General features: G+C 42.8%; 1 protein-coding gene across 1 annotated transcript; it reads left to right on the plus strand.

The window, feature by feature from the left end:
- The first annotated feature begins 16,662 nt into the window (after window positions 1-16,662).
- On the plus strand, window positions 16,663-45,675 carry SH3BGRL2 (SH3 domain binding glutamate rich protein like 2). Its single transcript, XM_056856675.1, has 4 exons — window positions 16,663-16,720; window positions 36,335-36,520; window positions 43,943-44,023; window positions 45,502-45,675. The coding sequence occupies exons 1-4, from the start codon at window positions 16,676-16,678 to the stop codon at window positions 45,514-45,516; spliced, it is 327 nt and encodes a 108-aa protein (XP_056712653.1). The 5' UTR covers window positions 16,663-16,675; the 3' UTR covers window positions 45,517-45,675.
- Window positions 45,676-62,437: the final 16,762 nt, after the last annotated feature.

Raw genomic sequence — 62,437 nt, forward strand, 5'->3', positions numbered from 1 at the left:
ATTCTGCTGCGTTCTGAGGGGCTGCAGTTAAACTGTCATTTTAAGTTGTTGAGACAGACTGGCTATGAAAGAGGACATATTCCTCAAACTATAAGTGACATGACAGCTTTTATTATGTATCCCATGTTTACCCTCCCTATAATAAGTAAACATTTGTTCAGTTAAAAGAAAGCTACAAGTTCAGAGTCCTTTATTTTGTGTGTGTACAATAATCCACAAGATCACGATCTATCTAGACTTCAAACTTAACAACAATCCTGAACAGACCTACACTGTCCTCATTGACTTCAAAGGAATTCTTATTGCTGGTAAAATAGTTACCTGTCACATCCCTTAACTTCCTACCTCAGGAGGAGAAGGGGTGGAGTATGGGCACAGTATTAAGGAGGGCAGCAGCCCAGTGGCAGGGCTGAGAAAAGGGCCAGGTGAGGCAGCAACAGCAAGGGTGGCTCTGTCAGAAGGGAAGCCCACCAGTATTCGCACCTTGTGGAACAGAAGCCTTCTTGGCAGGGTTGCCAGTCTCCAGGTACTTCAAACAGATACGGTACTGAGACCTTCATTCAAGTTATGCATCAGATACAAAATAAATATATGTATCCAACCAAAGCAAAGAATAACAAGAATTAAAGTTCAATTCCCAGTTCATAGGAGAGTAGAATGTTCCAAGTTCATAAGCAAAAATTCAAACCGAAATAAGTCAAACCAGACTATTAATGAAAGTTCCTCCTATGAAGCCAAACTTCCCCAACGGTAGTCGTCTCTCCGGAACAGCCGTCTCTCCGGGGGAGATGCAAAGAAGGTCCAAATCATAAATCAAAAGACGACACTTCTAGATAAGTGGTCGTTTCGCCTGAATGGCTTCTTCAGTTGTGCTTAATGCCTCCTTCATCAGAAGGGCTTACTTGAGAGGAGGAAAAGGAGCAGGGAAATAGGAGAGGCCAAGGGAAGTAGGATTAAAGGTCCCAGCTGAACAGGGTAAGGGGGTAGCTCACTGAGGGCTGGGAGAGGCTGTGGATAGGCAGTCTTGGGCCCTGTACAGGCAGGAAGGTGCCATGCCTCCTGTAGTGTCAGAAGATGGCATTCCTGGCTCCAAAGGCAGTCACGAAGAACTTTTCATACCTGCCCCAGTAGATGGGCTGCCCCTTGGCTCAGCCCTGGAGGAAGAGTGCAATGACCAGGGCAGGAGCAGGGAGAAGGACCCAGATAGGGAAAGCAGCCCTGGCAGTGTAAAGGTGGAGGTGAAAAGGTGTGGTGATTGACTTTTGCAGTTGGTAATGAAAAGGAATCCAGCCATTAAAGTATCTGCTTCTCAATTCTTGTGTACTATCTCCTAGCTGATAATGTGCGAAAAGATGGCCCTTCACAGGAGGACGCAGCCCCTGGTCTTGGGGGCTTCACATTACCCATTCAGCATCAGCACATGTGTAGTTATTTCACTTTTATTTTTCAACAAATACATCCACTTTAGCACTCCCACTATCAATATGCATTTTTATGCTTCCCTATTGAGAGACCCTTGTGATTCACTCATTCCCATGATTATATATTCTCAAAATAGCTTATTATTGGCATGAGCATCAGATGTGTTACCCCAAATAACTGCAATTAGCCTCTGTTTCACAAGGACTGAATATGTGCTATGACGACTGTGCATTTTTCTTATTTAACAAAAGACTTTTAAACTTAGCTATTCACACTTGAACATTGTTCAAGTTGTGACAAAGCTAACCTCAGATCTGGCTCAAGTCATACCTGGTTGTTCAGAACTATAACAAGCTTGACCTGAAAGCTTTTATATGTTAAGAAGTCTCTGTTCACCCCTTCTGGCCTATTGTTGTTAAGATTATTGTTAAGTCTGGTGGTGGCACAGTAATTGAACTCAGCATGACATCTGTTGGCTTCTTGTCAGGACCTAATGGGGAACTTTGCACAGGATAAGATTTATATGGGTCTAGGTCAAAGCTGTTAAATATTTAAGGCAAAACTCACAAATATTCTTTAAGAAAACAAATTATTGGCTTAAGAAAAAACAAGGAAGCCACTCATGCATATGGGGATGCAATAAAAATAGCAACGTACAATAACTTAGCATTACAATGTGTTTGTTTAGATGTTAAAATGGCAAAATTGGAGTCAGTACTTTTAAATTATATTAGATTCTTACCAAAACACGTTAGAATTTACAAAACAATATTCTCTATAGCTCTTCTATGTTTATGGCAAATCATGTGTGTCTATACGTCTTGGTAGTTTATACATGTACAACTGAAGTCTATTTAAATTCAATTGTGAATGCTTCTACATCTGTAATTTGTGTATGTTAATGTGTGTTTTAAATTTGTATAATTTGTGTACTCACAGCATAGTTGTTGCATTATTGCCCACCTTGAATCCAAGGAGATGGAACAGATAGAAATGGTTTGAATAAATTAATGAAGTCAAAGATTAGTCAGACACATATCTATTGCCTTATATGTTATCAGATATGTTGGGTATATCTGTACAACAGCAGAACTAAACGGATAAGGAACATGCCGTGTGTCAAGAAAGGATGATGGGTTTGGATGAGCTGAAAGAAGCTGATAGGCCAGATATGTCTGAATATTTGTACTTCTGTTGACAAAAGAAAACAACACCATTAATTTTAATTATTTTTGCAATTTGTAGCCTGCCCTCCCTGGCCAAAGCCAGGCTCAGGGCGGGTGACATCATTTAAAATACACCAACAGTATTAAAGGTAAAGGTCCCCTGTGCAAGCACCAGGTCATTCCTGACCCATGGGGCAACGTCACACCCTGACGTTTTCTAGGCAGACTATGTTTATGGGGTGGTATTAAAACAATAAAATTAACAATAAGTTTTAAATTTAAAACAGCAAAATCCTAAATTAAAATAAACGCAAGGAATCCCAATATGGTGCTGTGTTAAACTCTGAGACTTGGGAACCATCAGCCGATGCCAGCAAGCAGTGGGCGGAGTCTGGAAAGCTGACAGGCTTCTTTTTGGAGGGAGAAGAGATCTTGAGTCTTTTAGCTCTGAGCTCCTGAACTGTGTGGTGGTGTGGAGAGACTCTAAGAACCTGAGTGTTCATTTACTACCTAGTGTGTTCAAACCAAACTTGAGTGGTGACAAGGGGAAGATTGTGGTAGAGAGAGAAAACCCTTTCTTCAGTCACTAAGTGGGAGGCGGCTCCTGAAATAGGGAGACTCCAGACTCAGTGTTTTAGGGAGAAAGATTTGTTTCCACATGAGGTGGGCGAGTTTAAGGAGTGGGAAAAGGTTGTGGATGAACCTCCACTGTCTAGTACTCTGTGGGCTAGGCTAGTCTGAGTCCTCACTGAGTATATAGAGTATACGATTGTATTGAACAACACCTGCGTTTATTACTAAGTATCCTGAAGAAACTGAACTTAGAACTAAGAACTGTGCCTGTAACAATCTAAGATTTTGAAGTGCTCGTAACCATCTGAGCTTTGTGCCTCTCTTGAAGAAGAAACAGTCTATCTAACAACCTTTCCGTGTAAATAATAAAATTCATTTTTATTCATACTTTTAAAAATCAGCTTCAGCCTATAAGCCTCTCTATTTCTCATGGGGGGGAAGGAAAGGGAAACTCTCCTCCCATAAGCAAGGGTGACAGACTGTGAGGTATAAAGAGTATTAAAACCTCCTCTCAGCTACTGGTAATAGGGAGAAATTTGTGAGGGTTCAAAGGGGGAACAAGAAGAACCACCCCACCTCACATGTAATTGGTGGCTGCACCGTGATACGAAAATACCCATGTTTTCTGAAGCCCAGCCTGAATAATTTTAACATCTGAATAACCTTTTACCTCACAAAAACATCTTTCACCTCAGGAGATTAAAATGCCTGGTCCAAGCAAAACAGGAGACCAGCAGGGAGATACACAGCCTAAGGGGGCTTCTGCTGAGGAAGGAAACTCAAATCAGGAATTAAAAGCTGATGAGAATGAAAATAGAAATGGCTAAGAAAGCCAGGATTGAAGCTGATAAAGAAAAAGAGAAAGCTAAGATTGAAGTAGAAGTTCAATTAGCCAAGCTTCAAGCAGAAAAAGAAATGGTGGGAAGGGAACTTCAGGAGAAAGAAAAAGAGTGGGAAGCTGACAGGAAACATGAGAAACAGGTACACGGTTTAAAGATGAGGGAGCTACAATTAAGAGCTGAGTTGCCATCTCCTCACAGAGATTAAAGTGTTCCTGTCATACAACAGAAAAGATTCCCTAAATATCAAAAAGGGAATGATATTGAAGCGTTCTTTTTGAATTTTGAAAGAACTTGTAGACACGTTGAGATCCCTGAGGGGGACAGAATGAAATATATGCACCCTCAGATTAGTTGTGGGCTTAATGAAGTTTATGCTGAGCTGAGAGATGAAGAGATCTCTGATTAAAAATATTGTCGAAGGCTTTCACGGTCAGAGTTCATTGGTTCTTGTAGGTTATCCGGGCTGTGTAACCGTGGTCTTGGTATTTTGTTTCCTGACGTTTCGCCAGCAGCTGTGGCAGGCATCTTCAGAGGAGTAACACTGAAGGACAGTGTCTCTCAGTGTCAAATGTGTAGGAAGAGTAATATGTAGTCAGAAAGGGGTTGGGTTTGAGCTGAATCATGGTCCTGCAAAAAGTATCAAAGATAATGTGCTAACCATTGTCCTGTAAGTATCAAGATAATGTGCTAATGAGGGTGTGGTATGTTAATATGGAAAACAAGGTTTCACTTACCTGTAACCTTTGTTCGTCGAGTTGTCTTCTGTGCAGGCACACATTGGGACTGCGCACGCGCAGGCCAGCCATCGGAAGATTTCTATAGCTTCTAGGTACACGATAGGGGGCGCCGACTGCTCCGCGCATGCGCGCGCTTTCCCGCCAAAGCGACGCAACGTCGGAGGTCGGCGCCCCCTATCCCTCAGTTCTTGAAATTTGCCAGCCGCATGAACTTCTAAAAGAAAAAACAGAATAACATTAAAAAGCTCATAGCGGGGCAGGAGGGTGGGATGTGTGCCTGCACAGAAGACAACTCGACGAACAAAGGTTACAGGTAAGTGAAACCTTGTTTTCGTCTTCGGTCTTCTGTGCAGTCCCACATTGGGAGACTGATTAGCTACTCACTGTTATGGAGGAGGGTATGAGCCACTAGTCAAACAAGGAATGTAAGACCGCTCTCCCCACATCTGCATCTTTTCTAGATTCAGTATCCACCGCATAATGACGGATGAACGTGTCTGGTGACGACCACGTCGCAGCTTTACAGATGTCAGACAAGGGAACACCTCCTCGAAGCGCCGTTGAAGTTGAATGCGCTCTGGTAGAATGGGCCCGAAGGGAACCAGGACAACGGACTCCGGCCTGACGATAACAACATCTAATTGTCTGGACAATCCATCTGGAAATAGACTGAGAAGAAACTTGTAGACCCATCTTGGGTCCCGCAAAACAGATAAATAAAGCTTTACATTTCCTAATTTCTTTGGTACGTTGTAAATAATAAAGCAGAGCTCTCTTTAAATCCAAAGAGTGGAGGGCTCTCTCAGCCTCAGAGAGAGGGTTAGGAAAAAACACAGGTAAGGAAACAGATTGGGACAAGTGAAACTTGGATACCACCTTAGGCTTAAAGTTAAAACTAGGTCTAAGGACCACTCTATTTGGGTAAAACTGTAGAAACGGAGGCACTGAACTCAGCGCTGTCAGTTCCCCCACCCTTCTAGCTGAAGTGATCGCAACTAGAAAACAAACCTTCTGTGATAAATGAGCCATAGACGCCGAATGCAAAGGCTCAAACGGGGGTAACATTAATTGGGATAAAACAAGAGACAAGGACCATTGAGATACAGGCTTAACTACAGGGGGGAATAAATTACATAACCCCTTCATAAACATCTTGGATGTATGATGCGAAAACAAAGAGACACCATCAATCCAGACATGAAAGGCCGCCAAGGCCGCCAAGTGAACCTTAACAGAGGACACGCTGAGGCCATTATCCTTTAGTGATAGCAAATATTCCAAAACAGTAGGCAAAGGACATGAGTGAGGCGGAAAACCTTTATCTAGGGACCATTTGGAGAAACGTTCCCATTTAGTAGAGTAGGAAGCCCTAGTGGAGGGTTTCCTACAATTCAGGACCACTGCAAGTACTCTATCAGACAGACTTAGATCGGGGGGAATAGGAGCCAAGCTGTCAGGCACAGTCTGTGTGGTTCTGGGTGGGGAATCATCCCGGTTAGTAAGAGGTCCTGGGCAGGCGGTAGCTGGATTATCCTGCCCTTCGCCATCCGATACAGTAGGGAGAACCAAATCTGCCTCGGCCAGAACGGGGCAATAAGAATGCAGTGGGTCTGAGACTTTTGTATTTTGTCCAAGACCTTCACCATCAAAGGTAGTGGCGGGAAAGCGTAGTGAAGGCCCCTGTCCCAGGGGAGTAGAAAAGCATCTCCCAGAGAATTGGGATCGAGACCCGCTCTGGAACAGAAAAGAGGGGCTTTGGCATTGTTTGACGTTGCGAATAAGTCTAGCACAGGAAAACCCCACTGTTGAAAAATTGGGCGCAGGTACGTCCAATTGAGGGACCACTCGTATCGTGGTACGAATACCCTGCTCAATGTGTCGGCCAGAGAGTTGCAGACGCCTGCTATATGAATAGCCCGAAGAGACACCTTGTTGACTATAGCCCATTTCCATATTCTGGCTGCTTCCCGGCAGAGAGACACGGAGACCGTGCCTCCCTGCCTGTTCAAGTAGTGCATCGCAGTTGTGTTGTCTGTCTGTATAAGCACACTTTCGTTGCGAAGCAGATCTGCAAATGAAATAAGAGCATAGCGAATTGCCCTCAGTTCCAATAAATTAATATGGAAAGACGTTTCAGTAGGGGACCAGACACCTTGTGCGGAAGAGCCGTCACAATGGGCCCCCCAACCCAAGTTAGAGGCATCAGATGTTACTACCTTAGAATGTGAAGGAATTCCAAAGGGCATGCCCTGACTTAAATTATGGCGTGAATCCCACCAATTGAGGGATCTTAACAGAGACCTGGGTATGGACAATTTCATAGCCTGAGAATCAGCTCGGGGGTTGAATGCACGAACGAACCAATTTTGAAGGGGTCTCATGTTCAACCTGGCAAAGGGTACCACCGCTGTTGTAGAGGCCATCTTGCCCAGGAGTGTCTGGATGAAATGGGCAGAACGAAAACGGTTCGATTGGGCTGCAGCTACTAAGTACTTAAGTTGCATCAGCCGATCGTTCGGCAAAAAGGCCTTACCTTGTAGGGAATGTAATCTCATTCCGACAAACTGGACCGAACAAGAGGGGGTTAAGACTGATTTTTGCACATTTAACATCAACCCCAAACTCTCCAAAAGGCTGAGAGTTAGGTCCCTGTTCCTTACTAGTTCTTCCTCAGTAGGGGCAGTAAGGAGCCAGTCGTCCAGATAAGGAAACACGGTACAGCCTTGGGTACGGAGGTAGGATACCACCACAGCCATGCATTTGGTGAATACCCTAGGGGCTGTGGATAATCCAAAAGGGAGGACTCGGTATTGGTAAACATTACCTCCAGCCACAAAGCGAAGGAACTTTCTATGCTCAGGATAAATCGATAAATGAAAATAAGCATCCTTGAGATCAATAACAATGAAACACCAACCAGGTTTTAATAAGGTTAACACATTAAGAAGGGTAAGCATGCGGAACTTTTGTTTAAACAGGAACTTATTCAACTGACGGAGGTCTAAAATAGGTCTAAGACCACCATCCTTTTTGGGGATTGCAAAAAGTCTAGAATAGAAACCAGGTCCAACAGTGTCCATGGGGAACTGGTCAACCGCTCCCTTATGGACCAGGTCGGTGAGTGAAGAAACCAAACTGGGGTGCACCGACGTGGATGTTCTAGGGGGAGGACCTAACGTGGGAAGGAACCTAAACTCTAAACGATAACCGTACTGAACAATGGAGAGGACCCATGTATCAGTGGTAATACTTTCCCAGGCAGGTAGGTAAGGGACCAACCTATCCCCGAATCTAACTACATTAGCCTGGTCATCCTCCCTCAGTCAGAAAGCCGGCTTAGGGCCCTGTTTCTGTGGTGATTGTGAGCGTTGTTGATAGGCCCTATTCTTGCCAGATCTGCGCCTATTGGCGTGTTGATATCCCTGGTAGGTGCGACCTTGTTGCTGGTGCTGCTGTTGGCCGTAAGACCCCGAGGGAGTTTGCCTCTGAAAACGGTTGCAGCGAAAGCTCTCCTTATAAGGGAAGCGTTGTCTGTAATAAGGCACCGAGGGAGGAGCAGTTACACCCATGTACCTTGCCGTTTGTTTTTGTTTCTTGAGATTTTCTAAGGTCTCATCAGTGGCAGTGGAGAAGAGAGTTAAACCATCAAATGGTAAGTCCTCAATTTTATTCCTTGTTTAAGGAGCTAAATTCGTGGAGCGCAGCCAGGAGAAACGCCGAAGGGAAATAGATGCTGCCATACTCCTTGCCGAGCAATCGGCAGTATGTCTACCAGCATTCATCTGGTGTTTGGCGAGTTTGGCGAGTAGTTTCAGAAGCTACTATCTTCGCTAAGGATTTCTCTTCCTCAGGTAAGTGATCAATAAAGGTACACATTCTATTCCACAGAAAGAGTTGGTACGCAGCCATCACCGCTTGGTAGTTACTAATACGAAAAATCAAGGCATCGGCAGTGTAAGCCTTCCTGCTGAGAGCATCAATCTTGCGACTATCTTTGTCGACCGGCGATGATTGCCCTCCCTGACGGTGTTTGGACTGTACCTCCGCTGTAATCAACGAGGAAGGTGCAGGGTGAGAAAATAAAAACTCACAGTTCTCAGGTTGAACTCTGTATAGGTTCTCAACCTTGCGGGCTGTACACAGAATGGAGGATGGCTTTTCCCAAACCTTTTTTGCCATGTCCATGAAGTCCGAGAGTATCGGGAAAGCAACCGTGGCAGGAGATTCTGAATATAATGCCGAGAGGATCTTCTCCTTCGGTTTGGGGTTGGAGGGGCGAATGGTGATCTCCAGCGCATTAGCCATTCTAAGCATCTGGTCAGAGAATGAACGGCTATCATCTGTGGGTGAGGATGTAGAAGCATCGCCCACCATATCATCTAGTGGGGAATGACTAGAATAAGTATCAGAGCCTAACTCCGAATAATACGACCTAGACCCTTGTTCTGAGTCGGTGTCACTGTCCTGATTCGAAAAATGTGGCTCTCTCCGAGGAGCAGAGGGCTGAGTTGGGGCCTGGGTCGGTGCTGGAGGCCATGGACCCGCTGGAATCTGAGGAGGGAACCACTGCGGGTACATTCCATAAGTTGGCCACTGTTGTTGTGATACCGCAGGAGGCCACTGGAGGTGTTGAGACGGCCATTGTGGAGGCCACCAGGGTTGTGGAGGTTGAGGCTGCTGAGTCGGAACCGAAGGACCCGGAGCCGAAGCAGATGCCACTTGCGTCGGAACCAAGGTATCTGTCCCTTCGATCTGTAGGGCGTCCCCAATAGAGAGGTCAGGGAGGTCTAGTTCCGACTCGGAATCGAGCCCTACAATGGGTGAGGGCGTCCAAGGAGGAGGGGGTGTAGAGAGTCCCTCCATCAATACCTATTCAGCCGCGGTCGAAACCGAGGGCTTCGGAGCCGAGGGTTGGGAAACCTTGGGACCGCGTCCCTTGACGCTCTGACCTTCCAAGTGTTTGGTCTCAGCCTTTGCTTTCTTATGTGTCGGTTCCGATGACGTCTTTTTTCGCGCCGGTTCCGAAGCCGATCTCCTCTGCTTAGTTTCAGGGGACCGAGATGACTTTCTCTTCGAACTCGAGGTCGGAACCGAGCGGACGGAACCGACAGACTCGGCCCTGGGGGCGTGCTCTCGCGCGGCCGATTGAGACGAAGCCGGCAAATCAGAGCAGGTGAGGGCTTTCTTATACAACGCAGCCTGCAGACGCGCAGCCCTATTAGAGCGAGCTGTTGGCGTGAATTGTATACAAATCTTGCAGGAGCCCACCTTGTGCCCTTCCCCCAGACATAGGACACAAAGGGCATGGTCATCAGTTTTTGACATCTTAGAGTTGCATTGCGAGCATCTCTTAAACACGGCGGTTTGCGCCATCACCGCAGCCGCGGTAAAACAGTTATTTGGGGATGAAAAACTCACGATACAATTGGCAGTTATGAAGAGCGAAGCTTTGAAGAACCTTCCTTACAGGCGGCAAAGAAAGAACTGAGGGATAGGGGGCGCCGACCTCCGACGTTGCGTCGCTTTGGCGGGAAAGCGCGCGCATGCGCGGAGCAGTCGGCGCCCCCTATCGTGTACCTAGAAGCTATAGAAATCTTCCGATGGCTGGCCTGCACGTGCGCAGTCCCAATGTGGGACTGCACAGAAGACCGAAGACGAACCATTGTATCCTGAAGTGATCTGTTAATGTGTGAAATCCAAAGCTAATCTGCATGGCTATTGTGGACTGTAGTCTTTGTAGGTCAGGAGGTTTTCAGGACAGGAAGCCAAGCCTTATTCATTCTTAAACTCTCTTCTGTTAAAGTTGTGCTGATGTTTATGAATTTCAATGGCTTCTCTGTGCAATCTGACAAAATAGTTGGTAGAATTTTCCAGTCTTTCAGTGCCTTGGAATAAGACCCTGTATCCTGTTTGTGTCAGTCCATGTTCAGCCACTGCTGATTTCTCGGGTTGGCCAAGTCTGCAGTATCTTTCATGTTCTTTTATCCTTGTTTGTATGCTGCGTTTTGTGGTCCTGATGTAAACTTGTCCACAACTGCAAGGTATACGATATGCTCCTGCAGAGGTGAGGGGGTCTCTTTTGTCTTTTGCTGATCGTAGCATCTGCAGATCTCTAATTATTTTCTCTTCAGAGAGAGAGAGTGAGGGTGAGATATGGCCTCACAGCGGAACAAAGCAGAAAGGCATTCCGCGAAATGAAAAGAAATCCAGGAGAGACTTATTGGGCTGCAGACTAGACAGAGCCCTAAATAGATGGCTAGAGCGGAGTAAAAACATTTGAAGAACTGAGGAATTTGGTAGGACTGGAACAATTTTATAAACAGGTTCCCTCACAGTTTAGATGGCTCATCAGAGACAAAAAGCTTAAAACAGGTGAGGAAGCAGCAACACTGTTAGATGAGACTGAGAGAGACCTGGGAGGATCACTATTTCAACCTCCAGTAAAAAGAAATACGTTTTGGGGCACCGCAGAGAAATCTGAGTCAGGGAAAACCAACCCAGCGAGGCAGTACACTCCAGACCCAGAAAGACACCAGACAAAACGATTCACACCAGACCCAGAGAGAAGAAGGGAGGTGGTGTGTTATAACTGTCAAGAAGAGGGTTATTTGAGGAACCAGTGCCCAAAACTACAGAAAGGAAAATCCCACACGCAAGCCAAAACAGTCCATCTTGTACAAAAGGCAGAAACTGAACAGAGCCCTCCACAGAAACCTCAAATTACACATACACAAGAGTATAGATTGAACAAATAAATAACAACAACAAGCTAGTTAAAGCAGCAAAGGGATAACAAAGGAAGCTGCCTGATGTTAAATCAGACCCTTGGTCCATCAAAGTCATAATTGTCTACTCAGACTGGCAGTATTTCTCCAGTAGTCTCCCATAATCTAATCTTGCATTAGATTAGATATTTATTCTGCTTGGCTGTTGGAAGCATCTCACACCAATCCTAGGTGAACTTATTTCTTTTTTTATTGGCTCTTGTTTTACACCAGCCTCTACTGGTAACATTCCCCACCCCTTCTGCTGTTTAAACAAGGCTAGTGGATGAACACTTCTGTACATTTGAAAAAGTGAGCTCTGACGTTTGAAAACTGCTGGCATAGCTGGTTGTTTAATGTGCTAGTTGACTTCTGTGTAATTTTACTGGAACGGACTAATGCTGCGACCCCTCTGGAATTTTCTATGCCTAATTTACATAGTGGAAAATCCAGTCACAGGGTTTTATGAGTTTGCCTTGCAGAGAAATAGGAGCGAGATCCAGGGGCGTAGACTTTCCAATTTCCTGAGGGGGAGCTGGGCCAGAGGCATTGCTATGACATCATAGGGAGGGCCCAGTGACATCACAGGGAGTGGCTTCCTTTGCCACTATCTATGGAGGCAGGGCTAGGGGGGATTTAGGGAGGGGCTCCCCATAAATTTAGGGGGGCTTCCCAGAAATTTAGGGAATATTCAACAAATGATCTTCAGACAGTTGAAATACAACTTTAAGTTTTAATTAACAATGCAAACTGTTTATTTACATACAAATCAAATATTCAATCCTAATTGTACAATCAAATATTCTCCTAATCCCCTATTACCCCTTCTGCTGCTCCCACAAGTATCCTCTCCTGCCATATTCAACCTATCCTTCCCAATTCCCCTTCCTCTCCCCCCCCCCCCAATAGTTGGCCTGTGTTGGTATAATTAGTGGTAAACCTACACAGATTGCATCATCTAGGTACAACCCACTCATTAAGATGTAGCAATTCAAAATACTTAAATGATACATAAGAATATGAGAAAGGCCATGCTGGATCAGACCAAGGTTCATCAAGTCTAGCAGTCTGTTCACATAGTAGCCAACCGGGTGCCTCTAAGAAGCCCACAAACAAGACAACTGTAGTAGCAATGTCCTGCGTGTATTCCAAAGCACCTAATATAATAGGCATGCTCATCTGATCCTGGAGAGAATAGGTATGCATCATGACTAGTATCCTTTTTTACTAGTAGCCATGAATACCCCTCTCCTCCATGAACATGTCCACTCCCCTCTGAAAGCCTTCCAAGTTGGCAGCCATCACCACATCCTGGGGCAGGGAGTTCCACAGTTTAACTATGTGTTGCTTTGAATCTCTCACCCTCCAGTTTCAGCAGATGACCCCGCGTTCTAGTATTATGAGAGAGGGAGAAAAGCTTCTCCCTGTCCACTCTCCCCATAACATGCATAATTTTATAGATGTCTATCATGTCTCCCCTTAACCACCTTCTTTCCAAGCTAAACAGCCCTAGCCGTTTTAACCGCTCCTCATAGGGCAGTTGCTGTAATCCCCTGATCATTTTGGTTGTTCTTTTCTGCACCATCTCAAGCTCTGCAATATCCCAGTGATCAGAACTGTACACAGTATTCCAAGTGTGGTCTCACCAAAGATTTGTTCAAGGGCAGTATAATAGCAGCAATTTTATTCTCTATTCCTTGTCTAATTATGGCCAGCATGGAATTTGCCTTTTTCACAGCAGTCTCACACTGGGCTGACATCATCATTGCGCGATCCACTACAATCCCAAGATCCCTTTCTTGGTCTGTCGCTGCCAGCTCAGATCCCATCAGTGCATATGTGGTTGGGATTTTTTGCTCCAATAAGCATCACTTTACACTTGCTCACACTGAATTTGCCATTTTAATGCCTATTCTTCCAGTTTGTAGAGATCCTTTTCACCCCCAACTCTCTGTTCACTCCCAACTCCAGGTCATTGATGAACAGGTTGAAAAGCACCAGTCCCAACACCGATCCCCGAGGGACCCTACTGCTCACATCCCTCCATTGTGAGAACTGACCATTGATTCCTACTCACTGCTTCCTATTTTACAACCAGATCTCAATCTATAAGAGGACTTGTCCTCTTATCCCATGACAAAGCATCATTGTGAATCACAAATCCCAGCTAGGCCTCAGAATTTCTTCTGGCACTGAAGTTCTGTCCTCTCTTCCCTAGTGGAGACTCTAGCCCCAGTAGTCAGAATCCAGTCTTCCATGTGAGGTGGTCCTCCACAGCTTGGATAAAAAAGCTTGGACTAATGTGCCAATCGTGTACATCATTATGATTGTCAATGTTATTGTTTTGCACAAGGTATATTGTTATTTCTCTGCTTAGCAGATGATTCTATTATATCATTCACAGTGGGTAGCCGTGGTAGTCTGTCTGCAGTAGTAGAAAAGAGCAAGAGTCCAGTAGCACCTTAAAGACTAACTAAAATATTTTCTGGCAGGGTATGAGCTTTCGTGAGCCACAGCTCACTTCTTCATATACCTGTATCTGAAGAAGTGAGCTGTGGCTCACGAAAGCTCATACCCTGCCAGAAAATATTTTAGTTAGTCTTTAGGTGCTACTCGACTCTTGCTCTTTTCTACTATTATATTATTAACACAGTAATATATTGAGTGTGGTAGTTTTGGCTTTGCTGCTGTGAATTTGTTACTGACCTTGTTGTACAGCACGGTTGTTGTTTTGGTTTTTAACCTCCAGGTAGCAGCTGGAGATCTCCTGCTATTACGACTGACCTCCAGCCGATAGAGATCAGTTCCCCTGAAGAAAATGGCCACTTTGGCAATTGGACTCTATGCCAAAGAAGTCTTTCCCCTCCTCAAACCCCACCCTCCTCAGGCTCCGCCCCAAAAATCTCCCACTGGTGGCAAAGCGGGACCTGGCAACCCTGTCTACTGGTGTTAAGACTATGCACTGTCTACTTCAGGGTGAGCCACGGTTCTTTTGGATGATGAATTTACCCCAGTCAAAAGGGATGTTTTAAAGCAATTAATGAGCCACTTTCTACCTGGCTGTAAAATTGCCTCAGCCACTGTCCATAGTAGATTCTGCAGACAAGGGGGATTTGTGGGGTGTGATAAGAGATTCTGATTGAAAGGAGGGAGTATCTGACCAAACTAAGAAGAGAAGGGTGAGCAGGCAAGAGGTTGTCAAAAAAAAAAAAAAAAAGAGAGACAGAGAGAGAGAGAGAGACCTCGATTAGTGACATAATATAGGTGGATATGAATAGAATGAGCAAAGTAATGTAGTAATGGAGTTTCAGACTACCACAGAGAGGCTTGGGAGAGGGTACAGAGGCTCTGCAATAAAGGCAGACCTGTGTGTGTGTGTGTGTGTGTTAACTGCTGTCAAGAGACTTCTAAAACAGTAGCTAAAAGGTCTCCATCACAGAAGAAAAAGGGACTGGCCCCCTTGGCTTCCCCTGTAATTCCAACATTGGTTCCAGCATCACCTAACATGGCATATACTGCCTCCCCCTCTTCTTTAAAAAAAGAAATTAAAGTTGAATACACTGTATTTTCGAAGGCCATTTAAATCCACTTTTGTATCTTACTGGCTTTATTCTTATACAATTGAAAATCAAATAAACTCTAAAGGAACAGTCTTAAAACTAAACCAATTTATTTAATTTTTATTTATTATGATTGCAGTCAATCTCCTGGTCTCAGTACATTGTGCCAAATATATAAAAAACAAATTCCCCATTGATTTTAATTGAATGCAACTTACAATCAAAGGTTAAAGTGCTACTTCTTATTGAGCTAATTTGTGCCTCTTGAAGAATAGCCAGCATTTTGTGTTATGTAGGAAGTGTGTCACATAGATGGGGCTGGGTGGGTTAGTTTTGTTCCATAGATTGCCAATGTGTTTTAAACTTACACAACAGAAATGCACACTAAGGACTCCACAGCAAACATGGAAGATCTGATAACTGTTTATGCAGTCTGTCGTTTAGTCCGTAGGTTCTTAAACAAGAGTACATACTTAGGACTATTTAACACCATGTTAAATAATCCTATATATTCTTGTTTAAGAACATGAACTAACTGATGCACTACAAGATCCAGTACCATGTTTGCCTGTTCATTAAATTCAAAGGGGGGCTAACTCATACCTTTTTTTTTACTCCAGTGACGCATAGTAGGTCTATGGAGAAAGGGTTAACCCATATCCACAATGTAACCTGATTTGCTTACGGCCCCCCACCCTGAGTTAAACAAATCAAAACAATCTAGTGACAGATCTTCTGGCATCTTGGCTAGTTCATAGGGTTGCCAACCTCCAGGTACTAGATCAGTTCACCAGGAAAAAATGGCCGCTTTGGCAATTGGACTCTGTGACATTGAAGACCCTCCCCTCCCCAAACCCCGCCCTCCTCAGGCTCCGCCCCAAAAAACTCCCGCCAGTAGCGAAGCGGTACCTTGCAACCCTACTAGTCCAGTCCTACTAAATGCCTTCATGGTTCAGATCACAGCCCAGCTACTCAGCATTCTTTAAAAAGTCCTAGGTGCGACCACCGTCTAAAAACCTTCCAGTGAACAACTGTCTGCCTTCCACTTACTATTGACATGGATGAACTGTTTGGAGAATAAAGCGCTTGAAGAATACCTAAACCTGCATTCTCTTAAATCAATGAGAAATTGTTTGGAAAAGATACAGTTTTCAGTATTTGTTACTGTCTCCAAAGCAGCAAAATACCTCCACAACTAAAGTCTGAGGTTTCCGATTCCGCCCCCCCCCTCCTGTATAGACGGAGTCTGCCTGCCTCCCTTTAAAATGGTGCTTATTTCGGGTTTTGCAATTTCATACAACGATAAGCGGCCGCAGCACTACACTTCCCAGGAATCCTCGCGCGCCCTTCCCTTCCTGGCTTTTATCTTCTGAATCCCGCCGCTTGCTGGTGCCCAGATCCTGCTTATCGGTGTGCCGTTTGGCCGTAGTTCAGTGGCTGAGGCTAAAGGGCGGGCTGTGTGGAAGCTGAAGCCAGGGCGCGTCGCTCCTCTTGCTTTAAAGCCGCGGGAGGAAACCCTTGCCTCTTGGTCTAAGCCGCAGGAGCGCAAGGTCCAGGGACGCTGCGAGGGACTCCTGCAGAGCGAATGTAGGCAGGGAGAGGAGAGGAAGGATGGTCATTCGGGTGTTCATCGCCTCTTCCTCGGGCTCCGTGGCGGTGAGTGGGCAGAGGGGGGAGGGAGAACGGGAAAACACAGCAACGGGGAACGGACCTAGGAACGGATGCAGGAGCGTGAGTTGAGGTCTCCGCTGCGGCACACAGAAGTCATCGTTGGCTGGACACGCACTTCAAGTATTTATTTGACAAGGAAGAACTGAGAATTAAAAAAAAGACCGCGCGCGGGGGGGGGGGGATTCTGACCCATCACAGATGCATGGGAGGTTTTGCCCTGGATTTGCCGCTCTCTAGATCCACATTTTCCCCTTCCGAATTCTCAAAACTCTGCATGGGGGCTTATTGTTGAGTGTTGAGGATTTGGATGGGGGTGCATCCAAAGAGGGGCAAATCCAAGGCAAAACCTCCCATGCATAAATGGCAATAGGTAAATAAAGCGAAGAATGGAGCCGGCGTGCGTCTGCTAAAAGGACGATGTTTGTGGCAAATGTTTTCCGATCTCTCCCCCCCCCCCCCTTGTGGCATGTCAGTCAGCATTCTGTTGACTTTTTACTCAAAACCGGCAGTGCTGGAATGCGGGTTACTAATCAGGTCGTTGCTACTAATATTATACTGAGCGAGCTGCACCTTTGGCACTCCTGCTTTTGCCCGGAAAAGAAAGGGGAAGGAAATACCTTGTTTATGATTTAAAGCTTTTAAAACGTCAGGTCCACAAGGATGATGGTAGCATTATGGATTTTTCTGAAGCCATCGCAATGGCTAAAAGTACAACAGAAATCAACATGTAGTCATTCGCGACGCTCAGTTTGTTCTTAAAATCAGTCAGACGTTGCTTGGGAAATTATTGAAGGTGCTCGTCTGCAAGAATATATTTAGTCAGACTGCAATCTTATACCTCCATATTTGGGTGTAAACCTATTTAGCTGAAACGTACTTCTGAAGAAACGCGTTCAGAATCGGGAAACGTCAAGTCAAAATATATTACATGCTTCACTTTAAGCAACAAACATCATAATAATAAGACCATTGCAGAAATGTCCTACTGATTGCATGTATGCTTCTGGTCTAAATTCTAGATATTGGGACTTTATTTGTTCTATGTGGCCTTAGTCCAGAATACTTCGAATATCTTCTCTTTAACTCCCTTATTTTCAGGACTGGGTACTCAAATCTTTAATGGTCCTGCTATCTATTAATGTGTTGGCTGCTGTATAGAAGTCTTTTATCTGAAATGGCTGTAAGGTTTGGAATAAGCTCCTCTTTTGAACTTCACAAGAGCTGGGATCCTTCCTCCTTTAGGGTTTTGCTTTATAAAGTCAACCTGTATTGAAAGATGTGAGCCAGAAAAACTTTTAAAAAACTGTAATTTTGGTTTTATTGATATTCAGTTGTAATTTAATATGCTTTTGTTATCGTTTCCAGGATTGAGAACCATTGCATTGATAAACAGCTTATGACTGAGTTTAAACAAACTAATAATTATAAAAATGTTTTTAGCATTTTCTTGGTAATATTAAATTTGCCTGCAACCTGAGATTTCTACAAATGGCAATTAATTTTTCTGTGAAATGTGCTCTTAATGAGAGGATTTGGAGGGCTATACTATAATGCCTATTATTTATAGAGTGACCTTTGTACTTAGTATTTTAAAAAATCCTGTGAAATTGAATCCAAAGAATTTTGAATGAAGTTACACAAACAGAACAGATTTTCATTGCTTCCCCTGTCATCTTCACCCATTCCCCAGGCATCACCCTAGAAAGCACAGTACTCAGTCATTGAGCACTTACAATAGAAGCTTTGCTTCCCATTATAACTTAGAGTCAGTTCTTGGCAGTCAGCTTACACTGTAGTAATGCAGTGCCAAAATGTTTCATCTTTGTCACATATTTACAAATAAGGATTAAAAAAAAGGAGCCTCTGTGTATGTGATATATCAAGTAAGTAACAGTGACGGATGGATAGTTACAGCTCTGATCCTGCACGTATTTGCTTGGATTTTTCACTGAAATCTGGGTTAGCCGTTCTCTTTGTTACCAAGTACGTTTCCCTGTTTATGTTGAGAATGCATGCACACACAAGGTTCCATATTCATATCATGTTAGGAAAGCAGATTTGTGTCTTTGCTGAGCTGCATTAGAACACAGGTCAGTTGACTGGTCAGATATTGACAACTGACTTGCTCAGTTGACTTCCAATTACTTGACTATGTCAAGTATTATCAAACATTCCATGAGGCCAAGAATGATGCTGTACAGGTGACAGCTCACCTTTTTTATTTCATGATGGTGGCATTAGCAAGGGTAGGAGGGAGGGTGTGACGGACCAAGGGGTAAATCTGCAGGAATAGTTCACAGAAACCAAAAGTGGGCGGAGCCAGAGAGCTGACACTCTGAGCTCTGAGGGAGATAAAGGTTTTCGAAGCTTGGTAACCAGCCTGAGAGGAGGCTGTGAAAAGAGTCTAAGATTTGTAACCAGCCTGAGAGGAGGCTGAGCTAGATTCTGAGCTGGGTAGCAAGACTGAGAAGAAGCGTGACTGTACTCTGCGAACCTAAGGGTTCTGTATAGCCTGAGCTAGTGGAACACACAACCTGTGGAGTGACAGGAGTGAGAACTGGGTGAAAGAAAGCCCTTTCTCAGGTCACAAAGAGTAATTAGTCTCTGGGGCACAGCTATGCCAGTTGCAGGGTGGTGTGGAGGATTACTGCCACTGGTGTGGGGTAGTCAGTGAGAACGGGAAGAGGGATTTTGGATATTTCCCCATACTTCTGGAAGTTCTCTGAGGAGTGAGAGAATTCAAAGTCTCTTCATTCCTGTGAGGCAGGCTGGGACCAGAGACTGTGAAACTGAATCTGTGAGAGTTCTGAGGAACAGAACTAAGCGTGTAAACTAGGAACTGAAGGAACTTAATTTAAGAAAACATCTACGCCAAAGACAACTTGAATAACATCTAAACTAAGCTCTCTGAAAGAATCTTGTATATATGTGTGTGTGTGGTTTTGAGTTTTCCCTCCAATGCTGCCTTTTCCTTAAAAACCCATCTTGTGAGTTCTGTTCAGTAAACTTCCCTGTTCTGTTTGTTAAAGTTAAGAAGCCTCATGTGTCAAATTTCTCTCTGAGGTAAATACTGGTGTGGGACTAGAGGAGGAGAAAAACAGTCTCCTCACAATACTCTCAGGCTAACGCTTTCCCTCAGCATTCACAGATAGGCTGAGAGAGTGAGTTATTAAAGAGGGTGAAAGGGGATGCATCATATTATTGAGTCTAAGATTTGTAACCAGCCTGAGAGAAGGCTGAGATAGATTCTGAGCTGGGTGACAGGACTGAGAAGCGTGTCTGTACTCTTGTGAACCTAAGGGGTTCTGTATAGCCTAAGCTGGTAAAACACACAACCTGTGGCGTGACAGGAGTGAGAACTGGGTGAAAGAGGGGCCTGGAAATTCTTTGGAGAGAAAGGGATTCAAAGTCCCTTCATTCCTGTTAGCTAGGCTGGGAACAGAGTCTATGGAACTGAGTCTGTGGGGGTTCTGAGGGACAGAACTAAGCTTGAAAACTAAGAACTGAAGGAACTTAACTTGAGAAACATCTAAGCTAAAGACAATCTGAGTAACATCTGAGCTAAGCTATCTCTCTGAAGTAATCTTGTGTACATATATGTGATTTTGAGTTTTCCCTCCAATTCTGCCTTTTCCTTAAAAATCCGAGTTCTGTTCAATAAACTTCCTTGTTCTGTTTGTTAAAGTTAAGAAGCCTCTTGTGTCAAATTTATCTCTGAGGTAAATATTGATGGGGGACTGGAGGAGGAGAAAAACAATTTTCTCACAAATACACTCAGGCTAACACTTGTCCCCTAGTCTCATAGCAGTTGGAACAAACTTAGCAACAAAGGAAATTTTCCTGTTGACCACCTCCTTATAACTCCAGGCATTTACAAACTGACTCTTCATTTTAAATAGTTGCTATTACTTTTTTAAAATTTTAATTTCATTAAAAATAGTAACAGAAGGGTAACCCTAGTGTTTCAGGCTAAAGACAAAAGAGAAGAACTGTTCAGTTAATTGTTCCCATTTATATATGCTGTATATAACATTATGAAAAGTTATTACAAAATTCATTATAATCGTCTTAAAATTTGATTGTTTCACAATTGTAGTAATTGATTCAATTAGCCTAAGTACTGAAGTTTTTATGTTCAAATTCAGTTAATATTAGACTAATATTTTACTATATTTGAAAATACTGGGCCAGTTAATTGACTTTTGTCAGCACACACAAAACAATCAACCCATTTGCCAATGGGAATTCTGCATGTTTTTTTGTTACTAATAAATTGCTAAACCAGGTCAACTGTATCTAGGGCTAGAGTGTTCTGCCTTCTAGATATTATTGGTGCCATCTGTGGAAAAATCCCTTTTATATGCAGAATTATTTATGGAGAATGGAGGTTCTGTAGCGGTCCAGTATGCCTACTCAAACTTATGCAAAAGTGAACTGAGAACAGGTGACCCTAAGCTCCCAATCAGGATGATTTTTGGGGAGATGCTTCAGGCCAGATTGAATCAGAATAAGGTTCTAAGGGGAAATGAGTGATCTCCCCCCCATCTCACACAGATATTTTCACTGAGTTAATTAAGAGCAATCTGGGCATATGACCTTGATGACTAGGCCTTGTTCATGGTACAAGCTGCACCTGGTGTTATGAGAGAATTGGATGATGTAGAGTTAGCAAATATTCAAAATGATTCTTCTGTCTTGACACCCACTTGATGACGGCTTTCACCATTTCCGTAGAGGCTGCAGACTGTGGAAGTTAATGTTATGTGGATGCTTAGCACTATGTTACACAACCATGCTAGATAATAAGGAAATGGCAGTGTATCCACTTCTGGTATACATCATTTGTATCAACTTAGTAATCAAATTGTGAAAGAAGTGGTTATGGCAATGAGCACAGATGGCTTTAAAAAAGGATTAGGGGGATTCATGGAGGCTGTATCCATCAGTGGCTACTAGCCGGGTTGACTAAAGGAAACTTCCATATTCAGAGGCAGAGAACCTTTGATTGCCAGTGTTAAAGTCAATATTAGATGAAGGCCTGTTCTTCAACTTCTTGTCTAGCCTACTTCCAGTATACTGGAGTAGACAGACCACTAGTCTAATCGAACTGGTCTCTTTTTATGTTCTTAGAGATGGTGAATGACTGTGGAATAGGCTTCATACTGATGTAAGCCTTGTAGTATTTATTATTTAAAAAATTGTTACATATTTTCACCTACTCTGGTCTGGAGGCAGAGGTTGTGGTTGGTTGACTGGCAGCAGAAAGAGAAGGGGTAACTCTAAGAGGGAGAAGCAGAGAGAGAAGCTAAAGCTTTTTATTCCTGAGGGTGTGGAGAATTTCTAAAGAAGTTCCTAAGGAGAAAACCTGTGGAGGCTGAGAAAGGCAGTTTGTGGAAGAGTAGCCATCTTCTGGTGTGGGTCTTCAGTCCTGAGTGTTAGTGGGACTTCTGCTGTGACTGTGAGGAAAAGTGGTGACCAATCCATCTGCAGGCTGTGCCTCAGAGACTAGAGACTTCCTTCTCTTTTCACCCTGAGTTATTGGGACTGCTCAGTGTAATTTATATTCACACTGTTTTGTTTTTAACTCCCAGTTATAAACCTGTTGTTTCCCCCACCTTTCAATAAAATTTGTTTAAGTGTTGTTCAGGCCTTGAATGGGGCAGCCACAATTCTGTGACCACTAACCTGGATCTTTCAGAGCTAAAAGGTTTACAATGGATTGCACCCAAAGCGCCAGCTTTGGTTTTTGCACAAAAACTTCCCTCGACTACTTAGTATGACTTCCTCTTCTAAGGTCTAGTTAGGCTTTCTATTATTTTGTTTAATCTTTCGTATAGTTGTTTGAACAAGCTGCACTTACATAAGTGACATTTAAACACCATCTTATTTATGTATTATACAGAAACAATGTATATAGCTAATATATATAACCTATTGTATGTGGGTAAAGTGCCGTCAAGTCGCACCCGACTCATGGCGACCCCTTATGGGGTTTTCAAGGCAAGAGACTAACAGAGGTGGTTTGCCAGTGCCTTCCTCTGTATAGCAACCCTGGACTTCCTTGGTGGTCTCCCATCCAAATACTAACCAGGGCTGACCCTGCTTAGCTTCTGAGATCTGACGAGATCAGGCTAGCCTGGGCCATCCAGGTCAGGGCATATAACCTATTGTGCGTGTGAAGTGCCGTCAAGTCGCAGCCGACTTATGGCAACCCCTTTTTGGGGTTTTCATGGCAAGAGACTAACAGAGGTGGTTTGCTAGTGCCTTCCTCTGCACAGCAACCCTGGTATTCCTTGGTGGTCTCCCATCTAAATACTAACCAGCTGATCCTGCTTAGCTTCTGAGATCTGACGAGATCAGGCTAGCCTGGGCCATCCAGGTCAGGGCATATAACCTATTACCTATCTTAAATTCCAGTTTGGTTTGGCTTGTATGTTTTAGTCTGTCATAGTCACAACTTATTAAAGCAAGACTAAATGGTGACCATGTTCAGATGTCACTACAGACCTCTGCATGTGACTGGCACAAGCGCAGCTTCTTTATTATGACAACATGCTCCATCCTTTTCCTCCCTTTCCTTTTACCCTCATGCATAGAGTGCAGTGGAAAGTTTCCTGGTTTGGAAAGCCTTGTCAAAATTCAGATTACTGCCTTATTTGAATACAGATGCCTGGGCCAACTGAAGTTTGTTTCTTCCCCACCAAGTTGGATTTGACACTCCCATTGGAATGAAGGAACAGTCCTAGATAATTGTGCATCTCCTTCCTGTGTGCCCTGCAGCCACAGCAAGGGGTAAATTTCTGGCTAACTCTGCAGCCAATCATGGCACACGACCAGGAATATGTAAACCCCACTAGGGGACACAGGTTGCGTATCAAGATACGTTGCATGATATCTCATCACTTTGCTCTTTCCAAATTACAAATTACATGAGCCAGGGAGACCAAAAATAAATGAAGGGAAGAGGAATGGAATAATGCTCATTTTCTAAGAACCTTTCAGGTTTGCTGAAAAACCTGACAGGAATCTTGTCTCCAATGCTGTAAGAAGAGCCTGTATTCCACACAGGTAAGCCACAAAGTATGAAACCTGCACTTCTTCGATCATCTCTTCCTCCTTCCTGCCTGACTCACCCAAGGAAAGTGATGGGTGTGTGGAGTGCTCAAATGTGAATAGCTATAGAGAGCTTTCCCCCCACACCCATCTGTAATATGACCCAAGCGTGCACTCTATTAACAACCCTCCCTTACTAGCAGGTTGTAGCAGGATCCACTGCACAGATAACACAATAAGAACAAACTGTACAAGAAGGAGACAGAATGTAGATAATTTCTGCTCTGTCCGTTAACAACAGGGTAGGGCCATTTTTATTATTGTATTTTGCTCTACCTGCTGCTACTTCTGACCAAACACATGAATCATTTTTACGTGTAAGATCAGAGCCAAAGTGCATGCAGCAGAACAAACTGACTGACCATAGGGATGCAGTGCAATATTGAGTATGAGTGAGTATTGTTGCCTCAGAGATGTAGACATTCAGGGAATTACAATCAAAAACAAGAGAATTAGACTAAGGTATTTAGATCAAACAGTATCTATGTAATAGCATGGTTCCTCAGTTTTATTCACTCACTACTCCTTGATAAGCCCCTAGCCACTGTACCAAGCTGCTACAACTAGTACCCTTTATGAAATAAAACAACAACACATCCATCCTTTCTTTGTTTCCCTACAGGCAACCAGTTAACAAAAAGGTAGAAATCAACTATTTGTCGGGTTGTCACAGGCTCCAGTGCCTTTCTGCAGTATATGATAGATGGTAATGTAACCAGGACAGATTTGCCTAATGTGGCGATGTAGTGATGGGAAAGCAGCACCTGATGTTCTTCTGTCTGTCATGCTCCTTTCAGAGGGGCAGAGTCTCCTCAAGGACATAAGATGGCAGCCCTCATTCCTCTCTACAACTGTTGATTTCTGCAATCCCAGTCCTATAACATTGTTTACTGGATGTCTCATCCTGTTGATTGTATTGACTTACTCTGTGTAATCTCAGTGAGAAAGGCAGACTATAAATAATGTAAATAAATAAATAAAAATAAATATTGGCCCATGTGCTCACTATCCTACAGTACTCCAGAAGAAATGCATACATGTTGCCAGAAATGTAAGCCAAAAGGATAAGAGCCATAGGGGTTCAAAACTAACCCATGAATTGTAGTTGTTGTAGTATGTGTGTGTATGTGGAGAAAAGTAAGATACAAGTAGAAAAAGTGGTTGCAACTATTCCCTTCTTGTACTTTCTGCAGGTGTAGATTTGTCTGTGTCATTGAAGAGGCTGGGAAACACTGACCTCTGTAAACCTTTAGTTGTGATTTCAGATACAGAGTTTTCCAAAGGTCAGCATGTTAAACAATGTATGGGCAAATAACAAAATCTTCTGTCACCTAATAAGGTTGTTACCTTTTGTGACTTAAGCTTTCATATGCCAGAGCCTACTATGTTAGATAAAACCCCGGCTTTCCTGAGGGGAGGGCGGGCCATAAAAATGATGAAATAAATACTGGTAAATAAAGTGAGCACAAAAACATATGCCACAATACACCCTTAGTCTTTAAGGTGCAACAAGACTCCTTGTTATATTGTCTGTAGTGGGCTAGCATGGCTACCCCTCTGGAATGAATGGAGGGAAAGTGAATTGCAAAATTTCAGGATATGGTGGCCTAAAGTTTGCGGCTGTAGTCATAAAGTGGAAAACAGGATGTGCTGCAAGCTAAACTGAATGGTTTGAGATGGTGTTGACTTTAGAACAAGTTAACCCTCTATGAATGTGAAATATAGCACTTACTCAAATGTATTTCTAGCCCTGAAGGAGGCATACCACGTCCCTCTTAAATCAGAGAGCAGGAGATTAATGTATTTCACTAGGAGAAGACTCCATGGATGCCAAAAAGTGTATTATGACACAGAGGATGTAGGACAAGCAGTCCCCCAAGCAAAGTACCATTTTAAGTTTAGTCTTTCTGCATTTGGAGCATCCTTCTTTTTGAATCTAAAGTTTGTATTTCCCAAGAGGGCTTACACTGTATTTATGTATATACAGTCATTAAGTGAATAAACTGAAATTCCATTTCAGCTTGCAAAATACACAATGAAGTGACATCATCGGCATTGCTTCCAAACAGTTCCTCCATTAAAATGGCCTTTATGTGTCTCTTAATACAGACACCTACATTTTCCTTAGAGGTTTCCTCTAAGAGGTGTCAAACATGCGGCCCGCGGGCCAGATCCGGCCTCTGGAGGGCTTTTATCTGGCCCGCAGAGCCAAGGCACCTAGTCCCCCTTCCCCCCTCCCCCAGCCTTTTCTGGGCTTCCTGAGGCCCATGCGTGGCCGGGGAGGGAGTGGGGAAGGCTTTTGCCTGGTTGCGCCAGGCTGCGAGGCCGCTGGCGCAGGTGGAGTGGAAGGAAAGGACCTTTCCCGGCCGCACCAGGCCGTGAGGCTGCTGGCGCAGCCGGGAGTAAGGGGTAGGCCTTTTCTCAGCTGTGCCAGGCTGCAAGGCCGCTGGTGCAGCCAGGGTGGAGGGGGAGGCCCTTTCCCGGTTGCACCAGGCCACAAGGCTGCTGGCGCAGCCGGGGGTAAGAGGTAGGCCTTTTCCCAGCTGCACCAGGCCTTGAAGCCGCTGGCGCAGCCAGGGAGGAGGCCGTGCCAGGCCGCGAGGCTGTTGGTGCGGCCGGAATGGAGAGGGAGGCCCTTTCCTGGCCACGCCAGGCCGCGAGGCTGCTGGTGCGGCCAGGGGCGGAGGGGGCGGCCCTTTTGTCTTCATCTTGTGTCTTAATAATTGTCTGTACCAGTGTCTTGAACAAAAACGTCCAAGTTATTTGTCTTAGATGAAGTGACAGCATTGGCACTTCTTCCAAACAGTTCCTCCATTAAAATGGCCTTTAGGTGTCTCTTAATATGGACACCTACATTTTAAATGTTAAACTTGCGACCTGTGAGCCAGATCCGGCGTCCGGAGGGCTTTTATCAAGCCCGAGGAACCAAGGCACCTAGTCCTCCTTTCCCCCCTCCCCCGGCCTTTTCTGGGCTTCCCAAGGCTCGGCCGGGGAGGGAGTGGGGAAGGCTTTTGCCCGTTTGCGCCAGGCCACGAGGCTCCTGGCGCAGCCGGGGTGGAGGGGGAGGCCCTTTCCTGGCTGAACCAGCCTGTGAGGCCGCTGGCGCGGCCAGGGGTGGAGGGGGAGGCCCTTTCTCAGCCGCGTCAGGCCGGGGGCTGCTGGCGGGGGTGGGGGGAGGCCCTTTCCTCGCCGTGCCAGGACATGGGGCTGCTGGCGCGGCGGGGGGTGAAGGGAGAGGGAGGGAAGCAACTAATGATCACCCATATATGAGGTGAAATATTATAACCCTAACCTCTCCCCCGGCCGTGAGGCCATTGGTGCAGCCAGAGTGGAGGGGAAGGCCCTTTCCCAGCCGTGCCAGCCTGCGGGGCCGCTGGCATGGCTGGGGGTGGAGGAGAGGCAACTAATGATCACCCATATATGAAGTGAAATATTATATATGAGGTTAAATATGATAACCCTAACCCCTCCCCCAGCCTTTTCTGGGCTTCTTGAGGCCCGTGCGTGACCGGGGAGGGAGTGGGGAAAGGTTTTGCCCAGCCACGCTAGGCCGCTGGCACAGCCAGGGTGGAGGGGGAGGCCCTTTCCCAGCCGTGCTAGGCCGTGGGGCCGCTGGCACGGCCGAGGGGTTGGGGGGAGGCCCTTTCCTGGCCGTGCCAGGACGCGGTGCCGCTGGCGTGGCGGGGGGTGGAGGGAGAGGGAGGGAGGCAACTAATGGTCACCCATATATGAGGTGAAATATTATATATGATGTGAAATATTATAACCCTAATCTCTCCCCCGGCCGCGAGGCCGTTGATGTGGCCAAGGGGGAGGGGGAGGCCCTTTCTCGGCCATGCGAGGCCGTGAAGCCGCTGGCGTGACTGGGGAGGAGGGGGAGGTCTTTTCCCGGCCGCACCAGCCTGCGGTGCTGCTGGCGCCATGGGGGGTGGAGGGGGAGGCCCTTTCCTGGCCGCGCCAGCTCGCTGGGCCGCTGGCGCCGCCGGAGGTGGGGGGGAGGCAACTAATGACCACCCATATATGAGGTGAAATATTATAACATAGCAGTATTTGGAAACATTCTGATAAGCAATGTAATAATCCAAAGGAAACATGAGCAACTGAAATAGAAAATTCACTCTCCACTGCGACGAAGGACATCTGCAATCACATTATCTTTCCCTTTAATGTGTGAGATGTGAAACTGAAAGTCTTGTAGACTCAGGCTTCTTCCAGGAAAATTGATTAACAGTTCTAGGGCATACAGTTTTAGTCAACATGCTATTTTGTCTTAACTATCACATATACTTATACTATCAACTTTCTTTTTATTTCTATTTCAGATTTTCAGTTCATAGATTTAAAATCATTACAACTATTGCTTTTATGTTGTTCTTATTTTTAATCAAAGTAACACTTCCATTTCTTTTGGAATTCATCTATCGTTTTCCCTTTCATCATATTAGTTATTTTAGCCATTACTGCATATTCACCCACTTTTTGTTGCCATTTCTCCATCTCTGGAATGCCTTCTTGCTTCCACTCCATTGTGAGAGCCACTCTTGCCGTGGTCGTAATATAGCTAAATAGTTCTCTGTTATTTTTCTCCAAATTTTCCGGTTCTATTCCCAACAACATGGTTTCAGGGTTTAGAGAAAATTGAACCCTTAAGAACTTCTGCATTTCTTGATTAACCTGGATCCAGAATTTCTATACTTTCTTGCAAGACCACCACGAATGAAAATACGTCCCTTCTTTTTCTTTACATTTCCAACAGCTGTTATCGTATGCTTCATTCATTTTTTAATATCCATTGGCATTATATACCATCTGAAGAATTGTTTGTACCAATTCTCAAATTGACACTAGATGTAAATTTAATTGATTTAATCCATAATCTTTCCCATTGTTGCATTGAGATCTCTTTCTTGCAATTCTGCATCAATTTAACCATACATGTTTTAACTTGTTCTTGCCCTGTCTCATATTCAAGCAACAGTTTATATAGCTTCCCCGACTGGGGGTGGGGGGAAGGCCTTTTCCTGGTGGCGCCGGGCCGTGAGGCTGCTGATGTAGCCGGGGGTGAAGGAGAAGGCTTTTGCCTGGGTGCGGGGCCACTAGCGCTGCTGGGGTTGGAGGGGGAGGCTGTTTCCCAGTCTTTCTTTCTTTCTCTGTCTCCCTCCCTTTCTTTCTGTCTGTCTCTCCCTCCTTTTCTTTCTCTCTCTCTCATTTTCTTTCTCTCCCTCCCTCTGCCCGGGGACAGAGGTTCTACGTGTTTTCGCCTACACCACAATACGAAGGCTTTCCAGGAGGTATTATAAATCCTCCTGGTGGATGGTTTCCTTGCCTCAGTCATGGTGTTAACTATGTCTGGGCTATAGCCGTGGTCTAAGAGGTGGTTCTGCTCAATTTCCACACGGTTAAGCGAAGCCATTGAGGGTCAGGATGAAACATGGGACCCTGGTGAAGGAGGTCTGGAATGGCTGGTAACTTTCAGCTCTTTCAGGCTGGGAAACCATGGTCTCCTCGGCCATAGGGGGCAATGAGGATGACAGTTGCCCTCTCCTTCCTGATTTTTCTGAGAACCCTGGGAAGGATGGGGATGGGGGGAAGGCAAATAGGGTCTCCCTCGGCCATGGGGACATCAGAGAGTCCATGGACTCCGCTTCCGGGTGAAAGTACCGAGTGAAGAAGCGGGGAAGAAGGTGATTGATTGCTGAGGCGAATAGGTCCACCGTGGGGGAACCGAATCGCTCCACAATCTGACTGAAGACCGATCTGTCGAGAGACCACTCTCCCTTGTCTAGGACTTGCTGGCTTAGCCAGTCCGCTTGTAAGTTGAGAACTCCCCTGATGTGTTCTGCTGACAGTGATGTGAGATGTAACTCCGCCCAGGAAAGAATCATCTGGGCCTCCAGAAGGAGCCCTCACGGTGAGTAAACAAGGCTCTGTTTTAGCAGAATTAGTGTGCTGAAGTTCTAGATCATTACTTGATAGCATGGAGGAAATAATACACATCTTAAAAGCTTCTGTTTTGACTTGCCTAGTAACCTGTCAGGCTCTTAACATACTTTTTGCATCTAAACTGCTTCATGTTGCCATTGGGCTTCAGCCCAATCCTGTTAGCTATCTGCTGATTGTGCTTTGGGTCTTAGCCTCTGAATGGTTTTTGCTCTGGCTTGCAGAAATACTAGTACTACTTTTCTACTAGTGGATGAGCCAGTTGTCCCAGCTGAGAGGGGAACATGAATTGTGCTTTTGAAAGAGTAGATAATACCTTTGTTCAGTGGAATTTATCAACTCTGTAGCAACTGATTAACTAAGGCAAGTTGCTCCAATCAAATCTTGTTTTTGTTTGTTTGTTTGTTTTTAATGAGAGGAAAACTTTGCCTCCTGCCTAGTTTTCATATCTGGTCTGGAAAGATTCTTCTCTTTCTCTCTCTTTTTGTCAATAAAAACACTGGAATGAAAAACACAGACAATATTTTAGTTCATTTTGTGGATTAGGTGCATGAATCTACCCAAACAGTGGCATTTGGCTGGTTAGTTCAAATTGGAGTATGATATTCCCCTTTTGACTTTTCGTCTTATCCCGTAGCTGGTCAAAGCTCTACTTTTTGTCTGTTTATTTCCTGCCATTAGCATTTAGTCCCAATCCTATACCTATGTAAGATTGCTTCACAGTTTGTATTTCTCTCTTCTTGCATCTTTAAACTCTCTTTCCTTAAGACCTCTGCCTCCTTCATTTTTTTATGTAAGTAGAGTTACCAACTTCTAGGTGGGGCCTGGAGATCTCCTGGAATTATAATGGATTTCCAGATAAGAGACCTCAGTTGTATTGTTTGTGTACTCATACCGGAGAGACAGGATTCTGTTCCTTGCTACATCGGCATGCAGTGAAAGATGCATGTGTACATCACCATATTTGACATGATGTGTGAAACAACCCCATCATTCCACTACTTGGGCTCTGTCACAGACCTCTGCCCACCCCCCTTCCTTCTCAAAATCTCTGCCTCCTTTTCATGCAAACAACTTTTTTATCCTGCTCTTCATCAAGGATCTCAGAGTAGCATACATGATTCTCTCTCATTTTATACTACCAACAACCTTGGGAGGTAGTTTAGGTCCAGTGTGAGTGTGACTTCTTTACACATGTGGTGGTATTGTGATAAGAGTCTTTTTGTGATTTGATAACTAGATCGCTGTTGGTAGCTTTTGAAATGAATGTGAGCAAAACAGTTGAATTTGCTTTGCTTTAATTATACCACAGTTATTCCAAAGCAGCATTAGACTATTTGTTTTACATTTATTGATGGTAGTGAGGTTGGAGTTTGCAAAAGTATGGGAAATGACAATTAAATTGTTGATATATATATTTCTCCATGTGGTCAAATCTGTGGATACTGGAGCCATGAACAAACAAGACAGATCTCTACAAACCTGAAGAGAGCCCAGGTTTGCAGAAAAATCTGAAATTTAACAATCAAACAAACAAAACACCTTTTGGGGGGGTTAAACACCCAAATGATAAAAGGAGTTCCTCCTTCTTCAGTCCCACACCAGTTTTTACCTCAGAGAGAAATTTGACACAAGAGGCTTCTTAACTTTAACAAACAGTACAGGGAAGTTTACTGAACAGAACTCACAAGATGGGTTTTTAAGGAAAAGGCAGCATTGGAGGGAAAACTCAAAATCACACACACACACATATATATAAGATTCTTTCAGAGAGCTTAGTTTAGATGTTATTCAAGTTGTCTTTGGCTTAGATGTTTTCTTAAATTAAGTTCCTTCAATTCCTAGTTTACACGCTTAGTTCTGTTCCTCAGATATCTCACAGATTCAGTTTCACAGTCTCTGGTCCCAGCCTGGCTCACAGGAATGAAGAGACTTTGAATTCTCTCACTCCTCAGAGAACTCCCAGAAGTATGGGGAAATATCCAAAATCCCTCTTCCAGTTCTCGCTGACTACCCCACACCAGTGGCAGTAATCCTTCACACCACCCTGCAACTGGCATAGCTGTGCCCCAGAGACTAATTCCCCTTTGTGACCTGAGAAAGGGCTTTCTTTCACCCAGTTCTCACTCCTGTCACTCCACAGGTTGTATGTTCCACTAGCTTAAGCTATACAGAACCCTTAGGTTCGCAGAGTATAGTCACGCTTCTTCTCAGTCTTGCTACCCAGCTCAGAATCTAGCTCAGCCTCCTCTCAGGCTGGTTACAAATCTTAGGCTCTTTTCACAGCCTCCTCTCAGGCTGGTTACCAAGCTTCGAAAACCTTTATCTCCCGCAGAGCTCAGAGTGTCAGCTCTCTGGCTCCGCCCACTTTTGGCTTCTGTGAACTATTCCTGCAGATTTACCCCGGTCCTTCACAGAAGCCTTCACAAGATGTTCGGAAATGGTTCACAGAGCCCTGCCCACAGGCTTCATTGGCTAGTTTTAAGCTGCAAGAATATTGCACTGCTTTGGTAGGAAACAGACAGATTGCTCTACTAGCTCGAGAGAGTGCAGAATTCGAAAGAGCAATGCCTTCAGTGGCATCTCTGTATTAGACACAGATTGCTCTTGCTGATCTCTGTGGGCTGCATATGGCGCCTTTTGTGTAGGAAGTCCTCTTGGTTTGCTTACAAAAATTATCCTCCAAATGCTGAAGTAAAGTGTTTTTATAATTGGAGAACATATTGCTTGATACTCTTCCTCCTCCCCACATCCCAAATGCTGAAAAGAGTAATGCATTCCAAACTAATTGAACATCTGCTTGAGAAGTGAGCATCTCCCTTGTGATGCTTAGAATGAAGCAGTTGCTATGGCCACTGACTCACAGATTGCTTTTCTCAGATTGTCAACATGGCCTTACTAACGGAGACTATTCTGTGTATGTCTTGCGTCTGATAAGTGGCATTAGGGTTGCCAACCTCCTGGTGGGGCCTGTAGACCTCCTGGAATTACAACTGATCTCCAGACTACAGAGATAGTTACCCTGCAGAAAGTGGCTGCTTTGGACGCTGAACTCTAAGGCATTATACTCCACTGAGGTCCTTCCCATCCCCAAGCCCTGCCCTTCCCAGGCTTCACCCTCAAAATCTCCAGGAATTTCCCAGCTCAGAGTTGGCAACCCTAATTGTCATGTAGAAAATGTTGCTTTTATTGGTAGCTGATGCTGTCCTCTGTGTTAACTCTGTTCCCCAAGTTTAAATTAAAAGTGAGATTTTGTTAGACATGTAATCAATGGAGGCCTCAAATGTATTCTGAAAATTAGATCAGATACTTTTTATAGCTATATATAACACTGTTAAAGGTGAATTAGGTGTATGCTTTAAAAGGTCATATACCCCACCCTTCCATGCTGAAAATGAGTTTGGGAGGAAACGGGTCCTGAAGGAAAGTTTCATATAATGTTTTATTTTAAGGCATGCTATTAGTGTATCTGTTGTAGTGGGGTACCCACATTAGTCTACTGCAGCAAAAAAAAAAAATTAAAGAAAGCCTTTTGCGCCTGAAAGACTAACAGGTTTATCAAAGTGTGTCTATTTCGTCGTATGTGCTCTATAGTTTCAAAGGGTAGCTGTGTTGGTCTGCAGTAGAGCAGCACCTTAGAGATCAACAAGATTTTCTGGGTATGTGTTCTTTGTATAGTGTATGTGTTTTATTTATAGTCTGGGGATGCTGTTGGACTCAGGCCTATTGCTGGATAAGCAGGTGGCAACTGTGGCCATGAACGTGTTTTACCAGCTTTGATTGGCTAGCCAACTGTGGCTTTTCCTTGGCAGAAAAGATGTGGCCGCTCTGGCGCATGCCTTGGTTACATCTAGATTATATTACAGCAGTATGTTTTACATGGGGCTGCTCTTGAGAAGTGTTCAAAAACTTCAGTTGGTGCAGAGTGCTGCAGCCAGGATGTTGAATGGAGTTTGCCATAGGGACCATATCACTCCAGTCTTGGCTAGGGTTGCCAGGTCGCCCCTGGCCATTGGTGGGGGTAGGGTTGCCAGATTTAGGTTAGGAAACTCCTGGAGATTTGGTGGTGGAGCCTGGGGAGGACAGGCAGCTTGGTGGGGTACAATACCATAGAGTCCACCCTCTAAAGCATCCATTTTCTCCAGGGGATCTAATCTGTATAGTCTGGAGATGAGCTGTAATTCCGGGAGATCCCCAGGCCCCACCTGGAGGCTGGCACCCCTAGTCTTGATCCATCTACACTGGCTCCCAATCTGTTTCTGGGCACAAGACAAGGTGATGGTGTTGAACGTTAAAGCTGTACATAGCTTGGGGACCAACATGCCTGAAGGACTGCCTACTCCATTACAAACATGATCATCTTCTGAAGCCCTGCTTTTGGTGCCTCTGTCTTCTGACATTAGTCAGGTGGCAACCTGGGAGAGGGCCTTCACAGCTGTGGCACGGAAACTCTGGAACTCTCTCACCAGAGAGACTTGCTTGTCTTCTTCTGTTGCCGAGTTCTGCCAGCAAGTGAAGACTTTTTTGTTTTGTTTTGTTTCTTCTGGTGCTCCCTCAGTGAGCTCCCCTTCCTGCCCTGTTTTTAATTGTTGTTTTCATGTATGGGTGTTTCATTGTTTATATGTGTTTTTAAAATTGGTTTTAATTGTTTGAATGATGTAGTTTTTATTAGTTTTAATAATTTTTCAGATATGTGTTTATTTGTGGCTTTTAATCTATTAGCTGCCTGGGTGGCCCTGATGAGGGCAGAAAGGCAGAGTATAAATTTTGAAAATAAATTAATATATCCATAGATTAATGGTTCACCCTACTGGAAGTATCTTAATCTTCTGCTGGGGCATGCTATACTTCCAGATATGTCTGCATGCTGCCCTGCTCTCTGCAGTCATGTTGCTGTTGCAAGGATACTGGACCCTTGATCTTGGGGCTGGCCAAGCTTTGGGTAGTGGGAGTTGGAGACACAAGGCTTGCAATTAGTGGACCACTTGATCCAGCAAAGCACACCTCCTAGGCTTTAGCTTAAGTAGGCTTGAGGGTAATTCGGCCCAGCTGCACTGCAGGCAGGTGCTGGAGGCTGTGCCGTGCTCTGACCAGGATCCTGTGGGGAAGAATTACTCTTAAGTGTTGTTCTAGAACTGTGATGGGATTGCACGCAGCCGGTCTTGCACTTTGCTTCCTTCACGCTACCTCATCCCAGGCCTTCTGCCACTGCTGTTCCTGGAGAGTTGGAATAGGTCCTGGGAGATTATGGACCTGCATTCACATCCTGCCTGGCAGTAGGGGCCAGGCCCCTACTGGGGGGGTAGGGGATTCCCTGCCCCCCATCATTGATCAGCTGGCTGGAGGGGACTTACCTGCGATGGGAGAGGCCTACACCAGTGACGCAGCAGTGTCACCAGCAATGCAGCAATGTCATTTCAGGCACACTGGAAGTGACATAATCACATTGCAGGTGATTCAGTATGCTCTGGTATTTGGGCAAAAACTCTGTGGTAAAAAAGGAGTAATCCATAGTTTTTGCCCAAATACCAGAGCATGCCCACATCGATAATGTCACTTCTGGTGCACACAGGAATTGACGTTGCCACCACTGCTATGTTGCCAGCCTAGGTCTCCTCTCGCTGCTGGTAAGTCCCCCTGCCAGTGGCCAGGAGGGACTTAGCAATCCTACCCAGTGGAGGCCTGGTGGCAAGGCATCTGTTGCAGGGTCATTCAGGGTGGTCTCTGGCATTGCTGGATCATTGTCAGCAGGTGCCTCTGTGGTGCCAGGCCTACCCTGGTCCCTCTGGTACTGCTCAGCCACTGGCTTGACTCCTCAGTCTGCATTCCTGAAGACTCTGAGACCTCATCACTGGGTTGGTCAGATGAGGTTATAGCACATACAGCTTCAGTTCTAATGTTCCAGGTTTCAAGCCAGTCCATACACTGTTTGTTAAGGCAACACACTGTCAAGAATTCCCAGTGTTGTTCAATTTTTCATAATTGTTTTATGGTCTGGTTTTTTATTGGCTGGGTTTTAATGACTGGGTTTTTTAATGGCTGGGTTTTTATTGGCTGGATTTTATGTTTTTATGATTTTAATCTTATTTTGTGAGATGCTTCGAGCTGGTCTGAAGAGATGGCATTTTTTTAAATTTTAATAAGTAAAACAAATAATTATTCATCTTCTAAGGACCTCAGGGGGACATGCAAGGATTGACTTCCAGAGGTATCTGACAGTCTTGAATTTTGTAGGGATCTTTGAGCTAGTCTAGTGCATATGGATTTGTGGGAAAATATGGAGGGTTTGTTTTGGGGCTGACACAATTATGCAACAATGGTACAGCTGGAAACATCCCTAGATAGTGAACATTTTGCCTTTAAATACACTGTTTGGATTTATTATGAGAAAATAAAATGCATGAAATCTGTCCTAAAAAACATTTGCCTCTTGGAGAATGATTGAACTACATAGGGACAATTTTGCTTTGTTGACATTATTTCTTTTCATTTTGTCTTAGCAACAGCTGCTTTTGTGCTATGTTTTGTTTTTTTTCATTTTCCAAGATTAAGAAGAGACAGCAAGATATCGTACGATTTCTGGAAGCCAACAAGATTGAGTTTCAAGAGGTGGATATCACCATGTCAGAAGAGCAGAGGCGCTGGATGTATAAGCATATTCCTCAAGACAAGCAGCCTGCAGAAGGCAACCCATTGCCACCCCAGATTTTTAGTGATGATCAATACTGTGGAGTAAGTAACTTTATGTCACTGCTTCGCTGCCCATGTTAGCCTAGACAGTGAAAACTAACAAAAGGGGGGATGTTCGGACTTCCGGTTGAATTTGGCGACCTGAAGGGAGTGTTTTCTAGCTCTCTCGTTTGTCGCCCCCCGTGCTGGGACCCCGGTCTGGATCGGGGCCGGGACAGAACCCCTTTGGGTCTCCCCCCCCCTCCTTTGGAGTGCCAGGTTTACCAGCGACCATGTGCAAATGCGGTCCGGTGATTTCAGCCCTGGGGATTGCGGAGAGACCATCCAGGATCTCCTCCACCATTTTGTTGCTGTGTGTGAGTGTGAGAGAGGAGGGTGAGTGATCCATTAACTCTTAAAGCTCTTCAAAACAGAAGTTGTGGCTTCTTACCAGGGGCATCAGGAAAGGAAAATAAAGTGCATCGCCAAGGGGGAGGAGAGGCGTTTAAAATAAGAGACGAGAAAGACAAGGAGAGAACCAGCGGTGACTGAACGGAGAGCGGAGAGTGGGAAGGAAAGGGGGATAAGGAAAAGTGTATAAAAGGGGGGGGGTTTCAACCCAGAACAGACCAGGTAAGCGAAAAGGGAGAAAAAAACCCCTTATATATGTAATTATAATTTTAGCTTTTTAAATTGAGTGATATTTCAAAAGCTTTAATCAGATTATAAATATTAAAAATGAACATCAGAATACATCAATCTTTGGTTACATATATAGGTACCTTTCCCTAACGTAAACAAAAAAACAAAAAAAACCCACACAACTTTTTAGTAAAATTGCACTTGTACACATGGGCCACAGAGGTTCAGGGCTCTGTTAACTGCAAGGGCCTCTGTTGATTTTTCTGACAGCAGGATAACTGAGAAGGAGGGAGAGGCTGAGTATTTTTTATTGTGTGGGCGTATTTTTATTGTTACCAAGTTATGTTGCGGGACAGGTATGGAAACAAGGAAAGCAGCATGCAAAATGGGCAGGTAACTTAATTTGTAGCTTGTTGTCTACCTAATGCAAATACTAAATTGGGCTGTCTTCTAGTGACAGATAAGGTGGATAAGTAAATGAATACACATACCCTTGCATTCTTGCAGCTGTTGTTGCATTCCATTGGAAATGATTTCATGGTGTGGCAACATGCATGCTAATTTAATTAGATGTTGTTCGCATCACAAAAGCCTTGTGGCAAGTTGCATTTCCACAATTCGATAAATACCACTGTTGTTATCCTTTGGCTCTAGAAGGCCATTGTCAATTGTGTTGAGGCTATACATTTAGTGATTTTTTTCCCTTTTAGTATAGGATCACGTATTGTAATGTTTTACAAAGACAATAGCAATGTTACCTACACAGGACAAATAATTATCCATTTTGCAGGCAGGCCAAATAATTATCCATTCTGCAGTTATAGCATACACAACCATTTAATTGTTTGTCCATGGTTCTGCTCAATGATTCACTCTGCATTATATGCAAATATAACAAAAGCTTGCCTTATTTTAGAGGGCCATGAAAACCCCAAAAGGGGTCACCATAAGTCGGCTGCGACTTGAAGGCACTTTACACACACACACACACACACACACAGGCGCTAGAGCAGAAAGTCAGTGGGAGGAAGGGTTAGAAACCAGCTCTCTTCTTGCCCCCAACCCCCTCACAAAACATACTTGCAATGGGGGGGAATGACCCTGAAAAGCATTTGCTCATTCAAAGGGAGGGCAGTGTTTCCTTTGCTTGCTTTGAAATGATGTCATGATACATCCGTGGGTAAAGGCTGGACTCACCTAGATGTGAGTGTCCTAACAGTGGTTCTCAACCCTTTTTGCTCCATTCCCCCCTTTCACCATTGTTCAGAATATAATTCCCCCTTTCCCAAGATATTGAATGTTGCAGACTAAATTAAAAACAAACTACAATTTTACAGATTGTACTTAATCTACAGGACATCACACTTTGCTGAATAGTGGTCCCAATTCCCCCCCCCCCCCCAGAATCCTAAAATTCCCCCCGGGGGGGAATTCCCCCCTTGTTGAGAACCCATGTCCTAGGAAGTTAGTGCAGCTATGTGTGTTCAAGGCTTGTATAGTGCAGAGAATGCCAGTTACCTCCTTACAAAATTATAGCACTGGAGGAGGTTCTTCAGCCTTTCCCCTTAAACTAGTGTTTTCTTTGTTGGGTGTCTGATCTTTGTTTTCCTGGAAGACTGCAACATTTTGTCATAGAGGTGGGAAGGAATAAATGCATTAAGGCACGAGCAGATGTGAATACAAGAAACATTTTTCGGGAAATGGTTTGAGGGAATATAAGAACATAAGAAGAGCCCTGCTGGATCAGACCAGGGGTCCATTTGGTTCAGCATCCTGTCTCACACAGGAGTCAATAAGTTACTCTGGAAGGCCAACAACAGGACATGGAGGCCAAGGGCTTCCCCAATGTTATCATCTGGCACTGGTGTTCAGAGATTTACTGCCTCTATCTGTGGAGGTTCCCTTTAATAACCATGGCTACTAGCCACTCATAGACCTATCCTCCATGAATCAAACTCCTTTTTAATGTTGTCTATGCATGTGGCCATCACAACTCCCCCTGCATGTGGCAACAAAATCCACATTTTAATCACTCATATAAAGAAGTATTTCCTTTTGTCTGTCCTGAATCTACTGCCAAACAACTTCATCAGATGCCCATCCATGAGTTCTAGTATTTTGGGAGAAGGTGCTTTCTGTCCACACTCTCTATCCTGTGTGTAATTTTATAAACCTCTATCATGTCCCCCCTTAGTTGTCTCTTTTCTAAACTGAAAACTCACAGACTCTGCAGCCTTCCTTGTAGGGGAGGTGTTTCAACCCCTTAATCTTCTTGGTTGCCCCCTTGGCTGCCCTCTTCTGTACTTTTTTCCAGCTCTGCTGTGTCTTTTTAAAAAAATATATACAGTGACCAGAACTGCACACAATATGCTGATTTTCCCTCAGCAAGGCTTTGTTCCTCTGTGTTCCTAATAATTCTGTCTTTGATGACACTTTCTACTACTTTTCCTGGGTAGATATTAGGCTACCTAGTCTGTAATTTCCTGGTTCCTCTCTGGACCCCTTTTAAAAAACAATTGTAGCACTTTCTAGGTATTATTAGATCATTCCTAATAATGTATGTGGAACTTCGACAAAGTATGTGGAAGGTTATACAAAATTGACATTGCAATCCTAAACAGAGCTACAGTCTTAAAAACCCATTGACTATAAAGATTATTTCTTGGTTGCCAGGTTTCATCTTTTTACCCTAGTATTGGGATATTCTAGTTTTCATTCCTGTATTTCTGATATGCTGTTCAAAGGTGTTGATACAAGTCTGCAGTAATGCAGTAGACCATTTTATATGTAGCCTTAGTCAGTTGATGTATAGATGATGGGTGCTTACTTATCTAAGCCTGCAACAGTTTTCTGTAAGAGCCAACCAGGCCTTCTGGTGAAAGGTGAAGATGTTTCTGTTCTGGTGTGTGTGTATGTGTGTGTGTGTGTGTGTGTTCAGTGCCGTCAAGTTGCTTCTGACTTATGGTGACCCTATGAATTAATGACCTCCAAAACTTCCTAAAGTTAACAGCCTTGCCTAGATCTTGCAAACCTCTGTTCTTGATGGCCTTTGAATTAAACTGTTTTACCTTTGGGACCAATGTGTGTGCCTCAAGGCTCAAGAACCACTTAGTAGTAGGAACTGTTGGCCACCATTATGGGGCAGTTGAGATAGAAGGGGGATTTCCACTCAGCCATGAAGCTCATTGGGTAACTTTGTGCCAATCTCACGGTTTGGGAGCAATCCTAGATAGCTCTTCTCAGAAGTAAGTCTTATGATATTAAGTGGGGCTTACTTCTGGGAAAGTGTCCTTAACGATTGCAGTATCTTAGCCTAACCTACTTACATTGCAAGGCTGCTGTGAAGGAAATGAACTACTTGGAGGAAGGATGGGATAAAAGTCTGTATGTGAATGTGAACGAATTCCTTTCTTTATCAGAATATATAGCAATTACTCTACTGGCATCAGGATTCCATGTCCTTTAGGGGCAGCTAGACAATCAGCAATTAATCCTCCCTTTGTAATGTCCCATAATAGTAAATAGCAGTTTCTATTAGTGAAGGTGGTTCACCAGCAATGGCAAATATGGCTTCAACTGATCAGACCTACAGTGTGTATTACTAGTGTCTTACACGGCCCTCCAGTTCAGCTCTGCAAGGCTCAGATTCATCAGCTATTCCTGAAATCCAGGCCAGCATGTCTGTCACCTTTTAAATAAGTGAAGAATGCCATGAGGTAGGACTAGAAGTTGCAAATTAAATGATTGAAATTTGTGATGCCAACATATGCCTAACAGTTGTTTGTCATTTGTGTGTAGGGTTGCCAACCTCCAGGTGGCACCTGAAGATCTCCCGCTATTACAATTGTTCACCAGATGACCAAGATCAGTTCCCCTGGAGAAAATGGCTGCTTTGGCAGGTGGACTCTGTGATATTATACCCTGCTGAGGTCCCACCCCTCCCCAAATCCTGCCCTTCCCAGGTTCCCCAAATCTCCAGGTATTTCCCAACCCAGCGCTGGCAATCCTACATGTGTGTGTGTGTGTATGTGCATACAAACACAATGTGGAAAAGTTTGGTTCTGCTACCATTTTGTGTGACTTAGAATTCTTATGCAGGCAGATACACTATTGGTGTCTTTTCTTTGCCACAGTTGTAGCAGTGCAGAAGAAAGTAGAAGGCAACTGAGCTCTGCTATACAGCTGACCATCTCTGTATTATTTATGATCCATTAGATCAGGGCAGTCGAACTCAACTGTTAGGAGGGCCAGATATGACAAATGACGCCTAGTCAGGCCAGGCCATGTGTACCAAATAAAATTAATCCAATAAATAAGTAAATACACAAATTTCTTTCAACAATCATGCATTTATGGAGCTGAAACACTCCCAGTTCCTTACAACACATCATTGTGGTTCCAGTATCCCTGTATCTCCTGTTTTGCAGGAGAGGCCATTTGGCAGGTTCAGCTTTTTGCCCTTCCTGCAACACATACATATTTCATACATTTATTTATTTGGTGCATCTTTAGCCCATCCTTCCTCCAAGGAGCTCAGGGTGGAGTAGTTTCCCCTTCCTCCATTTTATCCTTACAATAACCCTGTGAGGTAGACTAGGCTGAGAGATAATTGAAATTGTATAACTATCATTAATAAGTATCATACAGGCAAACCAACTTCTTTTAGGACCCAATCCAAAATCCAACAAATTGCAGCAAAGAAAGAAAAGGGAACATATCAACACTCAAAGTTCAGCCATAAGAAACAGTTGACCACAAAAAGCCTCTGAAACAGAATGTGAAAACGGCCATTGGACAATTAGATTTGTTGTTTCCCAGCTTTGAGAACAAAGAGCAGCTGGACTGTTTGAATTAAAAGAAAAAATGGAACATAATGTGCTTGTTGATTGTCAACAGCACCCACTACTGCTCCTCTACATTGCATTGTCTTTCAAGCCAACTATATGAAAAGCAGAATCGACCAGGCAAAAATCTCCAGGGTGGGGTGGAGGCTATGCAGAGAAGAGTCCACTTTGAGGCTGTCTCTTTCCCCCTCCTCTGTGAGCACAACAAAATCCCTCTCAGGCTGAACTGCAACAAGCAGCAGGACCGAAGCCTCCAGAGCCCCAGCAAGGGGCACCAAGGCACAGTGTGGAAAAAAGAAACGCCAGAAGGGCACAAATCTTGGAGCCTGCAGTGGATTTGCTAAGGCAGAAACTTTGGCAGCTGGCCAGGTGGCAGGGGTTTCTGCCCCGACCCAGGCACCTGGTCTTTCAGGCTTCTTACCGGGGGTGGGGGGGAGAGATGGGACAGGGCACACGGAGCAAAGACCGTGAGATGGGACTACCCCCAGAAGAGACCAGGGCAGGTGGGGAGGCGTGCAGAGCAGCTCCCGTCCGGGACATCACTATCTCACATGCTTCCCAATAATCCCAAGGCCCCCCTCCCAAGCCTGGGCTCTCTCTGAGCCCTGTTTCAAGGAGACCTGAAACAAAGGCGCTTCGGGAGCTCAGTACTCAACTTCAGCATCACGTGCCACATGCAGGCCTCTTTTGGCACACCAGCATTAGATTGACCTTTGATCACCAGGTGTTTGTCAGCCTTCCTGTTTTTGAATTTCTGGTCAGGTGTTTAAAACAGAACTGTCAGTAATGGCTACTGGTTGGTCACAACAGGCCTGAGGTTAAAAAATACCTATAAATTGGATTCTATAATATTATGCAAATCATGGTTTGGTATGATGTGAGAATTGAGCTACATTGTTGTAGTTGTACAAAACTTTGACACGTTTGGATCACTACCTAGCAAATTCATATTTTGATACTTTGGCAGTGACTGTAGTAAACCACCTTATGATTTTCAGTTTTCATTTTAGAAGTCTGCTTTAAGAATCTGTGGTTCTTAGCTATACATTTTGTGTTTCCTCAAGGTTTTTATTGAATGTTGAGACATTTTAACCAGAAACAGTGAAAGAACTCATAAGGCAGTTGGACAAATATCTTCCCTTTATCATGTCAGACTTGTAGGTGGAATAGTAAAGGAAACCAACTGGGGAAAAAATCCTGCAAAACCTGTTTCTAGGGAGTAGGCCTGATCTATGGGTAGTAAGTACATAATGAATAGTACATAATGTCTTTTGGTGAAATGCCAAAGCTTTTTCTTTCTAGTTTGTGTCTGAGAATATTTGTAATCATACTACCAGATACAGCCAGGCATAGTAGCCTGTACCATTGGTCTGATTATATATAAACTTTTGTTCCTTCTACTCATAGAATCATAGAGTTGGAAGGGACCACCAGGGTCATCTAGTCCAACCCCCTGCACAATGCAGGAAATTCTGAACTACCTCACCCTCACACCCCCAGTGTGCCCAGAAAATGCCCAGAAGATGGCCAAGGTGCCCTCCCTCTCATGATCTGCCTAAAATTATAGAATCAGCATTGCTGACTCCTTCAACAGCAGGGAGATGCAGGTGTTCAAAGGCACAGACAGCTGTCCTCAGCATCCATGTGTGTAGCACAAAGTGCTGTTGCATCCAAGTGCATTCATCAAGGCTTTCCAGCAGGATGGGGGCCCAGTATATGTGCTTTTGATCTTTCATACAGCCTCAGGGCTAATGACAAACTGAATAGGTCCTGTTGTTTATTTTACTATTTGGCTGTGTCTCTAGTTTTATATTGCACTCTTGTTTTCTTATTGGTATGGGAAAAATTGTCATATAACTCATGAGTTACCCGTGCATATTTAACACAGCAGCAGTATTATTTATTTCATCAGTCACGTTAATTATACTGCTCCTCTGTATATAATATCAGTGGAGGGAATATCAAGAGAAATGTTATTCTTTCCCCACTTTATCTTTAGGATTATGACTCGTTTTTTGAAGCCAAGGAAAGCAACACTGTCTTTACGTTTCTTGGGATGAAGCCTAGTTTGGCATCAAAGGTGAATATGTTATTATATATAGTTTTGAATATTTGATACATAGTTTTGAATATTTGATGTCTGTTCTCTTTCCTTAACGTGTATGCTGTGAACAAAAAGCTGAACATGAACATGGGTATTTTAGGAAAGATCTTAATCTGCATTGAGATTTGACCTGAAACAACAGCACTGGTTTTCTTCTTATAATTCATAAACATCTAGGATCAAGATAAATATAGTTACATCAGAGTTGCTCAATAGATTTTAATAGGGCTGTCCTTGACAGAATATCAACAAATTTGGCCCTTCGTCATTGGAAATATGTTCCTCTTGTTGAAATTTTACCAAACTTCTCCAGTCTACTGAGAATACAGCCAGATCAGTTTGGAACATGTGTTTTCAAAACCATTTGTACCTGTTTGATTTGCCTAGCCTCCCTTTAAAGACACTGGTGTTGGTCATCTAGATATTTTTTTTCTGGTGCCCAAAATTGATTGGGGTTGCATTTAGCTTGTTTGTCTTATATTTAGCACCCCAATCCCAGAAAATTAAATATAGTTGAATTGAAATATTTAATTAGGGAAACAAGCTGTTAAATTACATTGCCATTTAAACTTTATATTGAAACAAATGCAAAGATGTGACATTTTTTAATTACATTAATGTACTTTGTTGTTTTTATTTACTGTTTAATGCTTTATTTGTTGTTTGTTTGATTTTATTTACAGTTCAAACCTAAGAACACTTTTCTGGGCCTAAGTCCATCTGAATAGAACTGAGCAGACCTTCTTAGGATGGCATTGTTAAAATATTTGGACTCTCAAAGAGCTGTGGAGATTGTTTTCTTTCAGTTTTCAAATTAAGTGCGAGTCCCAGAAGTTCCTCGAGAGCTGAAGGGGGCAGATGATGCCACCCTACCCTTTGCCAAAGCCCAATAAATGAAAACACACATGCACCACTCCAGTTTCTTGCAGGCTCAGGACCTCGAATGGAAATAGGACACAAAGCGCACTGCCCCCAACAGTCACATTCTCTTAATTGAAGGAAATGTGCCGGTACAACTGGAACTCTGCTTGCATTGTGGCATACAGTATATGGAACTATAGTTTGCTCTAGACAGGGGCATGTGTGAATGAGACAGAAAGTGAATTAGCTTTGAACAATTACATGGCCATCCTATGCAGAGACTTCAGTGGACTTAGAAGAGTGTAATGTTGCTTAGGCTGTTTTGTTAATTAGGTCCCTTATATCAGATATTTCTCCCACACACACACACACTTATTTGTTAGCTTTGATAAATAACCTATTTTATTTTATAGAAAGCAAGCCAGTTATAATTAGAAATGACAGTCTGATAACCCTTTTATTTGGAAATCCTGCACTAGCATCCTTTCATGAGCTCAAATTTGAATGAACTGAGCCAGAGACGAGCTCATCAGATCTGCAGTATAAGTAAAATGAAGACTACACAATTATTCTTTACCTTCTTTCTCAAATAGGAGTCAGAGCCCTAGAAAAGTCCGAGGATTCAACAAGCACATTGTTTGGGTGAATGAAGTCCTTGATGTTCAGCATACAACAGCTTCCCTAGTGGATCACTGTGATACAAGCCAATATGCACCATCCATATTTTGCTTGACACTAAAAAGATGAATTGAGAAAGTGGGCACGCGGTGTGGTAAATGGTGGTGGTAGTGGGGTTCTTCCTTCTTTGTAACATACTTGAAGCTGAGGCTGGCGACTGTGTTCTAACTTAAACACTGAAGATGGTAAATGTTTGGTCCCTCTGAATCAATGGTGTGCGTATTGTCAGAGATCCAGATATATATTACATCCAGTGCTATGAACTCCAGCGAATATGACCTACAGTTCTTTAACACAGTTAAATATTAAGCTGCAAACACTTCAGTCTAGAAAACCAAACACTGCAGTATTCCTGTTTTCAGAATATCTGCTGATTGTGTTGAAATGTGCTTGCTGCTGGAGCTGTGGCCTGGTGTACACTCCTACTTAAAAGAAAATCCAAATTGTGTAGTACCATCTGCTTGGTATGTAGCTGTATTCTCACATACAAATGCAATTTCAGATGTGGTGACTTAGTTACAAGTTACTGCAATCTTTTCATGGGGCCCAAGCAAGAAAGTTTGTTGGCAAGTAGATTCTAAAATGAAAAGTATAACAAAACCTACCTTTAGATGGGATGTCCAGGTGTTTTGTCAAGTCAAGCTACATTGCATACATTTGCCAAAATTTATATTTTTAATCTATAGATAGTATTTCACCTTCCAAGGAATCATATTACCTGTGCAATTGTATTGTTGCTTATGAGAGTATTGTACAACAAAAGTTAAAAATCTGTAGCATGCTGTGTTATCTGTTCACATCCTGTAACCAAGAACTTTAAGCAGATGAATAGTTCTGTTGCCTTAAAGATTAAATGGATGGGGACAGGGGGTGTTCTTAAAGACAGAAGCATTATTTTCTGCCTTCTCAATGTGTCACTTTAAATGGCTGGACTAGGCTTGTGATTTGGCATATTCCAACGGGGAGCCACATGCAGCCATTCTTGCCTGTAGGGATTGCACATTGTAGTCCATCGGTATATCTGAGATGAAGCTAAATGGGGAAAAAGTAAAACTGAACAATTACTGAATTTTAAAGATGATGTGTTGATAGGATATTTTACCTGTTAGTTACATATTTAGTTACATTTGGAATGCCAGTACCTTGTCAAAATTATACCCATTGATCACCATAGTTTCTGCTCAAGAATTGCAGTCTCTTGTCAAAGCAGTTATACAATTGTCCTCTTTTTCTGTGTGAGTCTGAAAACCCTGCTTCAGCCAAAATTTATGGTAGCTCCTATTTGGGCACCTTTTCCTCCTTGCCCATGACTTTTGTTTTAAAGAATTGCCTGTGCGCTAGAAGACCACTTCAATACAGCCAGTCCTTGCCATATCCCAGCATGCTACTGAAACATGGGAAGAACAAAACCATTAAAGACACCAATATAAGGACTTCCAGCCTGCTGTTAATTCTGACTGCTTTACTGCATTTGCAATAGGAAGATCTACTTGAGAACATCAGTAGGTTTTCACTTTGAAGATTAGCTTCCTTTGAATTCTTTGCTTTGCACCGAATTGGTCTCTAGCAAAAATGGATACATCACTGGATTTTCAAATCCATCATTTTAAACACAGATGCTGCCATGTCATCCCATTCATTAGGGGAATGGGAAATTTCTTGTGGTTAACTTCGACTCGTCCAAATTAGGTTACCGCATTATGTATTCCCAGCAATATATCAAAAGTTTGAAAATGTTATAAAAAAAAATCACTATAAAAGGGTTTTTGGATACCATGGCTAAAAAATGGTTGGAAGACATCTTCCAAAGGGGCCAAAGGAAGTGCGAACAGTATTTTTTACAACAATTTCAAACTCTTAATAAATCAGTGGGAATACATTGAATACATTGAATGAATACATTGAAAGTGCGAACAGAATTTTTTACAACATTTCCAAACTCTTGATACATCGCTGGGAATACCTAGTGCGGTAACAGCCTAAGCTTCTTGCAACTAACTTTAAATTGGACTATGCAAATTAACTTTAAATTGCTAACTTTAAATTGGACTATGCAAATTAAGGTTACATTGTGTGCTACTGTCTCAAAGTAAGATGCAAAAGAAAGTCCTGAGAAAATTGTGACTAACCTAAGTCCCATTAATTTGGACTGGCACCAAAGACTTCATGCAGGGATTTGTTGTGGATTCAGATTCTTTGGTGCAGACACAGGTCTCCTCTGTCTTCAGAGGTTTTCTTCTTAATTTTGTTCTAGCTGCCCTTTCTGAGTGCACAACAGAGCATGTATGAGCCCATGGCTCAGGGCAATAGAGTGGTTCAAATTATGATAATAAAAACAGAGAAAAACAGAAAAGAGGCAAAGAGAAGTCACTCTGGATCAGCCATTAAAGTATAGATTGAGAAAAGCACCAGAGGCTCTAAACACAGATAAACCTGAAGGGAGTCTATGGGTTTTACTTAATTGTTCAAAGCTCAGGAAAGATTCAGAAGCAATCTGTAGTACGGAAATGGTGTGTGTGGGGGGTCTTTTTCCAAAGGAAAAGGCTTATCAATTCACTGTGCTATCTGTTCCACCGTGTGCATGCAAGTCCTTAAAAGTATGCTGAAAGTACACATCTCTGGATCCCAGCCAATTTTTGTTTGTAAGTAACATTTGATAGACAAAAAATCACCTCCTTTGACATGCCTTTATGACTGGGGTGGGAACACGTTCCTAGAAGACAAGAATTAGATAAAAAAATTATCCAACTTTCATGCATATATCAGCTCTCTAAATTAAGGGGTGAATGTTATTTGAACAGTTTGGCTTTCGTTTTTATATTAAAAGTTTTTCAAGTGCTTGCTTTCCTTGCATTTTGTTTTAATTATATTGCAAACTTGGGTTTGGTGGGCATTGTTTTTTGTGGGAAAAGTCATAATTAAAATGCAACCGTTCTTTTTAACAGTAGTCTAGTGTCCTTTGTTCATTATAAACCTTATCTTGGCTTCACAACTCCCTAACGATTTGCTTGTGTCAAAAAATCAAATAGACTCATAAAGTTAGGTAACCATAAGCATATGTGTACAGTCTTCCATATAGAAGAAGAAGAGTTGGTTTTCATACGCCGACTTTCTCTACCACTTAAGGCAGAATCAAACCGGCTTACAATCACCTTCCCTCCCTCACCCCCATAACAGACACCCTGTGAGGTAGGTGGGGCTGAGAGAGCTCTTAATAATGCTGTAACTAGCCCAAGGTCACCCAGCTGGCTTTGTGTGTAGGAGTGGGGAAACAAATCCAGTTCACCAGATTAGCCTCCGCAGCTCATGTGGAGGAGTGGAGAATCAAACCTGGTTCTCCAGGTCAGAGTCCACCGCTCCAAATATAGTATAGGAATCTTTAGCCTTTTATGGAATTTCTTTTCTTTTTAAAAAAGAATTGGATTTTCTTTTATTAAAAGGTAGGAAAGAAAGGAACTGGGTGTCATTTGGAGTGGAAGAATGACCTGAAGGGAAGGGATTAAGTTCCTCTACCATGACTATGTTCAGATTTTCTGCTCCCTGTAGCTACATTGCAGTGATAGGAAATAAAAAAGAATATTCCTTACATGAGCCAAAGAAGGAATACGTCTTTCTCCATGGACATCTTCACATGTTCCCTGCAGGTTAAGACTGGCCTTGTTTTGTTTATAAACGACTCCTTTATTAAACTGATACAGTTGTTGCCTCTCAAATGAACCACTACTCTTGCAAATGCCTGTCTTCATTTTTTGGGTTTAGGCATCTAATTTGTTCTTTTTAGAGTGAACCCTGATGAATCCCAATAAAAACCAATTATAGAACTCTCTCAAGGTACAACCCCGAGTCGTAATTTAAAAGTGTCCAAACAACTTGGTGTCATGGCTACTTTCCCCTGAAAGGCAGTGAATAGTGAAATTGCATAAAATGGCGGTTGTAGGATTCAGGCCCGTTCCACAGAGGCTCAGCTTTGTTATTGTCAAGGCTTTCCTAAATGGAACTAAACTCTTAAAGCCCCATTACAGTTAACCGTTATATATTTCAAAGCTATTTAGGGCTCAAGTCCATGATATGCATTTCGTTTAAGTGGAAGCAGCTGCAGGGGCAGAGGAGTGATTCTCCTCATGTAGTTTTCCCACTGCAAATTGCCCCTAAGGACAAAAAATGAGTACCTGCTTATCATAGAATCATAGAGTTGGAAGGGACCACCAGGGTCCAACCCCCTGCACAATGCAGGAAATTCATAACTACCTCCCCCCCACACCCCCAGTGACCCATACTTCATGCCCAGAAGATGGCCAAGGTGCCCTCATGATCTGCCCAAGGTCACAGAATCAGCATTGCTGACAGATGGCCATCTAGCCTCTGCTTAAAAACCTCCAGGGAGGGAGAGCTTACCACCTCCAGAGGAAGCCTGTTCCACTGAGAAACTGCTCTGTTAGAAAATTCTTCCTAATGTTTAGACAGATACTCTTTTGATTTAATTTCAACCCATTGGTTCTGGTCCAACCTTCTGGAGCAACAGAAAACAACTCGGCACCCTCCTCTCTATGACAGCCCTTCAAGTACATGAAGATGGTTATCACTTTCCCCTTTCAGTCTTCTCCTCTTCAGGCTAAACATACCCAGCTCCTTCAACCTTTCCTCATAGGACTTGGTCTCCATACCCCTCACCATCTTTATTGCCCTCCTCTGGACCCTTTCCAGCTTTTCTACATCTTTCTTAAATTGTGGTGCCTAAAACTGAACACAATACTCTAGGTGAGGTCTAAGGATGGTACTGCTTAGGATGGTACTGTGTTTTCATCATAAACTGGATGTAGAGGATCGCTGATATTCATGCACTTAATATCAGGACACGTTTGCACGGCAAGTTTCCTGACTTCGGGGACTGCCCTTATGGCATTTCACTTAGGCCTAAATGACCAGTGTTAAATTTGAGGTCCCTTCACTGGCTGCCTATTCGTTTCCGAGTCTAATTCAAGATAACGGCGCTCGCTCACCTTTGAAGTTCTACATGGCCCGGGGCCTATCTTTGAAGTTCTACATGGCCCGGGGCCTACAAAGTTGAAGGACTGTGTGTTCTTGTGTAGCAACTCCACACTTCCCACCAAGGTCTATTATCAGCTCTTCCATTGTCTAAGGCAGGTTCTGCCATGGTCTGGGCTTGGGCTTTTTCCATGGCCGCCCCAAGCCTGCGCGAGAGCCTCCCAGGAGAGATCAGAGGGGCTCTTAACTCTTCTGGCTTTCCAGCTAGGGTCAAAAACAGAGCTCTTATAGAGAGATTGGGGGTCACCTGAATACTGGTGGGCAAAGGAATGGTGGGGGTGTACATCGTTTTTAGTGCTGCTTTTAATGTGTTGCTGTATACTGTTGTTACCCAATGTGATCCAGGGATGCCTGGGAGAAAGCTGGGTATATAAATATTTTAAATAAATAAATGCTGTTTTTTTTAATAGTTTCAATGATTTTGTGATTACTGCTTGTAATTCTGCTATTTACTGGCTGCTCTTGTGTATTTCTAATTTTTGCCATTTGATACCTCATAATCATAAGAAATGAGTACCCAGCTTGCTGGGGGTAAAGTGTAGATGACTGGGGAAGGCACTGGTAAACCACCCCGTAAACATTGTCTAGTAAACGTCGTGATGTGACATCACCCCCATGGGCCAGGAATGACCTGGTGCTTGCTCAGAGGACTACCTTAACCTAATCATAAGAAAAATGGCCCGCTATGTTAAAGGTGATATATATTTAGGAACCCACCATCTAAAACAGTTTAGTAGAAGATAAGTGTTTGAAGTTGGCAAAAAGGTTTCTTAAGAAAGCAAAAGAGAGAGAAAAAACACACCCAACATGCATTTGATTTAGCAAGGTGGCACAAGACACCTTGAGTGCAAAATGGTTTTCACAAAGCAGCCTAAAATTGGGCTCCTGTTGACAAAAAGGTCTTTCGTGTTATTTTCAGATCCCAGCTGGTGCCTTTAATTTATTCTGTGAAGCAAATGTGCTATTTATGGAGGATGATCCCCTTCTTTGAACAATTCTTAAGGCAAACTATTTTTTTATTCTTCCTCCTGTGTTCTTTTATCATTCTTTCCCATGAAAAATCTCCTATTTCAAGTATAGTTTTGAGTTCCTATTCTCTTAATAAATGTCTGAAAGTGAAGCTGACATTTCTTCTTTCAACCAGCATGTATGGTCTCTATGTGCCTGTTTTAGAGGGAAAGTCCGTATGAAATCTAGTACCAGTGGTGACTGACACACCCTTATTAAAAACAATTTTCATGAAATAAAAAAATCTATAAGCAACTGCTAGATTTTATAAGATTTATAAAATACCAGCCTGTAAATGGTGGAACTCAGCTGAAACATTCAGTTTACAAAGTTAGTAGTCAGAGTCACGTTGTGCCTTTACCATGTCATAAATGACAGGAAAACCACAGCTTTATTTTTATGAAATCTCCTTCCTTGATGCCTAATGCTAAAAGCATCTTGTTGAGGCAGTGAATTATGAATGAATTCCTCCATGCAATCACTAGTTTGTCGTGAGCTCAACAGTGGTCCTCCTCATTACGTTGCTGAGTGTATTTCCTTGGCCACAAATACTAGCCAGTAGGTGCTAAAGAGTTCACATGAACACTTCCAACTGCAACAAGACAAGGAGGAGAGATTTTTCTAGCCACAAAATATATTGGTGTTAGTGATGAGAAACTGCGATTTGTGTTTAACAGGGGTACTGCCTGGGAGAAATTACATTTGAGTCATTTTAAGCAATTGTGCAAACACTGCACATTTATCGCATGATAAGTTGACCCTCTGGAAAGGCCTCAGTGTGCCCAAAAGGGAAAGTAAAGGACAGATCAGTGGCCTGCAGACATTCGTTATCTTCCTTGCTACTGACCTACATCAGGGCTTTGCAGACAGGAAGAATGAAAAATCTTCCTCTGCTTAGAATATCCTCTCCAGTGGGAGCTGCAAGGACTACAAAAAGAGGCTGGTGTAAGCAATCCTTTTCATACTAGTTCTGTGGATGGAATGAAATGTGGCTATCTAGTCCTACTTCTCTCCCTGGTTTCTTCCTTGCTCTGATTTGCCCAAGGCATTTCATTGCTTTAGGTCACACAGTGTTTTCTCCACCTGGATGTAGAATAAGAATGAAGTCCCACATACACTTGGTGTAAAAATTGTACAAGGGTCTATTTTTCAGCATGCTAGTTGAACTAGTTAACAAGTGGTCTGGCATGAAATTGACCCCACCAGCACCATGGAAACTACAGTTTCCCCATGCATGATGGTAATAGAGACATTGTATGTCAAACATCTCTGCTCCATAGGATAGCCCTCATTCTATCACTGCAAAGCGGTAAAAGTGGAGGTTGAAGGAGGCAAGGGATGAACTAAAAGTTGATGAACTAAAACAAAAGGAATATATCCAAGAAAGCCCATTGTAAATGTACAAACAGCCAGGAAATCATGCATGTGTGTATTTATAAAAACCCAGTAACAACCCCAACTTTAGTCCTGGTTTGATCCACAGTGTCTAACAAGTTTACATTAGTTGATTTTTCCCCCTACTCCTGAAGTTTGTAGTAGGATGAACTGTGTGATGCTGCCATCTAGAGGGCTACAGTGAAGTTACAATGTACATTGGAGTATCATGGCACACCACAGAGTTAGGGAGTAAATAGGGATCCTATGGGGCCACTTCAGGCAGCTGTGTGTGTGTGTTAGAGAGAGAGAGGGAGTATACAGGCATGCACACACACATATAGTGACAGCAAATGCATGTTTCCTGATTTGTGTACATGCACTGGGAAGGTACTGCAATTCTAACTGCCAACCTTGCATACCTTTGCAGATATCCACTTTGTTGAGGACATACGTTACTATTATAGGTACATGGAAAAAAATGATATAAGCAGCCCTCTGTATTATAAGTTCAGCCATTTTCATGATTTGAAAAGTGTGTTTTGGTTCATCTGTAGGTACCAGATGGTATATATTTGGCAGCTATGTTTCACTGTAGATATAATACATTTGTTCTTTATGCCTTTATGCTCAGTTATCATTTTAACAGTTCCTGATATTGGCAAAAAGTTTTTTATTGCACTATAAATATCTAAACATGATGAGAAGAAACCCCTCTACAGTTTGGCTGGAAGAAACCATGAGTAACTCTATGGCAAATGATAAAAATGAAAAACTAATTTGTTATCTGTACATGTTCTATTGTCCTGAGGAAGAGTATCTTTATGTTTCATTTTATATTTAGGTTTCAAAATAGGAAAAAAGGTAGAAATAAATTTCTCATACTTCTGCATAAAAATTGATGGGAAATAACACGTGAAGGCCAGAAATCTAGATGATTTTTCTGAATGTTTGACTACACACACACACTAATATGTGTATAAATGATACATAAATGAACATCACCAATGCCTTTCACAGAGCACTCCTAAGCAGAGGTACACCCTTCTTGATTTTAATGTACTGTGAAGGGGGTAATTCTGCTGAGGATTGCACTGATAGAAGAAGACAAAGAAGAGTTGGATATGCCGACTTTCTCTACCACTTAAGGCAGAATCAAACTGGCTTACAATCACCTTCCCTTCCCCTCCCCACAACAGATACCTTGTGAGGTAGGTGAGGCTGAGAGAGTTCAGAGAACTTTGTCTAGCCTAAGGTCACCCAACTGCTTCATGTGTAGGAGTGGGAAAACCAACCTGGTTTGACAGATTAGTGTCTGCTGCTTGTGGAGGAGTGGGGAATCAAACCCGGTTCTCCAGATTAGAGTCCACTGCTCCAAACCACCGCTGTTAACCACTACACCATGCTGGCTCTCACTGCCACTATAAATTGGTGTATCTCAAGTCTTCAGATAGTCACAACATTGGTCTTGGTTTGTGTGTATTCCTAAATCAGTGTCATCGTTCTTTAGACTTCGGACATTTAGTATAATTTAATAACTAATTGTGGTGGCTTCGCATACATTATTTTATGACATCTAAAGCTTGCCCTTCAGATGCCCTTCACACACACTTCTGAAATGGGCAGCAGATGCAGCTACCAGCTCTTCACCAACTGTTTGAAGAAGGCTTCATTTGCTTAATAATAGACTCACCAGAAACCATTCACCCTTGGCAAGGAAAAAAGCTTGGTTCAAACAAGGAAGGAATGATTGTCACTCCAGTGTCAACAATTTGCCAGCCCCGAAGCCAGTAACTACAACACTTGGACATAAAACATATAGGCAAGCTATATGGATGATGAAGAATGTACGCTTTATTTGCAAGACTACGGGAGACAGTGCTGTGACATAGTTTAGAGCAGAGTCGCTGGGAAACAGGAGTTGTTTAATTTAATGTAATTTCCACCCCTGGGAGATGTTAGAGTGCTGAATAAAACAAAACCGTACCTATTACATTTATATCTGTCAAGTTACTTTCAAAGGCACAGAGGTCCTGCGAGAGGCCTTCAAAAGGAACAGCTGGCTTTCCCATGAATCACTGGCGGATTGGGTAATGTACTTACTGCTGTGAATGTTGCATGACTGTTTGGTTGACTGTGGAGAGACTTTAGCAGTTTGCCTCTTGGGACCTGGTGTGTGCATAATAGGAAAAAGGATGCTAATCAGTGAGGTGCTTTTCCTGTGGGTTGGTTCCTGCCCAACTTCTCATTTTCCCATTGGCTGTGTATTCAGCTAGTAATGTGGTTGGTGTCTACCTTTGGGGAGAACTTTTCCATTAAGACAATGCCCACTCATCCAATCTAGGGAGTTCCATTGGAACTCTGTAAAGTAGCTGTCCTCCCCATAGTATGGTGGGAGCTCACCTGTGGCAACACAAAGTGCACACTTCCTCTGGGTGGGCATCTGTGCTGCATACAAAAAACTCTCCTGTTGTACCCCCTCCCCGAATCATGATAGGCACAAGGAGATGATACACAACTATTCCTGTCATAGCACAGGGTTTCCACTTTGAATGTTGTTACACTTGAAAAGTCTAAAGTGTCAACTTGCAGATGTAAAACAGCCATCGCAGTTTAACCACTGAGCTAGTGTTTTCATATCACCTGGTATCAGTCCAAATCCAAAGGTAGCTGCATCAAGTTGCATGTTAACAGCTAGAGCCCTTAGGTGAGGATATGCACACTCATAGGAATCAAATGGCCTTTTAGCCAGTTCAGCAGGTCCCAGATGTGTATTGTAATGTGATTGGGGATGTGCACCCTCCCAAATGTACATCTGAATCTACATCAGCTACTGTGCGTGGATCTTTCAACTGAGCTTACCCATTTAATGGCATCATCAGTGATAAAGACTAAAAGTGATGAGCAGTCATATGTGAATGCAATGAACGTGTCTTGGAAAGAAATGTTGAGATCCACAGATATCTCAGTGAGGGACATCTAAGAGCCTTATGTTGCATGTACAAGAAAGACAAAAGAAGACGAATACCATGGAATGCTAGTGAGCAATAAATAGCATCACGTTATTGTTGAGGCTTGAGGCAAATGAATAGCTTTACGTGACTTTCTCATTGATTCAGTCTTGCCTTAAGATATTACCCATTTGCACCCAAGCTAACTGGTTTCTGCTGATACATCTTGAGCCCCAATTAGAATATGAAACAGGCCTTCCCCTCTTTTGCAACTATTATATGTTGTATGCCCAAATGGATTACAGGGAATAAGTGTTGACTCCAACTGTGAAGATGCATGTCTCAGCAAAACAGGTAAGATGAAGATTTGGACTGTTTTTGGAAAGAAAGCTGTCTGACTTCCATGTAAGGCTCACAAACATTAAGTGTACCCAGGGATTTTGGAACGGGTGGATCTAAAAATTACACATTATGATGGTACTCTAATTAGATTAGATATTAATTTCAGTAAGGATTAGGGCAAAGTAGAACTAATCTCTTCCTCAAGAGAAAAAAAGAAATAAAGCCAGTACTGCAGATAAGCTGCCATATCCCGAAATGTCACTTCAAGTTCTTCCACTAAAATTCCAGATTGATATTTTTAGTCCATACTCCAGATTTAAAAGACAAAGACAACAGGGCTGGTTGCTTTTTTGGAACTCACCTTAAAACCGCCCTGGTTGTTTTCACCCTAATACATAGGTATTCTTCATACATTGTGGAAGGGGCATGATAACCACTTTTCTGTGGATTCATCCCATGACATTACTTTTGAAATTAGCAGTTAGAATTGGACACTGCATCTGATAAAAGACTTCACAGCACTCACATGCTCATCACAATTTAAGGGTCTTCTCCTCAGAGGTAATAATTGCCAACTTAATTATTAAAAATAACGAAAGATGGGCTCCTCCATGTTCTGGTCCATCTTCAAAGAAACACACAGATTACAAACACAGCCAAGCACCCAGTAATTTCTGTGGTCACCCTTCTGGCTGCATATGCAGTTCACTTGGATTCTCTCTAGTGCTATGAATGCTGATATGAAATATGGATAATATGAAAACTGATATACTGATGTAGTGCAACATTAATGACCTGGCTTGTAATTTGATAATTCAGTATCTTCCATGTTAGCCATCTTCTGTTTGGGTAGAGAAAGGGACTGGTGGAAGCTACTTAGACAGAGGAATGGGGTTCTAACAATGTACATACATGTGTGAACCTTTCCTTTTATTTCAGGCTCATCTGACCAAAGGTCCTGAGCACAACATGCATAGCATGTGTGAACGAAACCTATGCCTTGTAGAAAAAAAATCTTCTTCTGACCTTGGTGAAGATACACGGACAGATTTATATACAAAATCTACAACACAATCCTTTTTATTTTCTGTAAAGAATACACAAAAGACCACATGTAAACAAAGCCAATGTTTGCTAATGCATTGAAGCTGACCTCACCTTTTAAACCTTCTTGTTTAACTGTACAGTTTCTATAAATGCAGCTGATCTACCAGTACAGCATAGTTAAACAATAACTAATACTTTATGTACAAATTTAAACATTGGCAAAAAGTTGACTGAATTAAGCATACACATTAATCAGTAAAAGCATTAATACTGCTGTCTCAATCCTTTCTATTCACTGTAAGAATAAAGAGAACAATACATTGATCTTTGGAAATAGCTGGTATATGAGCCATACACTATGGGAGCTATGATGTGCTACTGATACAATTAAAAAGCCTGAAGATCTTTTATTGTCATTCAGCAGCCATGATCTAGAAGGAAAGTTTTTGAGTGGTCCTGCTTATTTTTTTTGTTTTGTTTTTAATAAGAAAGTACAAAATATGCAAATGAAAAAATCCATAAAATTGAACAAGATAAACACACATTGGTTCAGAGGCTAAGAAATATTCTGCTTGCAAATATTACAAAAGGACCCATATGAATTAATACCAACTTCAAAATGGGAGGCTACACATGGATGCTATTTCACCTAAGAAGATCAGCATTGCTTTACCTGTTCTCCAACAGAAACACATCCCGACTTCTTATCCATTTTGGCTATATGCCATCCTTTGATGTGTTATTGTTTCATTTAGGTGGATTAACATGATGTCAGGCTTTGGCAATCAGTATTCTGGCAACAGTTCACTGTGTCTAAATGAATTTAGGTATAATTTTGAACTTTCCACTGAACTTGCTACCCTCCTCCAAGCTTGCCCATGTAATGCCATTTGACCCTTCATTGCTCATCAGTACTTCTGATTCAGATGTGACAAATGCTGTGGCTTTTGGACACTGGTTTTCTGTAGATGAATTCCTCAAACTGTTGGAGATTGCTCATATTTTCATACAATAGAGCATAACTATTTCAGATTAAGAAATGGCAAAAATATTTGTCAGGTTAACTTACTTTACTTTAATGATATTGCTCATGTAGCCAATTGGGCCTTGAACAATGTCACACTGAGATTGAGACTAAAGAAAAAGCAACTATATATTTTTATATTTGTATATAAATAGGTATCTAAATAACTAATAGAAGAATTAATATTTTTTTAATTTAATTGACTGGGAAAGAAACTTGGCAACTGCCAATGTAGCATTAAAATCCACCCCTGCTAAAAAGACCCTCAGGTTATCCAATTCACACGCAGGGTCCCGGATAAAAGGTTTTATCCATCTATTTCTAGCCTCATTGAGCAGGAACAACTAAATAAAGAATGCTGAAGAGTATCTATTTGGCCAGAACCACATTGACATACTCAGAGTATGGAAACCTATTTAAACCACCCATTCACTCCCCTGATGGAATGGCTTTTAACCTAGCCATCATGAATAGCAGTCTGTATCATGGTACTGTCAGGAAGTCGAAATACGTTGCAAGAGATTGTGGCAGATTTAAACCTAGGTATAAAGGAGAACATACTCTATGTGCTCTTATTGTAGTTTTTCTAACATCCAGTTTTTGAAAGCAGCTCAGGATTGAAGAAAGAGCTGCTGATGCTGATCTTTTAGGTCAGAAAGAGGAATTCCTAAAAACTAGATATGGCGTTCAACCAGTTTACTCCATGAGCTCTGATAGCAATCAGCTTGAAGTAGATGTAAGTATCCATTTGACTCCATGGAGGAATAAACCTTAACCCAGAATCTAAAGGCTACAGCCCAGGTCCGAGCTTCAAGAGAGCTAAGGCCCAGTTCAGCACGCAATGAAACTCCGGCAATACAATTAGGAGCACTGGTAATTTTATGGAGAAAATAGTTCGAAGGGGAATCAGTAGGTTTTCCACAAGCTTCAACCCCCAAAGGTGCTCCATATAAGAACTGTGATCCTACTTTGCTGTCAAATACAGTGATAGCAGCTGGGATGTATTGACCACCTTTAGAATAGAAAAAAACAACAGATTATTGCCTTTATGGCGGTATACGTTTTGGTCCGTGCTGTTCTACTATGGTTTGTCCAGAGCATATTGGACTGAAAATAACCCCCAAGATATTTGAACTGGGTGACCTGTTCAATAGGATTACTGTTAGCATGCCAAAGGTATCTCTGCTGATGTGAAGACCTAGAAAACTGCATCACTTTAGATTTAGAGTAGTTAATAATCAGGCTCTCTGAGCAGCAGTAATCTGCAAAGGAGCTCAGAAGTTGGCATAGACCCACAAGGGTTCTAGAAAGTAATAGTGTGTCATCAACATACAATAGAATTAAAACAGGAGTTTGTGCCAATACAGTAGGATGGAACTGTTGGTTATTTCGTCTAAGGGCCATGTCATTGATATAAAGATTGAACAAAATGGGATGTTTATAGATCTACAAAGGTAGGCCCCATAAAGGCACCCTTTTGTAACACTGTATATTTCTTAGCCAGGTGGTGTGATAACATACAGCGATCGATGGCTGATCATCCTTTAATGAAGCCTGCCTGATCTTGACCAATAATGTTCTCTAGGGAAATCCAGTCAAGTGAGTGACATAATAGGACAGAGGAATCTATTACCCCCAATATGGACAATAGACTAATAGGCTGATAGTTTCTTGGGTCGTTTTTGTCCCCTTTCTTATGGATAGGGACAATTATTGCCCTTTGTCATATATTAGGGGTTAGACCTGTCTGGTTAATGATAGCAAAGATGGGTGGTTATATATCGCACCACGCCACCAGTCAAGATTTACCAGGAAAAATTCAAATGGAACTAGATCCGGTCCAGGTGCTCTACCTGTTTTCATCCCCCTGATGACTTCCCTAACTTCTTCTCATGTTATTTCTGGCCAGAATGGCAAATTCTTAGGCTGTTCCAGAATAAAGTCTGCTGGACCACTGGAGGCATATAATGCCGAGAAATATTTTTCGTTGGAGGAATACAGAAAGTGATTAATTTGCCAGTGCACTGGGAGGAGGAAATTAATGCCCCAAATTGTTTGGAATTACTATTCCTTGAGGCATTTATTAAAGCACTCCACCCATTATAAATTGCTTCACATTTCTTCCTACAGATTATAATTTTATATTTCCCTTTTGATTGGAGAATATCCCAAAGTGATAGGGGATTACGACATTTCCTAAATCTTTGGTGTTTAATTTGTATGAGTTTTTTCATAGACCTATATTCACTTCCTACATTTCACTTCCATGAAAAGTTTCAACTTGTAATTTCATATTGCATGGAATTAAGTTTGGAGAAACTTGCACTATTTGAGAAAAAAGTATACTCTCCTATTTCATTGCTACCTGCTTGGCCATTTAAAACTATCATATTGGTCTTGAGAACAAAACCCAGGAGTTTCAAACCTGCAGAGTAAATTTTTTCATTCTTAGATGGTCTTTCATAGAAATAAAAATAACCCAAATTTTTTGCTTCACTTTCAGTGAGTCCCACTGAGCCACCCATATTTCATCCTTCTTCCCAATATGGACATTAAAATCACCTGCCATAAGAATTTTTTTCCTAGGGTAGAGGTTGTCAGGTTAACTGATGACTGGAAGGTGAAGATATTTATCATTTGCGAGGCCCTCATCCCTGTTTCTGCTTCTGAGAAATAGTGGAATGCATTGTGGGAGAGCTATCTGTTTTGATCCTAGAGACTGGGATTGAGATGACTAGAGAGTTTTCCTCACTGATCTCTGACACAACTACTTGTCGCGTATTCAGAGAAAAGATAGTAGAACATAAGCATGATAGAACTTGCTTGCCTTCTCCTTTCTCCTGCATTTCCATAGCCCCTAAAAAGCAGCTCCTGGGGTCATGGGACCTTCCCTAGAGTACAGATGTAGCATGGAGGTGGAATGGGCAGAGGGTAGGGTTGCCAACCAGGTACTAGCTGGAGATCTCCTGCTATTACAATGGATCTCCAGCCCATAGAGACCAGTTCACCTGGAGAAAATGGCTGCTTTGGCAATTGGACTCTATGGCATTGAAGTCCCTCCCCTCCCCAGATCCCACTCTCCTCAGACTCCGCTCCAAAAACCGCACGCCAGTGGCAAGGAGGGACCTGGCAACCCTAGCAGAAGGGTTAGAATGGGCAGAGATCAAAGATCCTGCCTTGGGCAACTGGAAATACCTTCAACATGTGCAAAGGAGGAGCCGCAGCATTTACCTTGAATATTACTTCCCTGGACCCTTAACTCTTCTGTCAAACACATGGCTAGACTACAACTTACCATAATCACAAGCTATTATAAATGAAAATGTTTAGCACAGGCATTTAAAGACAGGGTTCTCTGTTTTCTCAGCAGATTACAACAAGCATATGCTGTTAACGACATTATTCCTTAAGCCCAAACATAGGAGTGAAATGCAATTACAGCACTATTTGAGAGGCTCATAAATTTTAATTAACTCTTCACAGTTGTGATCTCCTAAAAACAAAAATGGTGTGTCCCGCTGGCAAAGAATAAAATCAAGATAGATGTGTACTACCTCAAAGCTATTATACCAATATGATAAAATTTCTCAACAGTCACAGTAAACCATTTGGAACCAATGTGTGAAGAAGCTATGATGTAACATTTTCATGGGCTGGTTTCATATGAAACTTTTGTGTATTTTCTGAATGTTTATAATGTAAAACTTGCACTGGTAGGAAGGAATAGCAGTGGAAGAAAACAGGAGGGGAATAAAACCCTACCTAAAAATAAAAGCTGGGTACCCAAGGTTGGGTGAAAGGAAAATATATATAAGTCTATGTATAAATACTGTATATATACTGAAAATACTGTATAAATACTGAAAGTATAATTTATTAGAAGCACTATATAAAAGTTAAAATTATTTAAAAGCATTAAAATAGCACAATGGCATTTCCTGAGGTTGATAACTAATTGGTATGTGGTTATAGTTATCAACCTCAGGAAATGCTATTGTGCTATTTTAATGCTTTTAAATAATTTTAACTTTTATATAGCGCTTCTAATAAATTATACTT

Source organism: Euleptes europaea, chromosome 10 (assembly GCF_029931775.1).
Source record: "Euleptes europaea isolate rEulEur1 chromosome 10, rEulEur1.hap1, whole genome shotgun sequence".
NCBI classification, from domain to species: domain Eukaryota; kingdom Metazoa; phylum Chordata; class Lepidosauria; order Squamata; family Sphaerodactylidae; genus Euleptes; species Euleptes europaea.

Excerpts from the sequence above, each read along its gene's own strand:
- SH3BGRL2 (XM_056856675.1), top strand. The coding sequence starts at position 16,676 with ATGGTCATTCGGGTGTTCATCGCCTCTTCCTCGGGCTCCGTGGCG. Across the intron at positions 16,721-36,334 it reads CTTCCTCGGGCTCCGTGGCG|ATTAAGAAGAGACAGCAAGA; the intron begins GTGAGTGGGCAG and ends TCATTTTCCAAG. Across the intron at positions 36,521-43,942 it reads GTGATGATCAATACTGTGGA|GATTATGACTCGTTTTTTGA; the intron begins GTAAGTAACTTT and ends CTTTATCTTTAG.